The 71,511-nt window shown below is 36.1% G+C and overlaps 5 protein-coding genes across 20 annotated transcripts; 3 read left to right on the forward strand and 2 right to left on the reverse strand.

The window, feature by feature from the left end:
- The first annotated feature begins 23,336 nt into the window (after positions 1-23,336).
- LOC116168157 (ets DNA-binding protein pokkuri) lies at positions 23,337-33,304 on the forward strand. Its single transcript, XM_031483827.1, has 5 exons — positions 23,337-23,589; positions 30,827-31,124; positions 31,178-31,795; positions 31,850-32,099; positions 32,155-33,304. Exons 2-5 carry the CDS (start codon positions 30,833-30,835, stop codon positions 32,471-32,473), a joined length of 1,479 nt encoding a protein of 492 aa, XP_031339687.1. The 5' UTR covers positions 23,337-23,589; positions 30,827-30,832; the 3' UTR covers positions 32,474-33,304.
- Positions 33,305-34,857: 1,553 nt separating this feature from the next.
- Positions 34,858-35,601, reverse strand: LOC116169251 (single-stranded DNA-binding protein, mitochondrial-like). The gene is made up of 3 exons (XM_031485287.1): positions 35,461-35,601; positions 35,276-35,384; positions 34,858-35,227 (listed from the first exon to the last, which is right to left on the reverse strand). The coding sequence occupies exons 1-3, from the start codon at positions 35,473-35,475 to the stop codon at positions 34,905-34,907; spliced, it is 447 nt and encodes a 148-aa protein (XP_031341147.1). The 5' UTR covers positions 35,476-35,601; the 3' UTR covers positions 34,858-34,904.
- A 608-nt stretch (positions 35,602-36,209) lies between these two features.
- On the reverse strand, positions 36,210-40,897 carry LOC116169250 (regulator of telomere elongation helicase 1 homolog). Its single transcript, XM_031485286.1, has 11 exons — positions 40,350-40,897; positions 40,059-40,299; positions 39,682-40,007; positions 38,146-38,334; positions 37,974-38,095; positions 37,721-37,927; positions 37,510-37,672; positions 37,206-37,463; positions 36,913-37,152; positions 36,576-36,860; positions 36,210-36,514 (listed from the first exon to the last, which is right to left on the reverse strand). The coding sequence occupies exons 1-11, from the start codon at positions 40,824-40,826 to the stop codon at positions 36,302-36,304; spliced, it is 2,721 nt and encodes a 906-aa protein (XP_031341146.1). The 5' UTR covers positions 40,827-40,897; the 3' UTR covers positions 36,210-36,301.
- Positions 40,898-41,923: 1,026 nt separating this feature from the next.
- Positions 41,924-43,419, forward strand: LOC116168303 (dolichyl-phosphate beta-glucosyltransferase-like). 2 transcript variants are annotated; one of them, XM_031484044.1, is made up of 6 exons: positions 41,924-42,112; positions 42,197-42,371; positions 42,415-42,620; positions 42,670-42,778; positions 42,822-43,065; positions 43,116-43,419. In XM_031484044.1, the coding sequence occupies exons 1-6, from the start codon at positions 42,041-42,043 to the stop codon at positions 43,312-43,314; spliced, it is 1,005 nt and encodes a 334-aa protein (XP_031339904.1). In that variant the 5' UTR covers positions 41,924-42,040; the 3' UTR covers positions 43,315-43,419. The 2 variants fall into 2 exon arrangements, with proteins under 2 accessions (XP_031339904.1, XP_031339905.1); XM_031484045.1 differs by having other exon boundaries at positions 42,822-43,092; positions 43,150-43,290.
- A 4,306-nt stretch (positions 43,420-47,725) lies between these two features.
- On the forward strand, positions 47,726-59,812 carry LOC116168484 (MAP kinase-activating death domain protein). Of its 15 annotated transcripts, none has more exons than XM_031484353.1 (31): positions 47,726-47,868; positions 48,665-48,887; positions 49,109-49,428; positions 49,476-49,817; positions 49,868-50,002; positions 50,049-50,164; positions 50,215-50,396; positions 50,446-50,516; positions 50,567-50,693; positions 50,783-50,815; positions 51,029-51,123; positions 51,171-51,363; positions 51,411-51,882; positions 51,935-52,188; positions 52,234-52,407; positions 52,466-52,714; positions 52,789-52,857; positions 52,907-53,104; positions 53,153-53,575; positions 54,647-54,805; positions 54,852-55,152; positions 55,205-55,341; positions 55,479-55,625; positions 55,709-55,960; positions 56,007-56,246; positions 56,303-56,575; positions 56,627-56,794; positions 57,627-57,635; positions 58,092-58,164; positions 58,401-58,447; positions 58,532-58,716. In XM_031484353.1, the coding sequence occupies exons 2-31, from the start codon at positions 48,777-48,779 to the stop codon at positions 58,625-58,627; spliced, it is 5,466 nt and encodes a 1,821-aa protein (XP_031340213.1). In that variant the 5' UTR covers positions 47,726-47,868; positions 48,665-48,776; the 3' UTR covers positions 58,628-58,716. The 15 variants fall into 15 exon arrangements, with proteins under 15 accessions (XP_031340213.1, XP_031340214.1, XP_031340220.1 ...); XM_031484347.1 differs by lacking the exon at positions 58,532-58,716 and adding an exon at positions 58,736-59,812 and having other exon boundaries at positions 47,727-47,868; positions 51,935-52,185; XM_031484348.1 differs by lacking the exon at positions 58,532-58,716 and adding an exon at positions 58,736-59,812 and having other exon boundaries at positions 47,727-47,868; positions 49,485-49,817.
- The last annotated feature ends 11,699 nt before the right edge of the window (positions 59,813-71,511 follow it).

Raw genomic sequence — 71,511 nt, forward strand, 5'->3', positions numbered from 1 at the left:
TAGCTTACAAATTCAGTCTTCAGTATTTTAAGTGTTGCAAATATACCTTAAAGCTGAACTAATTTCTTATTTCTAACTTCGTTTGAAATTGCCTTTTATAATATTGTGCATCCTTCAACTTCCAACCTCTTTCTCACTTTCAAATTTCAGAAAAAAATCTTTTTTGAAACTTTTCACCCTCAAATATTGAATCTTTGGCTTGCTGGAAAGTACTCACATAGAAACTTTTAATAGTTATGAGTACAATCTAAAATATCACGTTTCTTGTGCACTTTAATTTAATTTAGTCCAAATTTTGGGCGGATTAAAAAATATATTATAAATAAAGAAATTAAAATTAAAATAACGTCAGGCAACTTCTGGTATAACCAGAATTCGTATAACATTGAAAATATTTTCGCTCAATAAATGTAAAAATTAAGTCGCATTTATTTCCCAATTGATTTAACATTTAACTCGTCGTCGGAGTTCGGACACCCTGAAGCTATTACGTTAAAATAGTTGAAAAGGGATCATAAAATCACAACCGACTATGGTTTCCATTAGATAATACACAAAAGTTGCAACCCAAAAATTGTATATGAACAGAGTACAAAAAAATGTTCCAAAACCCACTCGTGGGTATTGCCGCGTAACACAAAGTATTGAAACGACGCATCGTCAGTCGTCACCAAAAGCACACAAAATTTCGAATCTGCATATTGAAGCACATCCACGTCCAGAGAAAGAGAGGAGTTATAAGTTATAAAGTTTCAAAGAAATATTACCATACATAAGAAAGTTGGCTATGAGCAACCTGTGCAGTCACTGCGTATGCCCACATAATTTTTACTATGTGCGAAATGTTTGCCTTTACTAGAAGCGCCTGTGGCTAAAATTTCAAAGAAGTATCTCCATAAATAAGAAAGTTAGCATTGCGCAGTCACTGCGCATGCCCACATAATTTTTACTATGTGCGAAATGTTTACCTTTACTAGAAGCGCCTGTGGTTAAAATTTCAAAGAAATATCTCCATAAATAAGAAATTTGGCATTGCGCAGTATGCCCACACATCACTGCGCATGCCCACACATTATTTTTACTATGTGCGAAATGTTTGCCTTTACTAGAAGCGTCTGTGGTTAAAATTTCAAAGCAATATCTCCATAAATAAGAAAGTTGGCATTGCGCAGTCACTGCGCATGCCCACATAATTTTTACTATGCGCGAAATGTTTATCTTTACTAGAAGCGTCTGTGGTTAAAATTTCAAAGAAATATCCCCATAAATATGAAAGTTGGCATTGCGCAGTCTGCGCAAAATATGGAGTTAAATGAAACTGATCGAATTGGGCAAATATAGACCATAACAGCTATCAATTAGCGAAAACCCGAAGTCTCTAGGTGGCCTCAGGGTCCGAGATCTCGATGGAACGGACGGACGGACGGACGGACGGACGGAAACACGAGCACATAAGCTTTACCTCAACTTCGTTGTGTTACGCTAAAAATAGTAAGACTCCCACTACCCACGTGCCTGATAAAACATAAAGAGCAACATTAATGATACACGGAAGGCGTCCAAGGATTCTCTATTGAACCTTTTACTTTCAAACTGGTCCATCTCACTTCCTTTAATGCGAAAGTAAAGTTTGAAAGACTTTTTTTAAAACTTATCCTATCTAGGTACATAAGGTAATTTTGATCATTATTAAAGTACATTGCAAATTATTAACTATCCATCATCTACGAATAACCTGCACCTTACCTACTTCTCGTGTGTTTCCATTCTTAATGGTTTAAACGCAGATTTAATTTTCCATTACAATAATACTACACAATTACAATTATTTGCCATATTGCGTAAGCCTTATGAATGGCCTGTAATAAAAATGTAAATAGTTCCTTATGAAATTTATGAATAAGTCATTCGAGGGTGTGTTGACATCCCCACCCAACTAATAAATTCTACTTCTGCCAAGCACCAATAAAAATATTTTGATTAATTGTTAATTTGCGACAAAGACTAATTAAAAATGTATTGTTGGTTGACAAAAACCGTTAGATAATCTCTGCATATGGCTTTTTGTTTACAAATTAACTACATGCAAATATTTCCACGTAGCAATTACCTGTTGGCATAATAACGATGATAAATTTTTCAAAGAAAGCAACAATGAATGTGCAATGATCGTTAAAAATTAACGCAAAGGTACGTGATGTGACATACGCCGCTGAGCCTTTTGAGTTAATGTCTGTGCTACCAAAATAAACCTTACTTAAAGTAAAACATATGGTTTTCCTGGTCTTAATAAGTAAGCAATGGCATGATCACCAACATTTCCTGGTGCATGCTGTTTATGCAAATGCGTCTTGAGCATTTCTTACAAGAGCTTTATTGTATGAATTCGCAAAACTTAACAGGGTGTTTGTGCCACGAACTGATTTACTGACGTTTGTTTGTTGAACATACTTGCACTAATGACTTGATTTGTATCTTTAATTCCGTCCACATACTATAATTGCAATTTGCACTCATATTTATAACGTCATAACTGTACACTGCCAAAATTTCTGATTTATAGATGTCACACCTACCTATATTTGCAAAAGTTAACAATTATTCAAACCAAGGCAAAAAATAACAATTATGAAGTTTCCAAATGTTTATATCACAAATTATGGTTTTTTACACACAATTTAGTATTAAACATTAGTCATAAATCGTAAACATTAATGAACAAAAATTAATCAAAACAAATTCTTATGAGTAGAACCAGACTTTTCACCTTCTGTTAAATTTTACTGACAGAAGCTTCCATGAAGATGATTATGAATTGTTTCCATGAGAATTAGTTGTTTATTAGAAACTGTCATTAAATATTTTATTAATTAATAAATGCGCCACTATTATTACTGCTGGGCAGTTGATTGTGCAAATTGTCCCAAATGTCGATTCTATACGTAGATAATAATATATCGCGCGTTTTTGCTTTCTATTAAACGAGGAGAAATGTTATGTAATTGTCGCTTTAACGTCAAATCACGAAGTTCTTATTGTTTACTTGTTAGAATAGATGACCTTAGACGCTTGGTATTCATGATGCACCTTACTTAGGTGTTTTGTTTCTTTTCTAAGTTCAATGAATTATTTCATTCTACTCAGTCTGATCTTTCTTCTAAAAAGTTGATAATTTAGATTTTTTTCAAATGCTAGATGTAGGCATGTAGGTCATCATTCAGCATATTTGCATTGCAACTAATAAATTACAACGCGCTTTGCTGAAACGCCCGATTGATGAATCCGTATTTTCCAGTGATGTCTCTATTTCAAACCCTTCATACTGGGGACAATTGCGAAACAGTTTCTATGGTTGCTCGTATAGTCGTCGTGTTCCAAAAGGTTACGGAAATAGATGAATAGTTTTCAAATAACAGGAACTAGGAGATCAGGGACTCCACGTAGTCGAATTGTACGGAACGACAAGAAGTGGTAGCCAGTCGTGGCCGTTCGGCGGTTCATCACTCACGTGCTCTTCAAATGTGAATGTGAATGATTTTGCGAAGTTGATTATTCTTTAGAATATGAATTTGTGTTTTGTATCCAGTATCCAGATAAGTGTTTCCAAATTTCACATCAACCGCACTTTTGAGTAAAAAATAGTTTTGGGACGAATGAACGTAATAAAGAATCTACAATAGATACTTTATCCATTTTGCGAAGTCGTGGAATGTCGAGATGAAAACTTCCCGGGTAAATTTGCATCAGGGACCAATCAGGTTATTCAGGTTCATAAAGTTCTTCAAATGTTTAAGATTTCCTGGATTATAATGTCTCTCTAAATTCTTCCAATTTTTTAGATTCATCGGATCCTCCGGATTGTCAATTTTTTCCGATTTTCCGTTCCTGTTGCGATAAACATTTCTAATGGAGAAAAACCACACACCGTGTCGTACAAGGGCATTCCAATCTAGTGGCCGTATTGACAGGAATTTTCTTGATTTTCACAAATTATCTATCCGCAAAAATAAATTCTATTTGGTTGAAACGGCCCTGTAAGTGTTTAATAATTATATCCGTTAAATTGAATTTAATTATCCACTGGTTTATGTTTCTCTAGAATCGCCTGATTCGTAAATATATCCGACTCGTAATTTTTCATTTATCCGATTCTTCCCACGCTTTGAATTTTTTTAGATCCATCAAATTGTTAGGATTTTCTCTTTTCATCGAATCGAATGTTTAAATTCTTTATATCCATCAGATTCTTAACGTTTGTTATAGTTTCTTTAGATTTTTCAGACACTTCGTTGGATACTTATCTTACTGAAAGATTTGGTAAGTACTTACACCAAAGTTGAGCCTATAAAACCATATTTTTTCTATAACTACTTTGAAATTCTGATTTAGAGTATACTTGTAGATGCCAAATATTACTGCGAACTGGTACGAAACAAATGCTTCGAAATCTATAAATAATGGGGTTCCCGAAAAAAAGTGCTCTTCTTTCAGCACTTTAACAACAATTTCAGCTTTCATGTCTAACTAGTTTCAAATTAAAATAAAATCATCCCAACTATTCCAACAATGCCATTAATTCTCTTTTTACTGCATTCTCGCTACTCACGTGTCTACAAAGAAAAACAGTTGTAACAGATCAAGCTGGCTAGAAAATTATAAATAATAATAAATAGAATAGTTATTTGTAGTTACTGCCACACTTTACCGTTGAGAAATATGCTGTTATTTGTCAACGTCCTTAATGCGTAATAGAGATTTGCTTCCTAATTTTTTACGTGCCCGAATTCACTCGGAAAGTTAATTATATTCGTTACTCCTGGAATCTTAATCGCGCATTTTTAACGTTCCTACCAAAAATTTTAATTAAGAAACCACAATCATTTTTTCGTAACTTTAAACATTCCTAGTTAAAAAGTAGCATCCATCTCATACGAGTAGCTATTGCACCAACGAATTTAATTGAATAAGTTAATAAAACGTGAATTCTTAAAAGGTCACCGTACTCGCTTTATTTCTGGTACACTGCAATGAGTTTGTTAAAAGAATGCATACCTTACTTCCGAGTGCCTAAATTATTATTTCAAATGACCTGCATTTTATTACAAATTCTTGGCATTTTACGCGGCTATCATTTGAGGACAGCATTCTGACATTCTTCCATCTAAAATAGTTAACGGGCATAATAGTAATGATGATGAGAACTTTGATGTTTAGTTATATAAGACATTTTAGAATGGGACAACAGTGCCATTTTATTTAATTTATATACTAAAGTAATTACGATGTAATTCCAAAATTATCGTGCATCTTCACAATTAAATGTGTCGTTAAGGTAAATGCTACACGGTGTTGGCGCGGCGATCAAAGAGATAACGTTTTGTTACAACGGATTTTTTCCACACTTTGGTTGCGCGGTGATCCGTGCATAAATAACGCCTACACAAATGCAATATTAATATTCAATTGCTTACCATATTTTAACATGCAAAATCAGACATAAAGGGTCTTTGTAAGTCTAATGTCGTTTTTTAAAAGGATTTTGTTATGCAAATATTTTAAACCATGAAAGGTTTGTGTCTTACAATAATAGTTGTTAGCATTAGCAACAAACGATCCTCATTAATATCGTGGATAAAAATAGTCTGACCTCTGAACTACTCGCATTGCTCGACAACTTCCCGGTTGCCCACATCATTTGGACATCCGGCTGTGTAAACAGAATACGAGAATGTATGGCGCTCCAATTTTTCTTATTTTCGATCAATTAACCGAGAGTGGCGCATTAGTTATGCCCTGTTAAGAAGACGTGTGGCCGAAAGCGTTGCGAAAGGCAGACCAATTTGATTTAATAGTAAGGGCATTAAAACAGACGCAGTCCAAGATTTCCAACTTCAGTATCATTTCCGGCACCGGAGTCCAGTAAAGCCAGCCTCTATACTACATCTACGACGCAGCAACCCTTTCTTTTATCAGGGTGACGCATCTAAAACGATCCATCATTAAAAATTGTGAAACCAGGGGTGCATATTTGACGGTGATTTTCAATTTTTTCCCTCTGCGTACCTCATTCCCTCCACAACAAGCTTTAAACTCTTAAATAGCATCATACCTACCGTCAAATAACAGCTCTTTACGAACCCTATTGATTTGCGTAAATAAAGTAGCAGTCAGATTTGTGGTTTTAAAGATATGGAATTAATTATTCACTCTTAAATAGTATTACGGTTATCGTGATATTGAAAACTTAAACTTTCACAGAAAATGTCCAAAATGAACCATATTTTCACTCAAGCAGTGGTAATCCAAAACCGATTGACATTCCCTGGTTACTTTTCCTCTAACTCTTGTAAATCCCTTAAAGATATTTTGTAGATGACAGACTTCAAATGACCCAATACGTAGAAATGATATAGAAAAATTATATAGTCTAGCTAGGTTAAAAATTACCCAATTCTTCACATCAGAGACACTGTCCTATTCAAATGAACATGAGTGTCCAAACAACATGACAATTAACTACCAAGTAAGACTTAAAATTACTTACAGCTTTCTTTTTCGAGACAAAATATCCAAAAAAGGTTCGTACACCAACTCACTAATTAAACTAACTGAAACCACAGACATCTGATGAACCGTGACACACACAAACTTGGTCTTCCTGCTTCCTTTCTCCAATGAAAACGCGGTAAAATTTATCCTTATACCTCTCAAAACGTAGCCCTCATCAACTTGATATCGCCGTCCAACGCATCCAAGAAATTAACCCCAAATGTTTGCATAACCGCTTTTCTCGGACACAGCATAAATGGAAAACCAAAACAGCCTTCAAACTTGGGAACAGCTTTTGTTGATAACTTAAAACGTATTCGGCCTCGAACTGGGCAACCTGGCTCCTTCTGAATAACGCTTTTGAACTGGATGAGAAGCTTCTACAACCGAAGTGTAACATGGGCTCAAACTTAAACGAAAGAAAACTTCTCCAAACGGACCACAGCTTAGCTTTTTCAAAGCTTCTTATATTACTTTATAATTTCTAACTAACGAAATACGTAACGTTTATTTAGAGAGGGATAATTAACTTATTATTGTTCTAAATCCACGTGTTCCCCTTGAATTCCGTCATATTTCTCCAGACTCTTATTTCCTCAAAATTTCTGCTGGTGGCGTACTCTTCAATTTCCACGAATTTTTAACACTTTCTTAAAATTTGCCTTTTAAATTACAAAGGTTTCTTTCTGATTTTCTTATGCAAGCATTTCCCGATGAATGGACAAAATAGTCTCTACATTTGCCCAAAATTTTTTTTTTCACAAAATTTTCTGTACCAATTTCGTCAAAAGCTTCCTATATACCCTTAGAATTTCTTGTATCTTGCATTGACTTTTTATGCAAAGTGAATAGCATAACATTTTCATTCTCCAATTATTTAATGAGAAATTCCTGATCCTGTTTCCTTACAATTTCCATAATTCCTTGAATATTTTTTCGTCCTCCAAAATTGATTAAACTGCCCAAATTTTTTTCCCGTACATTAAATTTTCTCATTTTTATATGAAAGTACCGTCTCTATTAAAACGGCCTTTTATTTTTCTTTTAACATTTTCTTCCCATTTAGCAAGAATTTTTTCGACAGAAGTTCTTACACATTTTCTTATATTTTACAAGGATTCACCTTGTTTCCTACACAAATTAATCTGCCAAAGGTCCTTTTTGCTCCCCAAGATTTGTGGCAAAGCAAATTGCGCTTTATTAGGCAAAACAATTTGTTTGTTTACCATTACGAAAGGAATATTTAACGCAGTGAATAATATCGCTAACGCAGTAGTGTAAATTAACCAGACGTTTCGTGAGCTCGTTCAGATAAGATTATCATCAATATTCCGTAAAAAAGAACTCTTTCGGTAAGACCAGCGTATGGTGAATTTTGTTTCTAGAACGATCGAAAAATTATAAAGGTACGAGAGAACTTTTCCGGCAAATAAATCAGAAGTGTCATTTAAAAACGTCCACTTCCTTTAAGAATGCTCGATCAATTGCATAAAACGAGGTAATCGTACAAAAAGGCAAAATTGGATCGTCTGAAATAACCCTGTTTTGAAAATTGCCATATTTCTCATTGTTATTGAGGATTAAATAGAGGTAAGTTAGAAAGAAACGTGGCCACGTTATAGGGATTATACTTTCAGTACTCGTAATCGTAAAACTCGGTTGTACAACTTCACAATTTAACTATAAACTGAAGTTTAAACTGACATTGTACAACTGGGCCTAAGTAAGAAAAATGTAAAATGAAGTGGAATTTGGATCGATTCCTAATTGGTCAATATATTCAATCCTTTCATTTTCAATTTGTATTTATTGTCTGCAGTCAATCAGCTCAAACGAGAGTGCCAAGCTTTATTTTATTTTCAGGATTAATGAGAAGGAACAATTTTCCATAAGTATTAAAATTTGTTTTGTGATACGCTCGCTGTGGATACAGTTTCAGCAAAAAATCTAACATTACCGCAAAAAGTAAAAAAAAACTAAGTAAAATGATCAGGGATGACCATTGGCTCGACTGCTAGAGGTATGGTACCACAGTAAATTACATCTTACAGCGACGTAGGCCGCAGCGCATTTTTTTTACAAAAAAAATGTTTAATTCTGAAAAAAAAAGCGCTAAAAATATGAAAAGGCAAATGTTTGTTGTTTCCTTTTTGGCGATTTCACGCTACTATGTATAAATCGCGAGTATGCCGAGTGTATTTTTAAAGTATCAAAAATTTGCCAATTTGCAAAGGTAGAAAAAATTTCTTATGTCTGCCCTGACCCGTTGTAGATCTAGAAAAATAAACGTGTCTTAATTTAATATTCGTATTTTTACATCAGTCGGTAAACAGAAAGGACAAATATAAATGCTAAAAACACGAAATAGTCTAAAAATTTGTCCTTGTGAAGATGTCCCGCCAAACTCTGTTTCCTGTTTGTCTACAAAAAAATTTTTAAAAACTCGTCTACGATGACATGTTCACAATACAGGAAAGGCTTTCTAATTAATTGGTATTGTTGCACCTACTAGAAAATAAATAGGGTAACTAACGTAGGATGATCTAAAAAAGGTAAACTATCTCGAGGTCTGTTGACGTCAAAGCTTTGAAAAAGAATTGGTATGCAACAACATTATAATCACTACACAGCCGGACATGCCAAGAATAATTCGATCTCTCTTATATTTGGCACGGAAACCATTTTCCACCGTCAGTTCCAGCATCATATGTGTCAAGAAATACCAAATCTCTTGGCAACAATTTAGGTATGAGCGAACGACTTCCTTCCTCTTTTATTTCAGAATAGCCGGCGGTTTTGTGTTGCTATGATTCAGGCTTATTAATGTCCGTGATGTTTTAAAAGTGGAATTTACACAGAGTTTACCATTGTTTTGGTACACCTTACGAATGTTATCGAACAAGAATTTTATGTTATAATGACTGTCGGTTTTACCTGTGACGTTTACGGATAATGTTTAACGCAATGTCAAATCATATCAACGCAAGTATGAATCAATCTAAATTAATATGTTGTTGGACGACATGTGCTGAATAAATCAATATTAGAAACAATTGAATCTATTTATGAAATTAAAAACGCGGCTTGTGTTTGGTGAAGCGTAAATTGATCAAATCTAAACTAATAATTATATTTCCGGTTTATAACAGCACAAAATATGTTGAATATACTTATACAACACAATGCTATAATCGTTTTAAATAAGGGCAGCATCAAACATCAAGACAGGCGACTGACGTTAAGGTCTTAAGGATTTTTAAATGAAGGGGGAGAGCTAATTGGTTCATTTATTTGTTTGTAAATTTAAAAACAAGGAAGATGATGTAACATTCCAACCTATATAAAAAATACGTCGCTGAATTGAGCAGGACAAGTAAGAGCTCAAAAATTGTCGTCTTTTATTATATTGAGCTTTTTTGAGCTTTTCAACGGTACCGGATACAATTTTTGAGTTCCAATAGTTGGCTCACAAATCAATATTGAAAAAATACTCTGCTTCAACTGAATTTGACAAGTAAGAGCTCAAACATTATAATTCGATCATTATCTATAAGGTTTTCAACGGCACCATTTTCAATTTTTGAGCTCTCATGGTCATTTCACAAATATAATTTATAAATGACAGCCAACTTCACAGCAAAATTAACAAGTACGAGCTCAAAAATTATAATTCGGTGAATATTTATGAGTTTTGTTAGCTGTTCAACCACACCATTCTCACTTTTTGAGTTGTGGGCATTTCACAAATCCGATTTAAATGTCTCTTGCTGAATAACAAATACCACCTGCAAATTAACAAGGTGCCACCAACAAATCTGATCTGAATCTATTAACCGCCGTTTTAAGAAAAGAGCATTTTGTAAAAAAAATGCGTAATCGAACCATTTCGCAAGAATATCGACTTCCACTTTGAACACCTAACATAAATATTAAATAGGTATGTGGAATAGGACAATTGATCATCATTTATAGTTACTAAAAAATGTTCGGATCTTCAAATGGTAAATTCCACATAGGAAAACCTATTATGCGATCCTAAAAAGCCATGGAATAATGTGAGAAAACTGGGGGAGGGGGGCTTCCCAAAGAGACTTCTTGGAGACTGTGCTGTATGCTTTAGCAAAACTTAAAAAGTTCCGGAAAGAACCTAAAAGATCTAAACTCTTTTAATCAGGTCTCAGAGTGCGTATCAGACTATTCGAAGTTCCAGAACTTTCCATCATCCACACTTTGCATAACTCTGAAGTACTACTCTAGAGTCTAGCTCTAGAGCATAGGTATCTAGCGTTCGAGATTATTTACAGGTTTATTGTCGTTTTCTAGGAGCATTCTAAGGCCTTGCCAGACCATTATAGATTATTATACAGAGTGTTTTTTTAAAGATGGGCCATAGAAAGTACACACCTAGCATAACGCAATGTAAAGGCGTTGAGTTATTTAAAATGGGCCATAGGGAAATTTACATTGCGCAAATTGTTCTCAAAACTTGGCCTTGCGCTTAGTTATTTCACTGACAGTTCTCGATCTGAATCCTTCAAACAATCAAACTGCATCAACGAAGCAGCAACATGTATTCCGCCGCTCTTAAAGGTGTTCATGTAGTCCAAAAGTGGACACAGTAGCTGAGTGGTAATGTGAGCTATTCAATGCCGAGTATCGGGTATTGTTTAGATGCCGGTGGAAAACAATTCGAGCACCGTTTGTAATCTTATACGTTTATATCTGATTTCAGTAAATTTGTTGATTTAGAAACAATTTCTACAGTAGGTACTGTGGCAGATGATTCACGAGGAAGCTATGACTGAAACAATGAATGCAATGTAACTTTCCTTATGGCCCATTTTAAATAACTGAACGCCTTTACATTATTGTCGTATGGCCCATCTTAAAAAACACCCTATATTATAAATCATTCTCTACATCATTCTCAACAGCAATTTGAAATAGGAATAAAGTTATTTAACGTTTGATTGACACTTGTAATAAGACACGCACGGAATTCCAATATTTTATGGCGGTAATAAACGTTTTGAATTTGAACAGTCGTAAATGCTCGCATAATTAAACTGTTTTCGAATTGGCCGTAGTATTTTTGTAACATTTTGCTATTTCTGATTTTTTTATATGTTGGTGATCTCTATATTTAGTTATTTTAGAGATATTTATATTTTGCATATCGTGGAAGAATCGCCGAATGTTAAATATAGAAACACTTTCGGTTCGTCGACGAACTGGTGACATGACGATGGCCTTATGTTTGCTGTTTTGATTTTTGACACTCCCACTGAAATCCAGCCAAGGGAAACCACTTTTGATCAACAAATTAATAATACTTACCTAATTTTCATGCTTTACTTGAATGTCTGTATATGATCTTGTTATACTGTTATTTTTACGGCTGGAAACGTAATTGTTCTTCATGATCTATATGACTAGCCACTTAGGTACTTGCTACAAATGGCGTTTTGAGTATGTAACTTTTTGGTTAAATATGGAGCATTTTGGAATTTTTAGAGTAAACGGTAATTTACGAAAATATTTCACCCTAAAAACAACAAGAAATGAACGTAATTCTGTTTTATTAAATAAAATATTAAAAAAAATAGTTATGGAGGGATAAACAAATAAAAATTTAAAAACACTGGCCGATGATCAAACAATTGGGTAAGCTCCCGTAATTTTCCGTTCATAATATTGCCCCAAACAACGTTGTGTATGTGATAACCAAAAAGTATAAAAGGACTAGTATCTCGCATACTGATAATATAAGCTAAATAATTTCATAACACACTAATTGCAATGGTTTATTTTCAAATTAAGGAATACTACGTCAAATAATAATTAATGTTTTGAAATAGGAAACAGAAAACGGAACGACCTAATAATAATTTTACTGATAACCTATGCGATAAATGCCATAAATATATTAACCTAAATAACCTTAAACAGCACAACATAAACTTCAGTCTATGCATCTTTATTTTCCTTGCGATACCAATTTTTGAAAACTTGAGGTACGTACGTCAGTGGGTTCCGGATCCGGTTCCCCCTTCGCATGTTGTCAAGATTATACATCATTGCCATTATTATAATTGTTCAAACAAGATTTCTGCTCTAATTACTACAATTGTAGACGGTTTATCGTGTCCTCTACAATTAATACCATTCGACCTTCCAGTACCAGTGTTTGTATACCATGCATAATTATATTATATAACAAACTTTTCTGAAAAGGAAGTCGTGCCTGTAATAAAACTGTAGGTGCACAGAAAATAGTTATTTCCGTTTCCTTATTCCGAACACTGTACCCAATTCCTTTTCCACATTAAATTAGTACCGTGAATAGCAAAACGTAACGTATTTTATACAAAAACAGGAAATGTCGTTGTAATTGACGTTTAATATTATAATTGCCACTGCCTTTACTATTAAAACAAATATTTATGCTCTAGCAAAATGTAATGAATCTGAATTTTATTTTTAACTTTGAATTAATTATAAATTAATTAATTGACTATAATTCTCAAACTTCCTTTGAATATTTCCTCATGTCAATCTAGGTGATACCTATACGGATTGCTAACCGACGAATTCACTGCATGATTTTTTTTAATATTGCGCTTTGATAGCATCTCAAAACTGCATAATCGTCTGATGATGCACCGACACTCGAGACGAGAATGATTGAAGAAATCCGATACAGCTGAATGCCAAGCGATCGTCGAGATCTAAATTTAGGCCTATGCTGAAAACTTTCTTATATCTCTAAGAACATGTGTACCAATTTTCAAATCGGACGTTTCTAAACAAGGTTATCCCGCACACGACACACAGATAGAGATAGATGGACAGACCGACAGCAATAAAAATTATATCTCGAGGATAGTTAAATTGTAGCTTTGAATATGTACAGGGTTTCTCAGTATATTTTGGGCCCCAGTTAAGTTGATTAAATTTGGGAATACAACAAAAAGTTTCAAATAGAAGTTTTAGTATTTTATCTGTACCGAGAAAAACTGTTGTCACTGATTGAATGCAATACACAAGGAGTGACCAACAAAATACGTTTTCAATATCTTTAATGGGACACCCTATATATTTTTATAGTTTTGAGTTGCCCTGTTTTTCCACTTTTGCAGTAGAGTGTCTTTAAAGAAATCGTCTTCACTCGAGAAACTCCCCTCTAGTGACCAAATAGTTAGAGAAAGATGTAAGTCGGAAATTCTGAATTACCCTACAATAAATGACAAAGATCCACCTAAGAATTTTGCAGGAACCTGAAGGACTCTCAAATAATAATTATTTTAATTCTGAGAATTCTGTTTGCCCCAATGACATTCCCATAAATCTGTCATAACCGTGTACTTTTATTTCTATATTTTTAATTTCTTGTTCCTCTCTTGTTCTGGGCCCTCAACAGGTTCTCGCCCAATTACAGAGTGACCTACTCTGCAATACAAGTGTTTTTATTTATTTATAATTTTGGAATGTTAGAACTTTTCTACAAAACCAGAAAGGGCACAATAAACCGCAGATAAAGCCGTTAGATGCATCTTTCTGTCCGTTAACTTTGATGAAGTAAATTAGAAATACATAAACTTAAAATGTGAGACTTTTCGGACATAGTCCCCATGTGAAAAGCTTTGAGCCCTTATTTCTATCGATTCAAACATACTTGTTAGATGCTGTAATAGTAATTAAATTTTTGCAAAATAGGAATAGGTAATACAAATTCAAATCATAGGAAACATTTCGTTTTGTCTGGAGCCCTTGGCTTGGAAAGTCGGAAACCAAGAGCCATACTCCCAAGCCTCATAATCCTATGCCAAGTACAAGTGCACTTAATTACTCAATGCTTACAAGCTACGTATGTATGATCATTTCAGTTTTCCAAAAGAGAGACTAAAAATATACTGTTCGTTTCTCATTTTTAGCCTCCACAACCTTTGCTCTAGTTACAAGCGAAGCAGCGCCGATTGCCGATTGCTACGCGCCTAGCCGCCTACGCACTATGTTTGTAGATTTCTGCATGTACAACGTCAAGCAAAGCAAGTTCAAGAGTTACGATAAGTGAAGATATTAAAACCCTAGAAATTGGCTAACTTATAAACACGTCAATAATATCACAAAATAACTAAGTATTTTTCACAGGAGGACGCGATAATACAAACGGGACAGTTTGGTGAAAGAAAAAAGCGAAAGGTTTATTGAAGAACAAAATGCAGTTAACATTGAAACTTGAAACATAAAATGTGATAGCAAGCCTCTGAAAGTTGTTTTAGTTACGGACATAAAAAGGAACTAGACATCAGAGCTTAGTCCGGCAATTTCAATGCACAAAAAGTTGCTGCATAAATAAGCGAATGGTATTGAAGCGAGTAATATAAAAGCATGACTATAAGGCCCTTAGAATTTTCTGTTCCGTAGATCTCGCCCGTTTCATTTCCGTTCTCCCTTCCGGTCGGGCCGACTTCCGCCGTCATTAAATCACGTACTTGCGCTTCCCTTTCCGTTTTATATTCGATCTTGTTTACGATTCCTTACACTTTTTTCGGCGGCGTATTGTTGGCAGAAACGAAATTTAAATAGTGTCATAAATACACTTGACAACTTAACATTTGAGTATAACCGATAACCTTTTTGTAAGCATAGGATATCCGGAGCTTGATAACCTATTAAAATGTTGACAATCCTCGTCAATCGTTTTTTAACTTGATCCACTGCTATTAATAATTTTGAAATATCATCGTATTGCGACCGGAAGGAATTTTTAATGCCATTGTATACAAAACTTAAACTGTATTAATTATAACGCCTTTGATATTTTGACATTAAAGGTGCAACTGTGTCAAAATTTACACAAACTGATTGTATTAGAAAATCATGTCGTTAATTAAAAAGTCAAACGTAGATATTATTGTAATTGTGTGAAGGTTTAAATAATAACTAAATTCATTAACAACAATGTGAATTAGAGCGTCACATCAATTAGAGAAAGATACTTTTACAATGCATATCGCTTCCAGTATTGAAACCTTAATCTGTTGCCCTTGAAGATATAAACATTAAACAATGTAATAACTCGATCCTTATAATGTTACAGTCACTAATCGTGGCGTTGCAATAAAATATATGAGCGCCTATAATTTAAAGAGCCATACAAGGTACACAGGTATTTCGTTGGGGGATGATGGTGTACCTATTTCCAAAAATGTCCTTTAGTGATTCCATTGTGGGAACTTTCAATATTTTGTCAACTCCTGTGAAGTTGACCGCAAAATATAAGCGCCTTGAAACGGAACAAATAAGTTCAATGTTCACGAATCTATCAAAATTCTGTTCTGCAAATTAAACAAAAGTGGCTCTTTCACATGCAGTTTTTAAGAAAAAGAAACAAACAGTTTCTCACTTGTTCTCGACTTAATCCGCTTTAGATAACGAGCAAATCTACAAATAAGAGGTTGGTGCAAAGGTGAAAAATACCTCAGCAATCATCAGGGGAGGGGAAGTAAGGTCTAAATTAATGCTGTATATCTAAAGAAGAGGCGCTGAACTTTGACAGGTCTAGGCGAAATTCTCCAAATTATATACTGTGTTTTAGATCAAATGGTCAAATGAAATGGGATAAATGGGAAATGTGTGTTAAAAAATTAAATAATCAACAAACAACTTCCGTTTTTATCAATCATGCAATACCACTTACAATTGAAGAATATCAATAGGATGAATTATTTTTACACTTTCAAGTTGGTTAACCGACTTAATAATAAATATCGTATAAAAATTAATATTACCCCCATTTAATAAATAAACGAAAGTGATGATCCATATTTCAGTAACCACTACCTTGAATATTTGAAGCCGTTTTTGAGTGTTGACACAATCAACTTATATATCAACAATCTCACCACCTAATCACATATAAATTGTTTGTTGTCACTTTTTTTTAATGACTTGTGCTTAATAGCAATTTGAATCAGAACACAAAACTTAAAAGCATTGCCCATTTAACCTAAACATCTATATCTAGTAAAATTACTCACGTTGGCTGCCGTAAGATGCGAAAAATCGAAAAATTTGGAAAAACGGTTACACACGCTTTCTATACCTCATACAATACAACCCCTGACAAAGTATTTGTTTCGGTTCCTAAGGATTGTGGGAAGAAAATGGAATTTATTTCCTTTTCAAACCTATAAGAAGTTCAGTGCAAAATGGGTTCGGTAAAGCAGTGAAAAACGATCCCGGAAGAGGAAAATTTCAAAATTTGTATGGCATGCAGAGACGTCTGTACTCTGTACCTTCACAAAATGGGAGGGAAGATAAGCTAATGGGAATAATTGCGTCAACATTTCCATGTGTGGTAAACAGGGATGCAGCGTGTCAGACAAAGATATTTCACATTGGATTTGGAAGTAAGGGAACCGAGGTTGTCAACAAAAAGAAGAATGACCTCCCTATTGCTCTCAGAATATTTACCCCTGTCGGGTTACTCAATCAGTACCAAGAAACATTAATGTTCTAATAAAATTGACCACAAAACAATCGGCATTAACAGTGGATTACGTCCCACTCTATTTCAATGATAAACTCCCCTTCAAAAATTTGCCCCAATCAGGACATTCATCCGCGAGATCATCGAAAATCCGCCAAAAATTAAGACTAAAAAAAAACTTTTCCTTGAATAAGGGCCATGTTCTCACGTTTTTCTCTATTGTTTGTCACAAAATTAAAACTCGTCACGCTGAACTCTCTTTCGAAAATTCTCCCCTAAATAAAACCCACGAAATGGCCACTGGAATATTTGCCCATGGAAAATTGCCTCCGAAAATGTAGCCCCTAGAATTTTTACGCCCCATGGAAATCCCATCACGCAATTACTAAAAACAAGTTTAGCAAGCCATTGAAAAGATTATCATAGATAAAAAAAATATAAAATTTACTTTTCGTTCATCAGAATTTAATCTACCGAAATAGTAAACAAATATCGCTTTTAAATAAATTTGGATCCATAGTTATAAAAAATATACAGTGTGAAAACCAAATGAGACAGAATTGGTGGTATTATGTATATAACATTTTGGTGGAGGACATGAGTAAGCATAGTGAGGCATAATGGAGTTTTTGTTAATACAGAGTCAAGTGAAGGGAAATGTTGGTCTATTCATACTCAGATAGATTAAAACATCAAATTTAATTATTTTTTCAACCAATATTTGCTAATGTTGATTTATTTCAAAAAGTTGACGCCAGAATTCCAAAAGGCATCACCATGAATGTGCAAGAAAATGATCAAGCAAATACTTAAAAAATTTTTTCTATACCTAATGGGTGGCTAAACTTGAAGACCAATTGTTCGATATCTTTGGTGCACTCTCGTAGTAGATTAAGCTATAAATAAATACAATAAATTGCTCACGAAAACCTAAAGAAATTGATTGTAGATACCTTGTGAAATTGTGACAATTTGTCCCATTTGGTCAAAAATTAATTTCGGACTCACTATTAGCGCATTTTTCAAAAGGAAAATGAACGCTATTGTCCGTCTGTACCACTACCAGTCCTCCAATTTAAGCTTTTTCGTTGTGGTTTCTTTCTTAGGCGGTGTAGTGTAGTACAGCCCATAGACCAGAACGGTAAAAGTTTATTTGGATTGCCGAGTTATTACTGATTCTGTGCGGGGAAAAATTCGTCGGTCGCGAGCAACCACGTTTTTAACTTGATTTTGTTCTTGTACGACTTATCATTGTAAAAGGACTAGGAAGAACGAAGATTTTGGGACAATTTTAGAATTTTATTATCTGTCGCTACGTTTTTAACGTGGAAATAGCTTCCCTTTGTTTATCAAAAGGATTTCTTTTGTTTTTTACTATAAATGTAATAAAAGTGATTTATGTTTTAATGTTTAATGTATTTCGAAAATTCGAAGTATCCTTTTGACAGCATTCACACTAATAACAGTACGTAACTCTCACAGTCCCACTAAAAATGCATTGGTAAGTGTTGCTCCACGACCTATTTGTTTAAAGAGTGGATGGAAATTACAATTACTTATAAAGTAAATGCTCTTAATTTCCTCGTAATTCGTGCACAATATTTAATATGAATAAGATAATCCAATAGGGGTTTACAGTATAGTATAGATTTTTTGGACAGTAAAACTTTATTTAAAAATAGTAACTGATTAGAAAGAAAATAATGAAAATGTACTGTATCGGTGGTGTATTAAAAACGTAACGAAGCTCTGGATAGGACACATAGGAAATTATTTTGTAAAGTACAGTTGTAACTGGGAATTATACTAATTTACAGTTGTAACTGGGAATTAGTTTATAATTTACAGTTGTAATTGGGAATTACACTAATTTACAGTTGTAACTGGGAATTATGCTAATTTACAGTTGTAACTGGGAATTATACTAAACTAATTTACAGTTGTAACTGGGAATTAGTTTATAATTTACAGTTGTAATTGTCAATTACACTAATTTACAGTTGTAACTGGGAATTATACTAATTTACAGTTGTAACTGGGAATTATCCTTGACAGTAAGTTACAACGGCAAATTAGTTTAATTCCCAGTTACAACTGTAAATTATAAACCAATTCCTAGTTACAACTGTAAATTAGTATAATTCCCAGTTACAACTGTAAATTAGCATAATTCCCAGTTACAACTGTAAATTAGTGTAATTCCCAGTTACAACTGTAATTTACAAAATAATTTCCTATGTGTCCTATCCAGAGCTTCGTAAAAACGAGATGATTGTGACGGACTCTATGACGAAATAAGCCCGACCAATCAGCTCTAGAACCATTCAGATAACATCACTACTTGGCAATATTGCAGGAGAATTAACAATTAATTACTGCCCTTTTAGACGTATTTTTTTCAAACATCTAATTTCAAAAAATGTGCAAATTCTCTATTGAATCATGTTAATCTGGATTTTTGCAGGCTCTAAAATTTAGGATTGTGATATCAAAAACTCCTGAATATTAAATGTCAATCTGCTAATGAATGTGCTAACTTCTGGGTTGCAAATTGCAATAGTAAAATAGAAACCTAGCTTTCGTTTCATCATACCAAATTCTGCAACCAATCGTTTATGTTGGCAATTGTGAGCACTCGTACAAAAAAACATTAAAATTTGAATCGTTAGCACTTGTTAACGCAACTTGAAACCTAGACCAGTCTTCTTTGCCATATTTTACAACAAAAAAATGAAAAATTCAATGCGTAAGCTGTCTGTAGTTTATTTTAATGTTAGTTTACGGTAGCGTAATTAATACAGTTATCAATAAGCATTTGCGTCAGCAATACGACACTGTACAAGTTGATAAAGGTTATGTCCACAAATGATGATCTGGAAATTGTCCCTGCTGTTTCATTATTACCATTGAATAATAAATACGCAAAAGGCAACCTTTAGATAAGTCAAAATGCTACGGTCTGAATGTAAACTTGAAAAACTTTACCGGACGTACTATCACAGATTTAAATATACTTTAACTCTGTGGTACTATATACTTACAATGTAAATTGCATTCTACACACTAGACCCGATTACTGATACCAAAAGCACAATTAATCACTATAGTCACTTTGATAACAAATCATCGGTATTTACCTTACCTTGTTTATGTTGTTAAGTGTATGAAATATGTGATTATTATTAATCTTTGTTTTTGTGGGAGCTAATCTTCTTAACGATGGGCAACCCAAATCCATTAAAGCAAAAATCTATTACAAAAACCGATAATTTCATTGCAAAGGTGAATATACCTAATTAGCGCAGATTAGAAACACCGTCATTAACAATATTATTATTGTTATTCAAACTATGATCCTTACAATTCATTTTGACTAATGGGTTTGTCATACTTAGTCCTTTTGTGTACGTTAGATTATATGCAAATTAGTTTTGGGAATACTTCAATAATTATCTAATTTTGTTCTTTGTAACTTAATTGACCTAAATTATCCCAAATCGTTCCTTGACGGTTTAATGTAGGAATGTACCCAATGGAAATCGAAAAAATATAACGTTTGATGAAAATTATCACTGAAAAATTCCCACATTTTCTCCCAAATTCCATGACAAACAAAATTAACAACGATGTTGAACTTTCGTATGCATATAAGTATACAGGATGCGTTTTTTCGAAATTTATAGATGGAGAACTCGAAAATTAGCGGAGATAGAGAGACAATTAAATAGAGAAGTTTACGAGCATAATTTAAGGCACTCTTTACTTTTTGTAAAAAAAAAGGCCCGGTTAATAACGAAAACAATTTCTATTCCTTGATATTTCTATACTCACATGTAGCTGTATGTTATGGACTTTAGCAAAAAAAATTTAAAAAATTATTATATTACCATCAGTAAGATCATGTCGGGGGCTACCACATTCCCTTTGACGGTACCCACTTCCGACGTCCCGTTCACCCGCAATTCGCGTTTGAAGATTTTTCTCCACCATCAGTTAGATCTTGTCGGAGGCTACCACATTTCCTTTTTCAATGCATACTTATACCACATTTTGGTGGATCTCGCTAAAAACCTTCCACAAGATAGTACCTAATTTTTGGGGGGCACTTCTCATTGCTCGAGCTTCTGTTGACGACACGAGAAAGAGAGACAGCCATTCGAGATTTACGAAACGTTAAAACGCGTGACAGAATTCGCAACGGAAGGTAAAAGGTGCCCGAAGTTGACTACCTCTCGAAGACGCGCGCGCGCGCCTTGCAAAAGGTCGTTAATTTCGCCCCTAGGCCAAAAAACAAAATTCCGCCACGCAGGAGTTGTGCGCGTTTACAACATCTTTCCGACAACACCAATTTGAAAAGAATCGGACCAAAACTGTAGTAGAAGATAGGAAAAAACTGAAAAACCTTCACGTTAGTATACTACGCTCGAGGACGACGCCCAGATGTCGCCAACCCCACATCATGTAGCCCTGTCCCCAAGGTTTACAAATTACACGGCCTTGTAGATACACGTAAACCCGTTGCCTTTCTACAAGAGTTCTTCTACGCGCCCACATTTGCTGCCAGCCAGCCGACCAGCCAGCCAAAGTGAGATTAAAAGCTACCTTTTACAAATAAATTTGCAAAAATGCGCTAAAAAGTAAGGGAAGAAGTTCTAGGGAAATGCAGTGTACCAGAATTTTTCACGTCAATCACGTGATCTTTGAGTTACATAACAAACTTAGGTCTATTCTAACGATATTCCATATCTAATTAATGATTAAGTTTTTTTTATTTTCCTTCTATAAAGCAGGTTATGGAAATATTGATTTATAAATCTTTTCCGTTGCTAATACTTGAAAGGTGCGGAAATGGATGTTTATATAAATGACTTACATTGCGACCTATTCAAGTGATTTTTTAAAAATAATTCTATTTAAATCAAGGATATTACCGCTGATGGAAAAATTAAAAATTCTTAACAGTAACATAATCATACACAATATAAGATACTTATTATCCATAGCGCTCAACTAAAATTCGCAGGCACCCTCGCTAATAAATCATTTTCTCTAAAATCTACAAAAATTCCAAAATTACATTTAAATTGGAAAAAATTTAAGTTCATTTTCACGCCTTATGTTCCATACACTTCCTTACAAACTTTTAATGGCACATGGGTATGCGTCTTTCCTGGAGAAAGCTAACCCTAATATACCTTGATTTATGATATCATATAGGCTGGTCCGACAATTTGAGACCCTATCTATAACATACCAACATACCAAAGTTGAGCTAAAAAATTGAGAACGTGAAAAATGGATTTAAATGATGCGAACACTAAAAAGGCTTCAAATGCATTGTAAATGTTCCTTTAACTAATTGCATACAGGGCATTCCAGTTAAAATGAGTCGCCCTGAGTAAGTCAGCTGATTTTGACACTGCAAAAAAATAGTTTCCTTCAGGGGGAGGACTTGACAGTTAGTAAAAAGTTGACGTGTTTCACGTGTTTTTTACAGTCTCACTATCAAACGTTTTAACTGGATCGCACTCTAGGTATACAGTGGTACATAATTTATTGGATTTAACTTATGTAATCGCACATGATAAAATAGATTCAGATATATTTTAATTGCGAATTTGATTCACCAATAGAGTGATGAATTGGCAATTGGGACATTTTCAAAACAAATATTTTTCAATTATGAATGGTGAATTAAATTCTTTGTCCATTCTCCAATAGCCTCTAACTAATTTCGTATATTAACAATCATTATTATTTATCCTTAGGATAATTTCTATTTTCATGAAATATAATATAATTATGATATACGTGGAGCACACAGACTTCCATGCCATCGAAGTAATTAGATCACCATATAACTTTTTGGAATTCGGTCATATTTTTTTGAAACGTTTCGCAATTATGTGCCTATAAAAAGTAAAATTACGACGAAATTTAAAGAGTCGACCTATTACGTTAACTGCAAGCTTCCTACCATCCCATTTAAATAAACGAGGCGAACCTTGTTTGTCCCTAATATACCACCTGCCAAGTTCGTCCTGCACCCTGAAGCGCACTTGCTATCAAAAGAGCGTGGCTGGCTGTTATTTATTTTCGAGCGCGATGATCCTCTGATACAGATTTAGTTGAGGAAGTCTGGGGGGTTTTTGAATGCGTGCAGTCCGCGCTGTCCCCCCACTCCCTTATTGCCAATCCACAAGTGTAGATCCGGTAGAAATGTGGCAACGTCGATAGATTCGAAAACTAGTGGTTACCACCACCACTTTTTGTTGCGTACAACACCCGCACAATTTGAGGTTTCTCTCTGTTAAACAAACGCACGCTAGCTGCTGTAGTGGTAAGGTGACAGTCAATTAGACAAGTCGCAGTTACTGCTAACGTTTTACGCTAACGCCAAACTTTTTACGTTGCGGCATGCTTAATTTTGTATATTTCACATTGAAAGGATATAAAATTATTGTGCTGTTGTGTTTAAGTGCAAATTAATTTGGATTATCTAACTCTTTGGATTTATTCACATTACATCATCGAGAGACCATAAGGTGATTATTTACTCTTGTTTAGTGTATTTGTCTGATATTTATTGTAATCTATCTGCACACGTTGGAATGGATTTTGAGAAATGTGTGGAACTGCTGAGAATAGATTTTATTGTAGGTCATAGGCGCGAAAAACTGCTTCAATTGCTAACAATAGTTTTCAATTAAGCACGGCGACAACGCTTTTAATGTCTTTTTTAAAAACATATGTTCTTAAGTACATTTAATACATTACGTAAGTGTTCTTTGAAATTGTTGCGTTCTAAATTGGTACGGAGCGCGTTTTAACAAAAGATTTGAAAAAAGGAAATGGAACAAAGTTCAGGCGGAAACGCTTAATAAGTTCTAGGGATTTTCTCAGAGAGAGACCATTGTCAGTGTTGTTATTAACAATTTTCCATTGCCAAATGGTTTTATACAATTGTAGGTCAAGTAAACTTACGTATGCGGAATTCTCAGTCCAAAACTTCCTCATTTAAGTCAACAAGGCAATTTTGGAGCTCCTTGAATTCGTTTATCGCCATGATTTACAAAATAGATAAGATTCGCCTAAAACCGTTTTAGCAACCCATCCACGTGACGTGGTACTGTAGACTTTAAACTCCATAAATTTCCAAGCGATTTAAAATCACTTACTTAGTGATAGGAAGCTATTAAGAATTTCCGGAATTAAGTAAGTTGAAGGAAATTCTTTGCACTGTTCGAGTGGAAAAGTTACTTTTCAAGGATGTTGTTAATTACGCTTTTATTAGAGCGGAAATGTGAACTTCGGTCTACAGGTTTTCATCGCCTCTTCTCCCTTTAACTTCCAAACTTGGCGGCTGTTCCCCTATTTCAAAGATCCTTACCGTACCTGTTGCAACGGCAGGTAAATGGGTTCATCGTTGTCGGTGGTTAGTTTTTGACCCTAGTCATCCCTTAGTTGGCGCTTTTGAAATGTACGGAATCTCGTGGGCGCTCCCATAACGAAGAGGATCAATAATTTAAAATGTAACGTTATTTTGCATCTTGCCAAAATGGTGTATCAGCATTATACACACCATGGCCTGCAGTCTTTGCAATATCGCAGTATGGGCGATTTTAAAATGTCTCGCATGAATACGCAATTTTTTTATGCGGTTAGTAATAAACGTCGAGCTCACTTGAAAAAAATGCGAATTTGTACGGTTTGGAGCTAAATGAAAGCTTATAATTAAATTTAAGAGGTGAACCTGCTCCTTTCCATTTGAGTGAAGGCGCGCGTAGAAAAAAAGGGAGGAAAATTCTAAAACCAGATTCACACAGCCCTTTCATTTCGATTTCAATGAAAGGCGACAACGAAAGGATTTTCAAAAATGTAGGTTTACTTACGTAAACAATCGGGTGGTGGAGAATACCAAAGTAAACACAATGGGCAATGGGCGGCTAAAATATGGAACAAATTCGTTTAAAAATCAGATGTTGTGTTTCAAAGAAATGCTCACACACGTCCATCATACTTTTTTCTTGTGCATTTTTTGCACTAAAGAGAAAATATACAGGGTGCGTGATAACGTAGGTTTTGATATCAGACGATTCTTTTAAATGGAACAGAATTTTTAAAAACCAAATTTAGAATTCTGCGTCAAATTCTACGCATAATAAAAATAATTCGAAAATGGTTCCATTTAATAAATTAAATTTGGTATCAAAATCTACTTTTTGACACAACCTGTATATTTTCACATCAGTGCAAAAAATGCGCAAAAGAAAATGTGCGAGCATTTTTTTAAAATTCAACATCTAATTTTTAAATGAATTTGTTTAATATTGTGGCCGCTCACTGTATATTTTTTGGTAAGGCCTTTTCCGATTGCCTAAATTTTTGTTGTATAATTCAGCTCACCGTGAAATTCTGTGTTGGGGGAATTTTTCAACATGAAAATAACGAATCCAAAATATTTTTACTAAATCGGAAAGAGCACGTCCAAAAACCTAGGTAGAATGATAGAGTATAATTTCGGAAATATTCGGGAATATGGCTAAGAACGAATATCTTGAGAAACTTGACGAGAACATTGTTCCGAAATTTTCAGTTTATATATACTAGTACGTTATCAAGTATGTATACGTGCATTAGTTCTTATCGGGAAAGTTCTTGACTACTCAGGTATCAAATTTTAAGATTCGAGATTTAGAGTAAGTTTTCTTTAATTTGCTGAATTTTTAGTTTTGTTTTAAAGGCGCAGTATTTGATATGGCATGTGAACTGAGACCAAGTAGTATTTTTAGATGCATAAAATAAACAATCTAAAATGCGTTTTATTGTTTTTAAAAAACATAATTTTATTAAAAGATTGATTCTGTTTGGTGTATTGTAATTATGTAGTATAGAATAGTATATTTTATAAAAGGTAAATATTACTGATAATTATCGAAAATTTCCGAGTATTCTCGAGAGTTGCCGAATGTTCGTTCGATACGTCCTCGGATATGTTAAATAAATTATGGGAATTTTACACTATTACCAAGCCAAGCATTCTGTGTAGTGAGAGAATTTTTATTGTGCAGTTTGTTCGAGAAAATTTCGGAAATTGTTTGTCTAGGTGTATTGTTGATAGGAGTTGCTTTGATAGTATTTGTTTTTCGCTATACATGTTGTTATAGGTACGTACAAAACTGGACCAAAACAAACATGTATTCTAACAAAATAATGGTCCAAAGTGTCCGGTTTGGCGTCTTCAAATGATTCAAAGCTCGCATTTCTTCTTTAATTTTTTCTGGGCAACCACAACACATATAGGTACAGCTATTAGGTATTTGGAAAACTCGCCCAGGTTTGGTACACGATCGTCTAAATAGGTCCTTCCGTACAACACACTGTGTATGTGTGACGCATTTTTGTATCTTAAACCCTCGCTTAAATCCAACCAAGTACAAATAATTTCAAACTCCGCTGAATTAGGTACGCATTTTTGTGAAAAAAACGTTCGTACTTACCAAAGAATCGAACTGAACCACCTAATAGCCTTGTCACTAGGACTAGGCCATTGTGGCACACATTATGCAGTGGTGTTACTTTTTATTGGTATAGTCGAGAGCGAGGTCGAGAGCTATAGCTGCTCTGTGAGTGATAAATGTTCGGAAAAAAGAGTAGTTTCTAAGCAAAGTAACACTTTGATCTTTGGAAAACATTATTTTGGGCCCTTCTACCACTCATTTACTTATATACATACCTGTTTAACTGTACAAGAACGAGCTAAAACAGGTAAATAACAACCCACTTTTTATGAAGGTCTAGGAGAGCAAGGTATATGGGAACGTATGCACTTCTAGTTTCACTTGCTTTTTTTTCATATTTTGGTTAATAACAAATTTAGCACAAAACAGGCATATGAATCATATCTTGGGTGGCATCAAGAATAACGAAAGAAAAATGAGAAAATCGCGTGGGATTTGCAAAAGTACGAGCAAAAGTAAGAACAATCTACCATTATCAAAATTGTATCTATTTCTGTAGTGTGAGAAAGTAAGCGCACTTGGACAAACATTAAAACAAGTTGTAAATCAGCATGATTAAAGGGCATTTTGCATTTTTGGGAATACAGCAGGAAAGTTTAGAATTAATCGATCTCACAACAAATCTAACTCAAAATAGAGAGCAGCTTTTCTCAATCCTTTTTGAACACAGAGCCTTTATAAAGTGGAATAATTGATTATATTGTTAGTGTGTGTAATAAATGGTAGAATCTTATTGACGGATCCCCCAGGCCCCAGGGCCCTCGCAAGGGTGATTTGCGCCCGCGAGGTTATGGTTGAGTGAGGCGTATTCGACCGGGGGGTACTTCAGTACTTCAGCCCCACAAGTGCGGCCCTTTTTTAAGGAAATACCCGCATTGGATCCGTTCGAGGATCTGTTGGTACCTCGGAAATACGCTGTTTTTTTACATACAATAGCGTATTTTTTTCCACTACTTTTTTCCGATATTTGGTTCGTTATGGTGTCGAGATTTGCGGGAATTTTTTCTCTGCCGCTTACGAAACAAGCTGCAGCAACATAATCTTTTTTTCACCCACAAATTTTATTTTAATCTTTTGTGATTTATTGTGCGTCCCAGACTCCACACACTTGTTGCATTTTAATCCTTGACTAGCCAAAACCCAAACATGGTGCTTGCTGAATTTTCGAGCTGTAATTTAATTGAATCGATTATTTCATAAAAACCATTTCTTTTAAATTTATAGACGGATTTTTTGAAATTCCGTATGCGCAGGGCCAATTTTTTTTGTTGCAGGCAGATTTTTCCTAAATTTTAACCGTTTATGTCCATTTTCGTTAAATGGTTGAAGACGAATTTGTCAGGAGTAAGTACCTAATTAATTTTTTCGAAAAAAATACTATTAATGTGGAAATGCGCTTTTGGTAAATACAAGATATCGTTACGTCAATAACATACAATAAAAATTCCCTGTCAAGTAAGCGATTTCCTTTAGGCACTCTGTGCATTTTAAATTTCTCCAAATAAACTGCCCTTAATTCAGGGTGCGGAATTTTAAAGTTTGTATTTCTGCTGTAAGTATAAAACGTACCTTACGATGCTTGTTATTTTAGCCAGATATATTAGCGTTGACAAGAGATGTCAGGAATTCTTGACAAAATTTGTAAAGCTTTTTTGAGTCTAAGAAAATTTTGCAATGCAGATAATTTTGGAAATGTGTAGGAAATTCGAGAGGAAATTCAATATCACCTGGAAGGGAGAAAAGGAACCGTTTTAACACTGCCAGTAATATGATTTGGTTCAGTACTGCAATCGGGTATACTGGACGCCCTTTTTACGTACACTCGTATTTCAGTTCTAGTTCACGGGCAGGGATACCGTGTAATAGCTGTAGATGTCATGCATATTTTTTTTGCAATATCATTTTGATGTGAGCGCAAAAAGGGTTCATTTTTTACAATGGCACTTCGTGGCCATCTCAAATTAGTCATATCTAGTATTTATTGTTGATGTTTTCGGAATTGTTTGAATTCGGAATTATCTCTGACGGAAGTTGTAATTTGCACTTGCGTGGTAGGAGGCAATGGGTTCACGTGCTTTTATAAGAAATAACATTCTTCCTGTTGTGTCGAGCGAATGTTTCGCCACTTGATAAACGTATATTTAGCTTCCTTATCATGTTGTGCCATTTTTCTGTAAGTCTCGTGTTATCGCATTAATCATATGATATTTTGCTTAAAGTCTGCAGGAGACAATAAGTGAACTGCGGCAAATCTTCGTTTTCGCTCAAATTGTTGAGTTTGTAAGGTTGTGACATCCTTTTAACAATACAATAACCTATGAAAACGGTAAAGCATATTATAATCTTATCAACAACAATTTAGATTGTTTCCAGGAATTTATGCGCAATTAGAACTTTTGTCAAATAAATCTCGAGTGGAACGGCAATTCGATTACCTAAGGTAGCAACTAGATTTTTTAAACCCAACAATGTTCGATTTATTGACATGCTTCAAAGGATTACCGATAACTCACCTCACCTGTACACCTGAATTTACTTACACGTGCATCGCACTTGACCTAAATTGTGCCCAAAAAAGGCTCGTGGCGAATATTGCATATTTATCTTTCGCCATGCATAATTCAACCTTTACATCCTTCAGTGTTTTACACGTGGCTTCGATAACACGGAATCCATGCAAGGAACTTCCTATAATGGAAAGTTTTGCAATTACTGCTTCACGTACGTATAGATAAAACTTATCGCCGGTTTATGTGGAAATCGATTTTTGTTTATTCATTTAGTCACATGCGGCCACTTATAATTATTTGTTACGCAGAAACGCCGGCGCTATTTACAACAAGGCTCTCCGGAAATTGAGTCGGCACAATCTTTGAAATGGAAATAAATAATTTAAAGGAAGACCTTTAAACTGTGCGCAGTGCGATAACTTTTATTGTAAAATTTGCATTGATAATGAAGGTTATTATCCTATTGTAGTCGTAAGGGTTTCCTTCCTTTTTAATCATTCATGTGATACTATTGTAAGTAAATCTAATTTGGTGGTCCTTCCTCCATAGGTCCATAGAAACTCAAAATCAAAGTCATTGCAGTAAAAAAAATGATCTGTGTACCTTTTCTGACGTCAACGTCGTCAGTGACTGTTACGAGGTGGAATTTTAAAAGTCTTGTTTTAGATTGTTTTCAGAAATTATGTAAAGCAACGTGAAATTGGTGCAGTCTAAACTTCCGGAGAATTGGGAAATTTAATTTTTGATTAAGTAATTGCGTCCAATTTATTCGGTAGCCATCAAAATTAATAATTTATTGGATAACGAGCGGTAATTGTTTGTCGCAAATAATTACGGAATACATACATATAGATATCGTGCTGTGGATTCTTTAAATTTTCGTCAACACGCCTGGGAACTTTTTCGTTCCAAAGACTTGTTTTTGGGTAATTAATTTATAAGCGTTTTGATGCGACTGACCTTATGACGTCAGAAATTTCCCATTATTTATCGAATTGTTTGCTTTGGTCACATCTTCAATAAAAATGTAAATTTCTTGCTCGTCAGCGTCACTCGAAACTACTTGCGTTCGGAGGGGTCAATAAATTCGCCTATAGACTGACTGCAGCAAGCTCATGTTTAGTCTGCAAGATAAATTTAAACATCATCATTTTGAAGCAGTATCCGATTTGTTTCTTTTTAACTAAGTAATTTTGTACAATTTCCCTTGCAATTACGATGACGCTAAATCGTATGACTCAGTTTCTTGCTGACGATCACTTATCATTTTGCGGTTATCTAATTGTGGTTTGCGCCTTTCCGAAAAATGGACATTTCTACTGGCGTCAGTAAACAATAATGGTTCAGAATTCGATCGATAATCTTTTATCAGAAATTATCTGTTTGCCTAAACTAGAAAGGAAAACATCAATTGCGGAAGCATTTATTTTCAAACTTTGACATTGAATCTGCTTCCTGGTTTGATTCATTTCACTACCGTCTTGTTTAAACCAGGAAGTTACACAAAACGTCGATTAAACTCGCGTTAGTGGCAATTGCAAAAAAAAACGAGTGGTACAAGCGCGCGCCCGTGTGTAAGGAAGTCAGTTGGTTATGTGAAACTCTTCAAATATGAGGAAATATGTAAAAATTGAAGGTTAACCGGACAGCGCGCCTCTTGTAAGAAATGTAATGAAAATTAATTTCCGCGATAAATCTTCCATTTGGAAAGTGTCCTTGGCAATCCTCTAATTTGTAACTCTTTGTTTCAGTTCATTATGAAGCTAGCTCCAGGCCCGTTACCCCCAATCCCTACCGCTGCAACAATGGACCGTCTACCACTCCCTCTCCCTTTCAGTCCAGATCTACTGTGGCGATACCCCTTGGGATTTTCCAACGTCACGCAACAACCTCCGTCATCCCCTTTAATGGATTACAAAAGCCAACTGCCGACAAGCCTCGCAACCGATCCTCGCGTGTGGTCCAGAGAAGATGTCATCTCCTTCTTGCGTTGGGCAGAAAGGGAGTACGATCTCCAACCAATCGACATGGATATGTTCCAAATGAACGGTAAGCACTTAATTAATCCCCTCATTCAGCTGTGCTAAGCGTTTCGTTTACAGGAAAAGCAATGTGCCTTTTGACGAGAACTGACCTGTCGGAAAGAGCGCCAGGTTCAGGTGACGTTTTACACAACGTCCTTCAACTGCTAGTGCGAGAAGCGAACATAGTGCAACGTTGCCTCCCATCAAGTCCCGTAACGCCCACATCACGTCACGCGTATCCTCTATCGCCACATTCCCATCCACCAACCCCTAACTGGAATATGTTGACTCAAAACGGTTGTGATTTCCACTCGACGCACGCGGCCACATTAGCGGCACACTTAATGGCACAAAGCAATTCCGTCACACTAAGCCCCGCGCCATCAGTTGATAGTCAAGCGGGAAGCCCTCAACATGCGGAAGCCTGTCAGCAACCTGCATACGGACACTTCAGTAGCGGTAGTAATGGCAGTGCTAGTGGGAGTAACCAGTCCGATTCAGACGAAGACAGTTTCCCAGATAGTGGGAAAAGTGCTCAAAACAATACTAGTCCACCAAATACACCAAGTGCTTTCACATTAGTCCCTCCCGCCCATTACATGCCCCCCAAAAGTCCAAAAGAAGCTGTCTCTAGTCCAATATTCAAAACGATGGCAAGAGAATTCTTCCCAAGCGAATCACCGGAACCAAACACAAGTACGTCTACCTAAATCCCTCTCGGTAACATTCCGCTAACAAAATTAATTACAGACGGCCGATTACTGTGGGACTTCCTGCAGCAGCTCCTCAACGACCCCAGTCAGCGATACACCAGCTACATCGCGTGGAAAAACCGCGACACCGGCGTTTTCAAAATCGTCGACCCGGCCGGTCTCGCCAAACTTTGGGGAATACAAAAAAATCACCTTTCCATGAACTACGACAAAATGTCACGCGCCTTGCGGTATTATTACAGAGTAAACATACTGCGAAAAGTCCAGGGCGAGCGCCATTGTTATCAGTAAGTAGAGATTAATTTTCAATTTATCTTCGGTATTATCACAGCATTGTTACAGATTTCTGAGAAATCCTACGGAATTGAAGAATATCAAGAATATCTCTCTCCTCCGTCAGCAGATGTCCCCAAACCGCCCCGCGCCCCAACCGCAACCACAAGTAGTCCATATGACAATTAAACCAGAACCCGCCGAAGTCGACCAAGACACTAGCAGACTGCAAGAGTTTGACGAAAAACCTACAGATTTAAGCATGGATGGCCCCACGGACCTCAGCAGTAATAGTAGTAGGCACATTAGCATTGTATGTTCCCCCGATACTCCCAGTCTCAGAGACCCTCCACAAAAAAACTTCTATATAAAAGAAGAAATAAAGTGATAGTGTAGATTTAATTTATAAACCTCGTAACTTAACGTGCCAATTAATAACGATATCAAAATGTGCAAGAATTAGTGATAACAAGAAGTGACTATTTTTAACGGTTTTAAAGTGTAAATAATTTATGTAAAGTAGATATGTGCCAAAACCTCTATTGTAGATAAATTCAAGCTGAAACATGATAACAATTACAATATTCCTCGGAAATATTGTATTGAACAAAATTTTCGTGTTGCGCACAAAATTTTAGGCAGCTAATTTTTTATGATCACCTTGTGATACTATTGACAATAATTTAATACAAAAAAAAGTGATGTACAAAAAGAGATGGACTGGAACGCTACAAATTGTCAATCATCTTTGGGGGCCACTAGCTGCATATTTTTTGAAAATGAAATTTGCAACATTCCATTGATAGTTGCACCCAGTATGCCTTATCTATTGAAAAATGTTAATATTAAGAAAATTTACAAAAAGCGGGACATTCATTTCCAGCTCTGTTTCTGTGATCTCTTATTATATAAATTAAACTCAAAATGTGTGATTTAATATAATATTTAATCAACCACATATATATTGATAGAATGTAGATTGTATTAATTTCATATAAAAAAGAGACAATGTTTAGGATAGTGTGGGTAGACTGCCCAAGAGCTTTACTTAGAATGAACGAATTTTTGTGTCAAATTGGTATATTTTGTTCCAAGATTTTAATGTTAATTTAGTGTAATATACTGGACAAGACGGTTTTTTTAAGCCGCGCGTACCTTTTGTATGAAGTTTATTTTATTGTTAATGTAACAAATGTTTGAAATATACAATATAATTCGATCGAATTCTTGTCTTTTTTTTGTTCCCAAAATATGATTTTAAAAAATAGAAAAATTGCCGCACTTGCATTGAATACCACCCGCAGAACTCGACAATTATAACTTTGTTTAAGAATAATTATCCATCTGTTTATTTTACAGTCTCATTGCAATTTGTATGTAATGTGTTAGCCTTAGGTAGAGGTTGCCATCTCAAAACTCTACCAACTAGGACACGAAGCATGAAAACCCCGGATTTAGGGATTATAAACCCGGACATATCAACTGAATTTGATAAAAAATATTTTCTAAAGAAATAAAACAACCAATTAATTTTTTTAAATAAAACAAGGCGTACTCTATCGGGAAACAAAATCTTCTTTAACTGTTAGGAATCAACAACGGCTTATCTACATTTTTAAATTCTTTAAATGAAGCAATAATATACTTTTTTAACAAAATAAAATACAAGTTGTAAGAGCTATTAATAATTTTTAAATGAAACAAAAATTTGGTCTTTTAGTAAAATAAAATGTTTAGGGAACTACTTTTCAGATCTTCGGTATTTATCTGTCTTTCCAATAGCCTTTAGAATAGCTTTCTTCACTTAAAAGAAATTTATAAAAATCTACACAATTATAATCTTTAAAATTGTACTTTATTTTTATCACTGACGAGACTGTTTCAATATTCAATAAATTCCTTTATTTTGTCCACTGTTGTGCCACTAGTGAAAATACTGTTTCAGCGTTGTCATTATGAGCAGGAATGCAAAACTAGTAGCGTCCCAACGAACGAGCGGACGGACGGCCAAGTGGCCACAATAGCGCATTTTTTTGGTGGAAATGCGTTCAAAAGTAGTGCGCAATTTTCAATAACTCCGAGTACCTATAAATGAGCATTCGGTGTTTTAATAGTATATTAAGATACAAGTGTATAATCAAGTCTTTAAAGCACTCGCAATGAGTTTAAGGGCACGACACAAAGCGGAGTGCCTTTAACGTTGCAAGTGCTTTAAAGACCAATTATACACGTGTATCTTATAGTATTTTTTATTATAGGTACCTGCATTTAAGAATAGGAAATACAACGAAATCATATTGACGTTATACTCCAATACATTGTCTAATTAAGTGGGATGGGTTTTCGTAATTTCACGATTGCCATGGAAATGTTACTTGACGTTTGCTTATAAAAATCATCGTCTTTGTGAATAAAACATTTCCGTTGAAATACAGAATACACCGTCCATTAAATCGCTTGTTCGTTGAAAAACAGAATACACCGTCCATTAAATCGCTTGTTGTACAATCTAAACAAACGTTGGTAGGTGTAAAATCCAAATCCAGTAAAGCCTATTATCAAGCATATGAAAAGTTGTTTCCATGGATGAATAGGAAGTTACTTACGAATAAAGTCTGAAATGCATCGATAATCCATATTATTATTATCCATAATTTCCAGTGAGAGCAAGAACACGTTATAAGTGAGGCTCAGCCCCACTTGGCTACGAGCACAGATATATTTACATATAACTGTGGATATACTTAAGCGTGTTTAATTAAAATATACATATTTAATTTGTAAAACTTTACTTATTAAATGTACATTGAAAACACATTTTATGAATGAAAGAATATAACATCTTCTGCCTGTATCGATGTGGTTGTCCTAGTTTGTCCTTCGTCCCCTTTCACTTCGCCGTAAGTTATCTTGCCACTAACGTGTACTCGTTGGCCTTTTTTCATAAAATTCATTATCGTCTCACGTAGACCGGGTTTAAAACAAATAACTCGATGCCACTCGGTACGCTGTAAAAACTCGCCAGTTTCGTACCTATAATTTGAATGGGTTGCTAATGAGAACACTACAACTGGATGATCATCACTTCCTTTTCTCTGGGGATCTGCACCTACTCGTCCGAGCAATTGGACGTTATTAATCGCTGAAAATAGTTTGTAAGTAACTTATACTGGTAAAAACTTTTTTTTACTTTTCTCTACTCTTGCTGGTTCTTGTTGTTGCGATGTGCTACTCGAATTCCGCAAGATATTGAAGAAATTTGTTTGTAATGAGGGTTTTTTGCAAACGCAACTTATAACCTACGAAAATTAAAATTATAACTCATGGTGTAGTATTGTGGGATCTACTAATTAAAACATGATAAAGAATACTTACATGTTTAGCTAACATTTCTGAAATCTATAAAATTAAATATTAAAACCAATGAATAGGTATTAAAACAAATAAAATTGAGGTTAGGAGTTCGTAAGTTTTCTGATTGGCGCATTTGAATTAAAGCGGTCTGCTATACCGACTTAAAAAACTGTCAGTGGCGTAACCACGTAAGAATCTGAGGACTATTATTATACACCAAAGGCGGAGACATGTGAATTGTAGTGTGGGGCCATATGCTATATGTTTGTCCAACTGTCATTGAGCTGATTGGTTACACAGATCTTAGTTTAAAAAATAGTTATATGTAATTGTAATTAGTAATTTCAATGACAGCTGGTATTTTTGATCTTAGATGCAATGGTAAATAAAATTTTATAGCACACGCCATCAAGTTTGATTTCCTTCCAAGTGCAAACAAAGCTCAGTGAAATTTACTTGAAACTTACCACTACTAAAGTACAACATTTGAATGTCTGAAGTTGTAGTGGTCATGATAGTGGTAGGGTACCTATACCATTGTGTTGAGAGAGAACAGGCTCTTTGGGATCTACTCGCACAGGATACAGTTGCGAGTACCTACGCGATAAGAGCACGGAAGGAAATAACCCAATCATTAGGCACATTCTCAATTGCGTTTCAAACCACATTGGTAGGAACAAAGCTTGGAGACACAAACATCGAGAACACAAAATTCAGTGAGGAAAGGACTCCCTTGAGCTGGAACGCATGGTAATTCAAACTTCAGCACGGACATAAAGGATCATTTTATATTGAACAAAAGTAGTGTAAAAATCACAAAATATGTAAAATTGTAATAGCATTCTTAACCTAAAACATCAAGTTATCTCATCTTCTCCCAGTATTTCTCAAACTGCTCTTTGTGTTTGTCTCTAATATACGGTTGTAATCCTTGAATTATATACCTTATATTGTACTGAGCGAGAAAAATATCATTTAACTTATTGGTAAAACCGTCAAAATCATCTTGTTCTTTATAAAAAGTTAATGCACGAATGAACATATCACACTGAGTAGGGTTCAAATTTCTCCTCACCTGAAATTGCCATTCACCACAAGTAACAGTAAATGCAGAATATTATTAACGTAAGGCATACCATGGTCATATATTCTTTGTTGTCTGTCATTCCCTGATCCGAATTAGTGGACGTTGGATTATTAGAAATTGCTATGCGTCTTCTTTTTGTGTTGCTATTTGTTGTGGTGCTTCGACTATGAATGGTGACCAGACCATTAGCATTATTGGCAGAATGAGAGGATTGGGGCACATTCATCGAGTTAAAGTTAAAATAGCCACGTGGTTTAGTGGTAATGCTTTCGAGATCGCTGAATGATTTGGAGGGCTCCAACTGAGAAGAGGGGGCAGGTTTTTCTGAAGGTAACTAAAATGTTTGATTATAAACTAGAGTCTAGACAATGCACTTGCAGACATACATTCTTCTCAGCATTACGGTAAAACTCCCGCAAACATCTAATAACCTCTCCAAAATGCTTAGCCACTTTAATGTGATCCCTCAACCACTGGGACATTTGGTTTTTCATTTTAAAGCCGGCAAATCGAGAATCCAGTAAAATGATTGCTCCGTAATCATGACGATGTCTGATGACACGCCCAATAGCTTGGTTAACAGCACGAGAGGCTTCCAAGCTGTACCACTCGTCACCACTGATCATCTACATAAAACCAAGAAAGTATACCTAATTGGTTGATTAACTGCCAAACTTACCTCTTTATTTAGTACCCTACAGTCATTTAAATATTTTCTCTTCAGAATGACTTTGGGGTCCTTTAATGGAGAGAAAGGCAACCCGATTATTAGAACAGCACGTCCATTTTTATCAGCAAAATCGAGACCTTCCGAAATTTTTCCTCTACAGACACCCAAGAAAATCGCACCCTTGTGATTAGGATCTGCTACACGAGCATAATACTCTGTCATAGCAGTCGTAAATGCTTCTTTCCTTCGGGGCTCAACATATATTGCCTAGAAAAAAATTTTGGGGACTCTACTGTAAACCAAAACTGTTTACCTTTACGGCATAGATGCTGCTCCATATTCCATTTTCTTGCCAATGCTCTGTACATTTTTGCATAATCGGATACGAAGGGAAAAAAATTAGCATTCCATTGGGAATCATTCTGGTTAAATTGAGGATGGTACGGCCAAGTGATGATATATAATCTGGGTTGTCACTAAAACAGAGCATATATGATATAAACCAAGAATCTCTTGTTACGTACCGATTTCTAAAACTGCTATTTAATTCAATCCCATCAGGTCCTTTTTCCAAAACTGTTACGACAACCTGGTCATGTTTGATGATATGAGGATTCTCCAAGGTAACTGCGACCGGCATTTCCAATTCAGAAATAAAAGGCTTTAACGGAGCAAGGGTGCCACTGGTCAATATAACATTTCTCACTCCTCTTCCTAAAAGCATTCCCATTCTAAAAGAACTTTACTTCGCATAACTGTTACAATGGGAAGCCGTACCCAAAACCTGGACTGAAACACCAGAAATTCAAGCTTCTGCCGCCATTTTTATAACTTGAAGTTGCCTTTGATAGCCAATTGTTTCCAACGTTTTTCTGAGGCTGCTCTTCTTCAATATACACCTGAAATGATTGCGATCGAAAAGTTTTACAAGTTGGATGATCGTGATTACCGTGTAACACTTTTTAATTTTTTCTTTAATGTCGGGCAAATTATGCGCGTATACTAAAGTCAATAGAAAATTAAATGCTTCCAGACCGTTTCCTTTCCTTTGAAAGGGGCCGTCATTTGGAGTTACAGACAGAAATTGTATAATCTTGTCTATTAAGCTCGATAAAAGCATACAGTTTTCATAGTCAATCTGAAAAGACAATGTTTAATGCATTAGTACAGCAGTCAGTAAAATGAGTAAGTTCGCATATCGCTTATATTAATACTGCGTATGAAGGTATACAGTACCTCATATAGAATGATTTCTGGGAACGATGGTTTTCATGCAATCCTTTGAAATTAATTAACGGATAACGGAAAATCGGGTCTAAAAGAATGGCTTCCATTGACGTTTTCAAGACTTTTTGAGATTGGTGTACTCGAGGTAATTCCGGGGGCATTGAACGGCCTGCGATTATTGTCTGGTGTCAAATAACTCGACTGCACAATACCATTGTTTAAATACTTTTAAACAATGACAATACTATCTATTACCATTGTTTAAGTAGTATTTAAACAATGCTATTACGCATTTATTCAAAAAAACAATTTAAAATGTTGCCGACACTTTTAACTTTTGAAAGGGAAAAATTTAACTATTCAAATCGGCCACTCTGACTTTTAATTGGTCGATCCAAAAAACGTTCGCTTGCAATTAAAGTTGATTTTCTCCTAATTCTTTCTGTATAGGTGTTTTATTTCTTCTTTGACCGATAATGAATTAGCTTTTTAATTACTCGCCATAACGCATACGAAAACCAATGACACAGAAAATTACAGATGTCCAATTTTTATTTATAAACAAAGGACTGTTAAAAATATGCAATTATGAATTAATATAATTTTTTGTAGAAACCAATCTCCAGTCCTAAAATTCATAATAAAAGCTGACATTTATTTGATAACTTGGAATTATGGAGATATTTAAATATATATGTGTAAATTGGCGCCTTTGTGGCGTATGTTGGGGCCGATACTATAATCTTTTTTTATTGTCGAACGCTTTTTATACGATTGATGAGTTTGTGAATAACTGTAAATGTCTTTAGTTTCTTTTTATTCTATGAATGTAAACCCAAATGTTTTTGTGTTAGTTTAGAATTATGTACGACAAGTGTAAGTGTAAACACACAGTAGCACAATATATCATATTATTATTATTATTATTAAGAAGAGAGCGTTTCGAGAGCGAAGGTGGCCTGTTAAAATAGGGCGCAACATTTTTTTGCCCTCAAAAAAAAGGTCGTTTTTCGTTAACAAACTTTTTGGTGTTTAAAGGTTTCCCATTCCAACGCAATTAATTAAGTGTAATCCTCGAGGTAATCCTGGACCATTGGTGCTATTCCGGGAAGGTCTGATTTTGTGACCAACATGGTCTGCACATAAGTTAATCTTAAATTTCATCAACCAAACTTCACAAATTACAAAGTAGTCACAGAGTGATATGTAACTATAGTTGAGTGAGTTACATTAATGATTAACCTCGTGATTAACTTACCCCTCCTTTTTTTAGAATCTCAAAAATATAGTCGCCATCAAAAGTAGAGCTCGAAGAGTCACTCCCATGAACAATTTTCACGCTGTCGATTGCCTTCTCAAAATCAAGCAGAGCTTGTTTAAGAGTACACAACTCATCGGGCGTGAAATCAGCAGGATTGTCTCCAAAGTCCAAATTACTCGCCATTGCAGTCATGACATCCGTCACTTCCGCAATGCACAGAGTAATATCTGCGGAGCTAAGCACTAATGATGCGGAGTCTTCGCAGATTTTATTGATGTTGTGTGCTTCATCGAGGATAATTATATTATTTGATAGCTCAACGCCTAAACAAAGTTTGTTAAGAAAATGTCTTGAACCAGAGAGTGAGTACTAACCGACAGTCTTCCTAGTACGGCTATCCAATAAATAATTATAAGGCATAAAAATGATATCCGCCTGTTTCGTCATTTCCTTAACCATATAATAGGGACAGAATCGTTGCGCTTTACCATGAGTGATGATATCCTCAATATCAACAACGTTCAGTTCAGAAATAAATGGACTGTTTGCGACCCTGTCAACATTGTTATAGAAGTGACAGCATTTTCCATGTATCTTCGACCTACAGAGGTGCCTCTAAAAGTGTAGTTAAGTAGCCCCAGAGTGTGTAAATATTAGAAAATTACCTTAGCAATAAAGTCTTCTTCACGAACCACATCTGGGTTAATACACAACTGCTCGCGTGAGGCCACAACTGTCGCTTTCATATGAGAATACGCAGTCCGTTTCATTTCGTTCATTGCTTGGGACAATTGAGAATGCGTACGTGAGGCGTATATTATCGTGGGTACTCTTAAAAACTGTCTACCACTGGAGCCAAGTTTACTGTCTATTGATTCTTTTAAAGCGCGCACGAATTCTGTGCCAGCATCATTATTAAATGTGCCAAATCGTTCAGCTTGAAACTGTGCCTTCCTAATGCTGAGCCAAGCCAGAGATGCACAGAGTAATGACAGCGTTTTACCGGTTCCCGTAGGAGATTCCAGAACTGCATTGGTTTCATTTTGAAGACATTCAATTACTTTTTCCATGTAGTGTTTTTGCAGTTCATACGGCTCAAATGGGAATGTAACGGGTATACCTCTTATATTAATGGTATTCATTGCATTCGCTTAATTGTAGTGTATCAAAACAAGCACATAAACACACACACAAAAAGAGGGAAACAGCTAAAAGTAGGGTTATCAATTTCTCCAAAGTAAAAATGCAACGTTGCCGGAATGCTTTCATCAACATCTACTGTTGAAGTATGTACAGAGAGGACAAAACTTGTAGACTTTCCTTCTGATATTTTCCTTTGGGAATCGGATCTGACCTACGCACGCTATACAATATTGTTTTTAGCTATTTTTGTCAATTTATTTGGAGGGAAGAATGAAATCGGTAACCTTATTGGTTACAGTTATGTCAGTGGCGTAAGCTAAGGCTTTCATGTGACAGTAACCAAGGCGTAGGTTAGAATGTTATTCTTATTTATTTTTATTTTATTTTATTTTGCCTTTATTTTTGAGTAGGCGGGGTTTCAGACAAGGCTGCTCTACCAACTCAACCCACTATACATTTACAAATATCCATGCTCGAACCCGGATTCGAACCAGGGACCCTTAGCAACACAGTTCAGCTTTAATTGAACTGCGCCACACGGGCCGGCTTCTTCCCGCTGATGCACCAAAGGTTAGAGTTAGAGTAGCAATTTAAGAATATCAAGCAAAAGATAGAGCTTAAATGTAGGGAGCCTTTGCATTGTGCGTTACGCCAGCCAGTATCCTCGGGAGTTAAAAAGTACCGCTTTAAATCCCAAATGAAATTATGGTTTTTAAATTAATTTTGTGATATTTGTATTACGACAAGCACAAAAATACAAACAGGCTAGCTTGTTATAGCTCAGTAGGTACTTGACTATGAGCAAGAAGAATCATGGTTCGAATGAGAGCTGTGGTATGCAACTTTTGTGAATCTTTTTTGGTGTCACTGATTTTCTTAGTAGTTTCCTTGTATTGCATTTCTGGTTTTTAAGAGATCATTATTATCGATACTGCAAACCCAATGCTTAAAGTTTGCTCTCTATGATGGGTCAGCTTTTTGAACTAGAAATTCGGATTACCCTGTATAAATCAGAAATTTTGATAACTGAAGAGTTCAGTACAGTCATCTATTCTATGGTTTACTGTCAACGTCGTGAAGTTCTTTGATTGGTTGTTGTTGAAGTGTTGATATTTTAGGTTATGTAGGTTAATAAATTTGCGACACGAATTGCCTCTTTCTTCCATTTATCCTATTAATTTATTAATTGGAAGGTTAATTGAAATATTCCATTATGGAATTAGATATACAATTTAGTAGTGTATTGTTTTATGGCTCCGCAGCTCTAGTTTCTGTTTTTTTGGCGGTGAGTGGTTGTTATTGTGACACGTTGCTGTTAGGGGCGCATTTAGGAACTCCCTTATTTATAAAATAATAATCAAATTTTTAGGTCTGTGCAATACTAATTGCAATATCTAGCCGCTACCCCATTATAATGCGAAGTAGAAAAGAAAAATACTTTATGGATCCTAATAGCGGAAAATTCGTCGAATTCCCATCTATTTACGATAATTCTAGTATACATTTAAGCGTAATTATTCCAGCGTATAATGAAGAAGTTCGATGTAAGGTCCTTCGCAATCGACTTCTCTTGAAAACTGTTTTTAGTGTCGCCAATGTTGGATGAGTGTGTAGCGTTTTTGGAAGACCGGGCGAAAGACGGTCGTTTTAAGTATGAGATAATTGTTGTTAGTGATGGTAGCGTAGATAATACAGTATTAGTTGCAAAAAAATATTGCAAACAGTTAGGGGTAGAGAAATTCAGAATACTCGAACTGGAGACAAATCGAGGTAAAGGAGGGGCTGTTAGACTGGTAATTGGTCGGTGTTTCATTCAAACATAAGACATTTGGTCATTTGTAGGGAATGTTAAGTGCAAGAGGAGCTCTGCTCTTATTTGCAGATGCAGATGGGGCTACTAAATTTATGGATTTGTCGAAGTTGGAGCTAAGCTTAAAGAATGAACTTACAGGTGGGTCTTAAAATATGGATGCAAGAGTTACATTTTTCTCTAGGAGATTACTTGGAACAACCTGAAGTATTAGCTAGCAAAACCTGTATAGTCGTGGGGTCCAGGGCGCATTTACAAAGTGACGCTGTAGCTCAAAGAAGTCTCTTCCGTACAATATTAATGCATGGTTTTCATACATTTGTGTGGATGTTTACTGTACGTGATATTAAAGACACTCAGTGTGGTTTCAAGCTGTTCACAAGAAAAGCTGCCGTGATGTGTTTTGATAGCCTACACGTCGAAAGATGGTATTGATTTAAGATCTGTTTGCCATCGTGAGTAATACCTTATTCGTTAGGGCATTTGATGCTGAATTATTGTTTATTGCTAAGAAATTACACATTCCAGTGACCGAAGTGGCTGTTAATTGGACCGAAATCGAGGGCTCTAAGCTAGTTCCCATTTGGAGCTGGCTTCAAATGGGAAAGGATTTATTTGTGATTTGGTTGCGATATCAAATTGGAGCATGGGACATCGCTGCACAGAAAAAAGAATAAATGATTATATTTTAAATTTGAATAAATGTCTTTTAAGTGAAATTATATTTACCTACAATAAACTTGACTGAGATTCCACCAGAAAATATATAATTCCAAAATGTTCTTTTAATTTTAGTATATACCTACTTCAAGCTTTAAATGTGGGCAATGTGGATATTATTAGACCTTCCCCACTATGAGAGTTGAAGGGCATTTTGTAAGTGGTCCGTGGTCCACACCAATACCCCTAAATTATGTTGAAATTTATCAGAATATGTATGAAATATTTACTACATTCTACATGAAACCTGAAATTTTTAATCTCGCCAACTCTACAAAATTTCTTTGTCCAATCATTCTACTACAGGAGAAATGTGGTCAAAAGATTGTGGCACTAGTGACTTGTAATTATATTGGACATGTAATTTGGGAGCTCAACGTTTTTAAAGGTCTTATGTGGGCGTTTGTTTTTAATTTTGTTTACGTCGCGTGTTTAAATTTACCACCTACACAAGTCGCTTATTGTCTAGTTTTCACGATTTACATTCGTGTATAGGAACTTCTCAAAAGATAATTCGCAAAAAATCCTAAATCGGCCACTTTTATTGACAAATCAATATCCCAAATCTATTATTTTTATACATATGTACCTTACTTGATTGCGTTATTTAATCGATACAATCTATATAAGAGATGTATCTTTCTTCAAATATACTCATTGTTGGGAATTGGTAAAAGGTTCTTCATTAGTTCTGCTTCTGATTGCACCGCTAAGTATACAAGGATTCTACAATTAAAATCCAGACACTTACGCAATTTTATCCAATTCCTTACTTTATATGATTTTACTACATTAGGGAATTGAATATCAGGGTTTTTCGGTCGCATATGGAAAGACCTGTGGTAAATGTATAACAAAAAAATCACTTTATTGCACAGTCTAAGAAATCCGAGGAGGAAAAGAAACAAATTCATGATGTTAAAGACGAAGAAGAAGAAGAGACACTAAATGAATTTTATGTAAGCTCTGTTACTAAATGTATTGGCACAATCGATCTAAAGGATGAAACAGTACTATGGATGCAGAGTGTACTAATTGAAGGTAATTCTATTGTACTTAAGTTATAACACAGGCGCCGAGGTCAATGTTTTAGCCTCTAGAATTATTTATTAGTTAAATACCAGCAAGGTAATAAAGCAACCTAACATAGCTTTATTTGTCGTGAAAATGTACGACAGATCATCGCAAGAAAAAGACGTCAGTGAATGCAGAAAACGCCTTTTCATCAAGAAAAACGAAGATATTTGCAAGATCCATCCAACAAGTCACGTCTTGTTTTTAAAGCTATGCAAAACCTTCTTTTTGTTTCCCCAAACCCTTTTGACCTGCTTAGTTCGAATCGCTTTGCAGTTTCAGCAGTCATTGCCAGACCCGTCCGACTGCGGTTGGACTCTTTAATTCATAAAGTGCGGCTGGAAAAAGGGCTGGACTAGGGGTTCCAAGATTGGGCTACTAGTTAAAAAGTTACAGCCCTTTGAATTTTCTTTCGAAATTGGTTTAGAGTATAACTTTTGATTGAGAAGTCTGATCGAAAAAGTACGAATTGTTTTGGATTCTACGCACCAAACTTAATAAGAAAAAGTGTTTTCCCGAGAAATTTGGGTACAGTCGATTTTTGGTAAAAAAGGAAGGTAATACCCTGGGTTGGACCGAAGCAAGATCTAGATGCACCAAACAAAACATGCCTTGCTCTCCCCTGTACGCTTGCGACGGCCCCTGCCATGAACAAAAGGTTTTTTTTCTGTTTACAAAGCTTAAACCCTGGTTTAGTTTTAATGATTTTCTATGTGAATAAACCACTAACCATTATGGCAACCTGGTTATATACATGATATCTACTAACTTTGAATCAGCACCTGTTAGGGTAGACAAGCAGCCGTAACTATTTAGGCCCCTTACAACCTTCAAATGCATTGAAGCATGTATAGGTAGCCTAAGAGTGCATTCTGTCAGAGAATGTTCGTCAAATCGCTACGTGTATAGACAAATGATATATTGTGTGGTCTAAATAACTGGGTGCGCACGTCTACTATGTTGTAGAACATACCTAGTTTAATAAGCAAAAAGCCTAATCTGGCTATAAAATATGGAAAATAAGGAGAAAACACGAAATCTGAAGAAAATTTAAGTAAATTGTCATTTTACACCCTGACGGCAACCAGCCCTAATTGGGTCCCCCATTACTCCTTTAATGCTTTGAAGTATATGTAGTTATCCTACGAGTACCTACATTTTGTCAGAGAAAGTTTGTCAAATCATAACTTTGTCCTTTTCGTTATACATCTCCTTACAGGGTACTGGGTAGGCAACCTCTCATAACTCTGGTTCCGAGCGGAATGGAGCGTGGCGCCATATCTGATCTTGAAGAGGAAGGGCCAAAGACCATCTATACTAATTTTCAAAACTTTACCTCAACGTGTGAACTCGTTTGGTTTATACGCCAGACTATAATATAGCTCAGAAGAAAATTAAGTGTCGTAGTCATAAACGGTAAGTGGAACGTCAGGACGAGACATACCTATTGGGGATGTCAAAACTTTCAGTGCAAATACTTGTAGAACGGCGTGTCGGAGGAGGTACTCTCAAAGGGCGGAAAGATCTTCTAGTATGTAGTAATTTAGCACAGTTTCACTGTTTCAATTGTAGTGGTGTTTCCGAGGATGTTTCATTAGAATCAATGGAATGGCTATGCGATTATTTATGATTTTAGTACAATGCAATCTTGATATTTCTGCTGTTCCTTAATCCGACCCGTTCGGTAATCCGGCGTCTCTGGGACTACTACAAGATGTCATTTTTGATAAAATGCACCTAGCCAAGAAAAAAATTAATATTTATTTTTCCGAGTGTGTAAAATTACGTATTTGTGTACATTTTGTTGTTCGTTGTCTAATTTGTAAACATTTTCATTGTATATGCATATATATTCATAGTAAAATTGGCGTTTTTTCTCCATTACTCTGGATAATCTGGATTCTTTGATAATCCGGCGGTTCGGTGGTCCCATATGTGTGGGATTATCAAGATTCTACTGTATATTTCGATGACCAACATATTGTTAATATTACCGCGAAGAGGCCGTGTAAAACAAAGACCATGAGCGTATCCCATGGTAACGTGTGTAACAAAAACCGCCCTAATTCGTCATTCTCAAACTATATTTGGTTGGTGGGCGCTGTTAAACTGAACCTTAATTGGTATTGTACGATATGTTAAAAACCGACTAATTTCACAAGCCGCATTTTCCTTTCATTGGAATGGAGATTCAAAACATATTTATTTATTCGACTATTTACACGACAAGAGAAGAAAAACTGCTGCGGCAAATACGCAGAAAAGGAAAATATGTGATAATTATAGGATGTCTTGGAAAAACCCATCAGACCTCTAAATTTGTCAACTTGCTCTATGCACCTACACAGAATTTAAAAAAAAAACCACAATGAAACCGTGGTTAAAACCGTACCTAACTTTAGAAAAGATAAAATTCTTCTGCGGTTCGGATGAGTGTTTCATAGCCTTCAAAAGGCTATTTGAAAATCTTCCACAGGAAATGGCATTGAATCGCAATCAAAAATCCGTTCATTCATTCAGAAAAGTAATAAATAACAAATGAAAAACGAGATCCTACGCTTGCAAGGTTTGTAGTTTATCAGCGATTTTTGTGAAAAGGTGGCGAATTGAACTTGTGGAACAATGAGCTGGTCCGATACTTTGCCCTTTTGCTACAATATTCTCGAAGATTAGTAAATTGCCATTTAACTATACGCACTCAAAGATTTCAATTAAAAATAAACTCCCACTTGAAGCAGTTATGATAATAAAATATTGAAAATGAAGCTGCCAAAAGGTGAATTGCGGGCTAAGTATGTGATGACTGGAAATATGGAAATTAGATAGTTCCTATGAATAGGGTCAAATGACAGCGTTTGAGCCTCAACAGGCTTTAGTTAAGGAAAAGAATGCACATTTTTATTAAAATGAAATATAGGAAATCTGGGGCAGCGACGACATCAAAGATGGATTAAAACGAGCTAAACTAATTACACTCAACTCGCGTCACACTAGAAATTAAGCATTGAGGAAAGCAAAATTACTCCAGAGCTTGAAAGGGTTTTTCTCGCGTTGAGTCTGCCGATATATGGACTTGCCCTATTTACATTGTGTGATAAAGGGGTCACAACCTATATTTAGTTCTTGGAATATTATCTCCTTTATGCCTTTCAGGTATGGATTTCTCCGAGATTGGACGTGAGTAGGTGTGCAAAATTCATTACGTAAGGGGTTGGCGACATTATGTAATTAAATTTAATTGCTGATAGGCGTTCAGATAATTAAAAATCTTTCCAAAGTAGCCGTTTTGAAGTTTACGTCAATGTTTTCATGGAAAGGGTTGCGTAGTATTAATTTGGGGTATGCGCATGTTCCGGAGCTGGAGTTCCCTTCAGCCAGTGAAAAAAGGACGACGGGCGTATCTGATACAACATTTTTGTGTCCCTGTGAATGGAAGGGTGAGTACAATTGTCTGATTATTGCATGGTGTGCATATTACTGTTTTTAAATTAGTTGATAAATGAAAAGATCTGGTGGGTTATGGAAAGCCCACTTGTACAAAGTGTTAGGTGCATTATTAGCTCAAAATCATTTGATTAACTTTTTGGTTCCATTGCCTCTATTACTTTGTAATAGTGTTTGTGTGTAAATTGACTGTGCTGATCGAAGTGTGACTGCGACATTGAAATTTAATAGCGCGTCCTCTTTAAGGCGGCGGTATTGATCCATTCAATAAATACGTTCTAGAAATACATTCTGTTCGCATACACCAATTGTGAGTTTCACCTTTGGTTTCACATAGCAAGCGACATAGTTTGGTAACGTTTCCATTTTTTTTTGCAAGTTTTGATACAATATTACAGCTGGCACATTTGAAAATTAAATGTAGCCGCACTTTTCATTTTCCAAAAAAACGAAATAAAACTCCGTTTCATCGTGTCCACCGAAAAATTGCGGTTTTTTCAGGACTTACACGTACCTACTGCACAAGATATTAAGAGTCAATAACTTTGAGGTCAAATGAAACGCGATGCCCAGAGGACATACCTTGGAGCAAATATTTCGCTCTATAATTTCCCTGAATGGACTTTATAATTTACGAACCTTAAAGGGGTTTAACAGATGTTTGTATAATACAAAAAATGGGGGGGTTTCCGCAAACGTCGACGGTATGATAATAACCCACATTATGATAACATATTATGATAAGCGGCAAGTTAATGAGTTAATAGGCACAGTACTTTTTATTTCCAGGTTGCACACACGTCAAAAATGAGCGCGCACATAACAAATAGAAGATTGCTACACAGTGGGGCATTTCATAAAATATACGTGATAAAGAGGTGACCCATTTAAATTTTGGAAAATGTCTTTACAAACCGAATGCCAATACCTTTGCCCTAGACTCATAGACTATTTGGCTATAGTTGGGGCAAGGCCTTATAATGCACGATCAAGCTCAAATCCTCCGATTCAGGTAAGAACTTTCTCTCGCTTTCTCAAACCGCCTCGCCTTTTGTAATTACCGGATTCAAAAACTCCCCGGAGGTTTTATGAGTCGGTTTGCCTTACGGTTCGCTTTAATAAAGGGATTTAATCTGAAATTTACTTTCAAGATTGCTTTGCTTATTTCAAAATAGCCGTGGGCAATTTAATTAGGTTAACATTGGAAACTTATAATCCAATTTTATTCGATAGGTTCCTGAGCTTCTTCGTCGCTATCCCACTCAAGATCACAAAGATTTTCCAATGCCATTGGATATGGTATACTTTTGTCAACCGGAAGGTTGCTCGTCGGTTGGTCCACGACGAACAGCTCTCAGGGAAGCATCTTCGTTTGTTTTTACTTTAACCGACAAAGATTCGGGAAAAACGCGCTATGGGATTTGCGTTAACTTTTATCGGCCGATTGAAAAATATCAAAGCGGTATTGGCACGGGAGGTAGAAGTAGCTCAACATTTAGACGTGACTCGTGGAGGAAGAGCATGGAGAAAAGTTCAGATTCCGCATTTTCAAGGTGATATTGCTATTATCTTACATTGTTTTACTAATACCTATATGCAGTGATTATAGGAGTAGCAATGTAGGACCAAGTGACTCTGAAAAAGACTGTCCAAGCCGAAGAGATTCTGATGCTGTTGGTCAAAGTACAACACAACCACCTAGATTAGGAGTTATAGCACCGAGTAATGACTCCGAGAGTGGTGGTAGTCATACACCGTCACCGAGAGCAAGTAGAAAACGGCAAAGAATTAGAAATCATTCACTCACATCACTGTGTCTACTTTCACATCATCCCTTTTTTACGACTTTTCGCGAATGCCTATTTATTTTAAAGAAATTAATAGACGCTTGCAACGAATCATCCAGTTCGAAACGAGTTGGCGCTTCTCGACAAGTGGGACGGTATCACCGTTACACTAACATATGCTTGGAATACTATTTTTATTTTACAGGGATACGGTGTGGAGTGTTATCACTAGTCAAGCGAGTGAAGCAACACCTTCAATTGTACTGTATGATGTTAGAGAAATTGAAACGTGGATACTAAGGCTACTTTCAGCTCCAGTTCCAGTACCAGGGAAAACAAAGTATGGCCAACGCCATTTAACTAGCCCCTAACCCTCCTATTTTCAGAGTTGAAGTAGAAGTCTTGTCGCCAACTGTACATGATGCATTAACTTTTGCGTTGCCAGATCATACAAGATTTAGTTTGGTGGATTTTCCTTTACATTTACCGCTAGAGTTGTTAGGTAATTCTAATGGACCTAGATACACTTGTTTGAAATAAAATGTTTCTTAGGGGTAGACACTTGTTTGAAAGTATTAACACTGATCCTTTTGGAGCACAAGGTCGTGCTTCAATCAAGAGATTACAATGCTCTTTCAATGTCTGTGATGGCTTTTGTTACTATGATATATCCGTTAGAATATATGTTTCCCGTTATCCCACTTCTGCCGACGTGTATGAGTTGTGCAGAACAGGTAAATACCTTTCATTTACCCTGCGTATGCACTAACAACGTAATTTCAGCTACTCCTAGCGCCAACGCCTTTTGTCATTGGTCTTCCAGCTAGTTTCTTGATGTATAAAAAAAATTTTAGGTAGCTCAAATAAGTGTGTTGCCGGCGAAGGTATTAATTCTCGCTTTTAGACTTCCAGATGATATTTGGCTAGTCGATTTAGATTCTAATAAATTGTTCTCGAGCAATGGAGGGTCGGAAGGCATTCCACCGTTGCCAGAACCCGAAGCAACCATTCTGAAAAACTACTTAAAGCAGGTAAATTTAATCGTGTTTATTTTTCTAAATCGAAAATCGCCCTTCTTGTACTCTTCCCTCTTTTTTTCTCACTTTTTATTCGCCCTCAGGCTATGCAATTAATGGACCAAGTGGGGACGGGAGTAAATATCTTATGTAGTAGTTTGTACTTGCATGCCAAGCATGAATAGAACTAGAATTCGTGCCTAATACAAAATTTACTTTCTAGAGAACAAATTAGGTGCTTTAGATATTAATTGTGGCCACGAACACGCAGGTTCACAAAAAGAAGTTGCGATAGATCTTAGAGCTTACACGAAAATTTGTTTGAATTTACTAATAATTTTGTGTCTTAGGCGCTAGGGAGTTTATCAACGCCGACGACAGCGGGGACAAATTCGCAGCTTATGCCATCGAGAAGGGACAGCATTCAAACCCCAAATACTCTAAGGTAACAATTGTGATGGGAACGCGGTTTTTTTATTCGCAAAATTTCAGTGTTAAACATAAATCGCCCGATCCCTCACCACCACCACAGTCATTTGGGATGGCAAATGTTGGTCAACGAGGGATTACTCCCACGTCAGCACAGCCTATTCCCCATCGACCGTCTTCGTCTCCTACGCCGTTTAATCCCATTATCTACGGAAATGACGTCGATTCTGTTGACGTAGCGACTAGAGTTGCAATGGCAAGTTATTGGCACGTACTTTTACGGTGCGAATATTAATTTTGTAGGTTCGATTTTTCAACTCGCAAAATCTGCTTGCCAATTTTACGGAGCATACAAGGACTTTAAGACTATATCCTCGACCGGTTGTCGCTTTTCAAATTAACAGTTTTTTAAGATCCCGCCCTCGAACTTCACAATTTTTAAACCGATTTGCCAGAACGCAAGCAGTCGAGTTTTTAGCAGAGTGGTCCTTGACACCTACTAATGTGGCGTTCCAAAGGGTTCACACTGGAGTGTTGGATCCGTCGCAAGTAGGCGACAAGCCCAAATGGTATCTCCACACATTAGAGCCAATTAAGTTCGTCGTCTGGGACGATGGAAGCTCCTTAAATGGGGCGTTGAGAAGTCTGCAAAATCCAGAAAATCAGCCAACTGATGAAAGCGGATCGGATTCTGAAGGTGCTGATAGTACGAGTTCAAGTTACTCTTCACTAAGCGATTTTGTCTCTGAAATGGTTTCGTCTGATCTATCACCAGGTACGTACATAATGACGAGAGAATTCGTTGCTAATTTCAGGGACACTTTTAGGAGCATCCTACCAAGAGGCGCGGAATTCTGCCCAAAATATGTCGTTGTCTTCTAATCTAGACCCACAATCCGTCTACCATCCTCCCTCAACTCTACAGTTCCCTGATGGGGAATGTCCAAAAAGTGATCGTGCCGAGTCTCCTCAATCCTCATCCAGTAGCCAGTCTGATCTTAGCTCTCCATCATTTAACAGAGATTCGGAGTTAGAATTTGGTACACGACAGAAAAGCGAAACTTGTATCCCTGCAAAAGTGGTACGTGAATTCATGTGAAACTAAACTTAATTCTAACATATTTAGGATAAAGAGGAAGGAGGAAGTTTTGAAAACGAATCCGATTCAAACTCCACTACCACTCCCAAAACAGTCGTCAGCGGTTCAGCGAAACCTGGTTCACCGACGAGTACAGCGAGTGATCCTACCGAACGAATTTCCTCCTCACGAAAGACCAGATTTGGCCGCTCGATTACACCCGTAAGCTTACACAAAGTAGTGATTAGAAGTAGGTGCGCTTACACTACATATTACATAGGTACCACCAATCACACCTTGCTTGCAAAAACAGCCAAGCGTAGGGAATGTATTAGCTAGAACCTCTAGTTTTGGGTCCTCCGGTACCGCGAGTCCCGCCCCGTCACTCGGAGCAAGTGGTGACGAGAGAGTTCAAAGACAAGGATCGCAAGGTTCTATCTTTGAACAGTTCGCTAGCCAGGCCAAGGAATTGGTACGGGAAACTACTAGACAAAGTAGTCAAGATGGTTTACTGGCTCAAATGGATAAGGTGCTTTTTGCTTTACTTGCCTTTAACGCTTCGTAAATACAAAGACCGGCCACTAACTTCGTTTTCTTTTGCAGCTGAAGTTGCAGGCCAAAGGAAAATTGTCAGATTCCGAAGAGGGAAATATTTTCGCACCATTTGACAAGGTAACCTATGCCTAATTGGTTTTTATGCGATATATAACTGTGCTTACAGCTTGCGAGTCACGCAAAAAAAGCAGCGGAGGAAGCGACGAAAAGTGTCCAGGAAGTGAGCAAGACTGCGATTGAGGCTAGTAAAAGTGCAGCTGGCGTAAGCAAGAATACACTCGAGGATTTGACTTACGTTGGTAAATCCACTTTGGGGGATTTGACGAAAGGTGCCAAGGAGGTAGCGAAGAAGGGTCTTCTACGGGTGCGTATTTTTATGATCACCACAATATATTGTGGCGCTATTTATTAGAGCGACTCTGTGAGTCAAAGCGGAGGAGAATCGAGACGTGGCTCATCGAACACATCTCTGGTGCAGGCAGCAAGTTCCAGTTTAATAGCGGGGACAAGCAGAGATTTCTTCTCTAATATTAGCTCGGATTTGAATGGCATCGCTGCCACAACGTCAAGCATGTTTTCTGATCTATTTGGTGTTGGTAGTAAGGGTACTCAGAAGACTAGCCCCCAAGTTGCGACACAACAGCAGCCGCAACAACAACAGGCTAAGCAAAAAGAGACCAAGGGAGTATTTGGACCTTTCCCTAGAGGCCCAAGAGGATTAGTTGAAAAGAGCCCACTAATTAAACACACCCCCAGACGTCAAGATGAATTGCAGCGGTTGCAGTCCGTTGAACGATCCGCGAATAATGCAGAAAACCAAGCGTTCCTTAAAGACGTAAGTCTCATTTTGTGTGCATCTTGCCCAGTGGCGCAATTAGTTAAACTGTTGGCGCCCGTAGGATAATATTTTGCCCTGATTTTAAGAAAAATGTAATCGCGCCTTGCAGGTACCCAGAAAAACTCACACCCAATTCGTTCTGGGACATTATAATTATTTATGAAATTAAAACGTAATGCCTTTACTAGCGTCATTGCAACCGGTTTGCAAAAGTTCAACTTCTGGTCTTGATATCGAAGCTAATAACCAATAATGACACAGTTTATCTAAAATATCATTGTAACGGACTCACTAAATCGGAAATGTTCTTCGATTAATTCCGAACGGAATAACTTTCTAGACCAAACACAATTCCGTTTAAAAAAATTCAATTTTTCGTCGGTTTCTAAACGGTAAAAAATACACGCAAGACAACATTGCTTTAACTGCCTTTAGGAGGAGCTCTTTAAGAATGTTCAAATCATAAAATTTCGTAATTAACTTTTAAGCATTAAGTTCAAAATTACGAAGATCTTTTTCAAACCTTTAATTTTACATAAATGAAAAATTGGCACCTCAAACACGTTCTATAATAATTAAACGACGCAACAAAAACGCACGACATTTGCATCGCGGTTAACAAATTTATTCTTTGAATTTCCACCAAGAATATCATTTGTTTGGAAAACCAATTAAACCCGCTAAAGTTTGATACTGTGAATTTGTATGATTTGTAATGCCCAAATTGCTCTACTCTATTAGCACCCCCAAAATTTCGAACTTCAGTCCGAAAATTGTAAATGCAATTTAAGTACATACAAAATTTTACGCACGTATGAAGGGTTTTTATTCAAAAATTACAAAAAAAGAACACATCGTGCCAATCGTCGACATTTGCAATAAAATTGTAGATGTCATAAGGATAAATTGTAGCTATTTTATTCCTTTAGGACCGGTTTTTCTTGTCTGAGTTAAATATATCTGATACATAAACTTCCTTGTGAATACATTTATTTCCATGAAAGTTAAGACCGTACTAGGCTGATGTAAATTCACCCCTGATCTTACCGGTCTCGTTTAAACCTTCAGGTTGTCAACCAAGTGTTAGAAGGAGAAGGTGTCGGGTGGTTAAAATTAAATAGACTGAAAAAGTTGATGGAAGACGAGTCGTACCGCAACTTTGTCTTGAGCAAATTGAATAAGACATTGGACAAGAAAATTGCCCCAGATGATCACATTGATGACGTGGTATGTATCAAAACGTATAGCAACTGGAAGTGATCAAAGGTTTTAGTGTCTACCGAAACCTATATGGAAGGGAGTTTTAAAGGTTTTACTAGCAGTCGTTCACGGATTGGAGCACACGTACAGTAATTACGGTTTGGGTGGTATGGCTTCAGCCTTTCAGCTGCAAGAAATCGCCCATACCCACTACTGGAGCAAGGAATTGGCAGATGTTGTGTCTACAGACAACCACTTACTGTCCTCTCAAGGTTCAAGCCCTGTAGGTAGCAGGGAAAATTTAACTTCGCCCCAGAGCCCACGCGTGAGCGCGTCGCCCGATTGGGATAGTTCACGAAAATCTTCCCACGCCGGTGGGTTAACGACACAAAACGAGGTTTAGTAACAATGATTCATACATTTCAGATCCTCCCCAAGTACGATTGGTGCAAGGTGAGGAATCGGAATCGGAGGGACCCCAATCAACATCTGATATGTTTAAAGACATGCTTAACCAAAAGAAAAATATGCTACTAAGCAAGCTAACGTCTTTTGATTCTGATGTAAGTAGCAGCAAAGCCGTTAGCATGCTGTTTGTGTAGCTATCTATCACCCTCGTTCAAGTCGTACAGTCAGGCATATTCATTAATATCATTACAATAGTATTAGTATGAGTATGCCTGATTCTTGTCTTGTCTAGCAGGCCGAAGGTACTTTGCATGGTTCCGGTGGCACTCTATCTCCCGGTGGTTCAATTACGACAGGACCCGCTTGTAACCTAAATCGTGGGGGTCTGCAATCTTCCTTCCGCTCAACCGTTTCTGACACTGAAGTAGAGACTCTTCAGGTAAATGTGTAATAATAGGAGCTTATGCACGTCCCGTATCTCCTCCAGATCTTTCTCTAAGTTGACGCCAATATTTGTTATAGTTTCCCAAACCATCAAAACAGAGGACGTCCAGCGTGTGGTCGAGTAAGTCCTCTTTAAGCACCGGGTTTAGATACCACGGAGGCCATATGGTCAATACAACAACTTCTCCTTCACCGGAAGCGGCGCGAACGTATTTATTTGAAGGGCTATTGGGAAAAGATAGGTCAACCCTCTGGGACCAAATGCAGTTTTGGGAGGACGCGTTCTTAGATGCGGTCTCGCAAGAACGCGATATGGTTGGAATGGACCAAGTAAGCGAATCTCGTTGTAAACCACGCACCTCAACTACGCTTTTAGGGTCCTCGTGAAATGATGGAGCGATATAAGAGCTTGAGCGAAACTGAGCGCAAAAGGCTGGAGCACGATGAAGACCGATTACTGTCAACTATGCTGTATAATTTAACTGCGATACTCGTAATGCTAAATGTTAATAAAGCGGAAATTAAACGTAAAATTAGGAGACTGTTGGGAAAATGCCATATTGGCCTTGTATACAGCCAGGAAGTGAATACATTATTGGATCAAATAAACAATTTGGTAAGACATCCCACGGTGGCACCTGATCAGGTATTATAAAATGTTGTTGAATGTAGCATGGGAACGATATTGACCTGAAGCCCTTGGGTTCAAGACTTTTGCATCGGCAAAGCTTTACCGTTCACCAAGGGGTTGACGGTGGTGGGGAGTTGAGGTTTTTAGAAGTACGCGACGATGGATTAGTTCTACGGTCGGTGTCTGGTGTTATAGTAGAACGGTGGTGGTTTGAAAGACTGGTGAATATGACTTATAGCCCTAAAAACAAAGTGTTGTGTCTATGGCGACGTAGTGGGCAACAGACGCAGTTGCATAAGTACTACACTAAAAAGGTACAAGTGTTTGTTGGATGGGAGAAGAGATCTGCACCTTTTTGTTTCTAGTGCAAGGAGCTGTATTATTGTATCAAAGAGGCTATGGAAAGAGGAGGGGTTGCAGGTACTGCTCCCGAACTTGGTGGAGAATTTCCAGTACAAGACATGAACTCAGGTGAGGGTGGTCTGCTGCAAGTCTGTATGGAGGGTGTAGGGCTACTCTTCGCCAATAGTAAGGTAACAATTCTGCTTTTTTCACTTTATTACGAGATATGTTATGTTTACAGATTAACTTAATTAGAATGTAGATTGTAAGATGCATTGGATTACAAATAAGTAAAGCCTATTAAACGATGCGATTATTTTGTATGTTATTAACGTAGTATTTTAGCTGCACAGAACCAAATGGGTGACTGCTGGCTGCATTTGGTTCTGGGCATGATACATTCTTTCTTATATATGTTTCGTGTTGTGGGGTACGCTATGACATGTGCATATGTTCTGCAAGGACCACTCAAACTTTCTACTGCTCTGCCACTCGATCGATTGAAAAATTCTCATCATTTTGGTTTTTAAAGTACTTCTTCTTAAGATGTGTAGGTTTTGGTTAAATTATGTTTAGCAAAAGCAGTGTCACCGATTATCACAGCATTTATTGGATGTTCATATCGTCAGGTAGTAGTTTTTTACTTTTATTTATATTGTATATTCATTTAGTTTGTTTCAATTTTTCATTATCAGTGTATTTCTATAATCTGCATGCAGCTCAGTGTGCAAAATATTAAGTGCTAATTGTTCGAATTTTTTTGTAACTTCTTCATTTGAATGCTGAATGCTCTTTTTCTTCTCTTTTATATCGATGTCGATGAGTGGTCATGTCTGGCATTTGCGGTGCTTTTTCGAGCAACCTTGCTTTGAACATTTTTCGCAAGAGTTGTATTCGAAAGTGTTCTGCAATGAAGCTTAGGAACTTTTGAGATGGTCCTTGTCGGGCACATATAACGTCACTAATGTTGTGTTTTTTGTTGTTTTCTATTTCCGTCCACGTCGATTGCCGGATGCTTGACAGGACTTTGAGGTATATAAAAGATCCATCTAATCTGGTCGTTAGTTTAGCATAGTCACTGTTTAGTTTAGCGCTTTTTCCTGTAGTTTGTTTTGTTCTTGCTGCATCCTCTACCAGGTCCTACTTTCACTTCAAGTAGAATTTTTCTAAATATCGATGCATTCAGGAGGAAAAAATTCGATCAAATGATTAATATAATCGTTAGTATGCTGCTGCCAGGTGTTCGCATAGTCGTAGTGTAGACTGCTGCTTCTAGCAGAACACCGCATGGCAAGATCAATCGCAAAATGCACTGTTTAACACACATAACATACACATAGAATAGGCCCATCTACATTAATCAAACCATCTCTAAAGTTGCCTAGTGCTTTACTAATGACATGCGCCGCATGATCTCTTTGTGCTCGCAATGCTTTGAATTAAACTTTTGTAAGTGAACAACATTTAAATTACATGTCTGTGTTTCAGTTTTTCGTTAGAATCGATCACATTAGGAAGTGCTTTACCCAAAAAGGAGGAATTTTCGTGTTGGAAGAATTCAGTAAGTGCTAGTCTACAAGGAAACCCGGAACCTTTAATTAATTTTTTATTAAAAATTAATTCAATTAAAAACAAAATGAGATTACGACTGAAACCTTTATCGGTATTCGGCAACTAATGAGTTTTTTAGCAATGTAAATGACAATTCGTCAAAAAAACAAATCAGCAGAATATTTTTCGAAAACAAAAAATAAGTAGTTGAATCACACCTTAATAGACTTTCTTTTTACATTTTAGATCCAAAAACGCGCCAAGTAATCCAGAGAAAGTACAAGTCGTCCATGGTAAGTTTTTTTTTTACTGAAGCACAATTTGTGTTTTTTTTTTGGTGTTGCACAGTTGTTTTTTTTCCAATTCAATGTTTGTAGGCCAACCAAATGATCTTCTCACTTCATCGAATTTTGTCAATATGTTTCGCTAAGAGAATGGCAGAATTTAATGAAAGCGCCCCTCCTTCTGCATGACTCCTTTACGTATTGACTGTGAGGTGTAATTTTTGTTTAGTTTTGTTCTGTATGTATATATAGAGTATGCAATAAATATTTTTATACATGATGATGTTTCACATATAGGCCGACCAAATTTGCTACGCTGTGCTTTGCGTATTTTCGTACGTTGCTGCTGGTTCAGAACGTCGAAATCAACAGCCAAGATCTTCTTTAGCGTCGACCCCAGCATCGGGGATCTCACAACCCATAGTCACTCAAAGCCAGCCCTCTAACGAGCCATCTGTGCAAAAATCGCCCATAAAGCAGCAACCAATTGAAAGTGCGCCTAAACGACAACTCTCTCTCACACAGACAAGCACTCTAATCTCCCAAACTCTAACTACTGCAACATCGGAGATGCAAATGGAAGCGGGATCCGTAACTCCTACAGCCGGTCCTCCGTCATATCCTCCCCCAGAATTACCACCGGGCGTTCAACCCCCAGCTCTGCCACCCAGTATTCTACGACTTGCGAAACCTCCTCCTGTCCCAAGCCGAAACATACGCCAGAAGTCTCCACCTGTCCCACAACCACCTCCACGACAGTGACGACGGAACGGTAGGTATTCTCTACCCTTTATCTACGGAGATGAAGCGTGTCTATTGAACTCGTGTCTTCCTTGGGGTAGAGATGCCGGTAGAAAAGACGATTTTGTCTAAATAATACATTTGTACCATAAAAGATATCAGTCAGTATTTATTGTATATAAAATATTTTTAGGTAATTGGGCTTAACTAAAATTGCTTACACGCTGTGTTTAGTTTGTAAATGTTTTGTAATTTATCTATGTTGTAATTAAGGTATATTTGTAATTTAATATTGTAATAAATCACACCAAAGTTTCCTAATTTGTAATATCGACGTTTTATTATATCTTTGTATAGCGTACATATGATTGACGACATGGCAATAAACTTATTTAATTGTGTCTGTGGTAAATGTAATATTTTAGAACATTGGGAGCATATTTTTCTGTAAAAAATGAAAATTAGCTTCGTATTAGACTTGTTAGCTGTTTATTATTGTACATCTTGATTAATGTTTGTACGATATCCATTTTAAGGTGCCTCAGTATAAAAGATCCTATTACTCGTAAGTTTATTTAACTACATAATTCGAAATTATTATAGATTATTTACAATTATTATTCTTAGTAAAGCAATATTGGTGGATTGTTAGTTTATACTAAAAAGATGTTTATGTATTATTTTCCTGTTGAAATAAATAATAAACAAAAGTGTTTTTTTTAAGAGTTGGAATTGCATATTTTCCGTAGAGTTTACAACCGCTAATGTAAAATTTTCCACGTAAGGATTTGTATAGGAGTAGTTATCCGTAAGATTGTCCTCCCTCGGAGAAGTTTGTACGAAATTAAGGAAGATGGGGTAAATCATTAGTTCAAAATTCATTGGCTTCGCAACTTCAATTTTTGGTAAAATGACTCTATTTAAATAAATGTATATTAGTAATTTTTGAAAGTTTTAAGATTTTTGAGAAGTTATTAAAGTAGCACCCATTAAAATAAATGCAAAAGATCTCGCCAAATGATCTGAAACTTCAAAACTCTTGAGGGATAATCAGGAACTCTATAATTATATCACAAATTTAAAAACAAATTTTAATGAAAAGACCTCTAAATATTTTACTTGGCATCTCGAGTATGGTACAGATGATGTACGGACAATTCGCGCCCGGATCATTCGCTTCTGGACAATTCCGCTGGTACTTCCAGCTCCCTTAACGCATTGGTTATCGCCTGTCGCGTTGAAGGAATTCTTCACGTCCAGTGACGCCACCAGACAGACCGCAAGTGTCCTCCACGTCCTTTCGTTTGTCTGCTTCACAGCTTGGACATTGCGTTAAGCGCATGGGTCGTTGATCGCCCCTTCACAAATCCATACCGTTTTGGGGGCAATCTCCCTGCTGTTGTCCCTTCCAGTCTCGATTGAATTATCTTTTCCAAAATCTTTCCGGGGAAGTCCAACAAATAGATGGGCTTTTTGGGCTCGACCATTTTTGTGGATATGCCCCTGTATCTACAAATCCTAGGTTGGGTCTAAGACCTAGCTCCTCGGTTCCTACCCTTGGTTGCTGATCAACAAGCAGCCTCAAACGGTCGTGGGTACGGAAAAGTTCTATTGTCGTCGCGTCAAGTTGCGCTATTGCACCCCACCACCGCCGTTCTTGCCCTAATCTTACACACCACAAATATAGACCTGGCTGTCATATTAATTAATTTGAATGTTGTTTCTCTTTGGCTTTCGTATTTTTATTTTTGTTCATGTGGGATGAATTCAACTGAAGAAAAAGTTGATATTTTGGATTCATAAAATTAGGCACCCATCAGAAGAGAGTTTGTCATTTGAAAGTAGACATAGAGAAAAATAATAGGTACACATAAATCCCTATGTCTACTTCCTAATAAATAGCACTGTATGTAGACATTATGCATTTAAAAATCAATTTTTATTAAAAAAAAATCGGAGGCGGAACTTTTATGTTCAGTACAATTAAAAGAGTGGAGTCCTGTAAACAAACTCAAACAAGGAAATAAAAATATTCAATGCAGTACAAAAATTACAGCATTCGCAAAAGGAAAAGGACTATACTTTTATGTTCAAAGGGTGACGTATGGGACCTTTAAATAAAATCAAACAAGTAAACGAATAAATTTGAAGTACACAACAATTACATCACTAACAGTGAATGAATCATCATGTAAAGGTTAGTTTTCTAAAAAAATTGTAACTATTGAAACAGAAGAGGACTATACTTTTATGCACATTTAAAGAGTAGCTTGTGGACCCTGTAAATAAAACGAATCAAGGAAACAACAAAATTTGCAGTGAGTGAAAGGGCTATACATTTAAAGGGTAGCTTGTAGACGCTGTAAACAAAATCCAACAAGGAATCACAAACAAAGTATCACAGAAATTAAAATTACAGGTCTCACAATAGACGGCTCGTAAAAGTGTAGATCATTTATTGATGTTATTAAACAATAACTAAACATTTTCGAATTTAGGTACAAAAATAAAATAGAAAAGTTTTTTGTAGGTTAATAATTTTAAAGAGAAAAATTGATAGTATTTTGGATAATAATCTGGTGGTCTTTCTCTAGAAAAATGACTCCCTTGCCACCTATGCTACTCCATCCTGGATATGCACCTGTTTCTACAGTATACGGTTAAACAAAATAGTTTGACCAGGAAATCAAAATCCGATTACGCCTACCGACACACCTGACGTACAAAAATTAATTTATGTACCGAATGGATCTGGTAACCCGCGGAATGGTGCCAATTTGTACTGCTATTTTACAAAGGATTGGAGATTTTCTCAGGTTCGTGGTATAAATTCTTCTTGTATTTTATTTTTTTGGATTTTATTACCTTTATTTTATAGTGGGCGGAGTGTTAGCTAATTAGCTACTCTTCCCACTCAACCCACTATACAATCCCATACAGCCATGCCTTACCTGGGATTCGAAACCAGAACCCTTGTATTACAAGTTAGAGCTACTAACGTAAATTCATCTGCGCAGGTCGGCGATAATTTCTTCGTCTTTTTAGGTTGAGGTACTTTTGGAACTTACCTTTTTGTACTTTTACTTCCAGCTAGCTAAGATAAAAATAGTTTAAAAGAAGAAATAACTTAGTTCATTTTTATTTCAGTGATATCTCATTAATTGTTAATAAGTTATAATCAAAATTTGGAAAAATACTGATTTAGAAACCCAAGCAAGTCGCAGATCTCAGGCACATGAAGACTGCACCACAGAATACGGCCTTCTTTTTCTTATTATGTGGACTTCACGTAGTGGTTTTGGACCCTGGGATCATAGTACTGCTTTCCCTCGATCCGTCTTGGTAGACATTTTTGAAAAAGAACAATTTAAAGCTGTCCCATAAAAACAAGATGCTGGATCACTAAAATGTTCATTTCCCAATGCTCATATGACCAATGAATTATTTGCTTTTTAGGGGAAGTTTTCGAAAGAAAAAAAATCCCCTTATGTTATGGTTTTGTCCGTCTGTCGGCCCGTCTGTTCCTCGCCTAACTCGAGAACGAAAAAAGATAATGATGTCAAACTTTCGCCAATCGATTTCTAAGAGTTCAAGGATCAGTGCTATTGAATATGAGCCGCATTAAAAGTCTGGTTTCAGAATGCGAAATGCGAACTGAGTGGCCCTATTCCCCTATTGAAAATCGTATGCGATTCTTCGTATCTTGTTTACTCTAGTTCTATCCTTATTTAAAAAGACTCAGTTCATAGGTAACTGAGGAATTCGACCATGCAGGTACTTATGAGGCACTATTGTTATAGATTGCCTACTTAAAAATTCACTACTATACTTTGCTTGAAAGTTTATTCATTTCCAGGTATAAGGCAGTATGCAGGATCTTTTTGAAAAAGAAAACAATAAAAGTTAATTACTACACTCATCGTGAACCTAATTCCGCATGAACAAAAAGTAACTGCACTTTTGTGGACAATTGTGTTCATACGAGGATTTTCGGAAGCATGCATTACATTAAGCTTCGTGTAATCCGCACAATTAAACTTTACGTCTTTTCTAAAGCTAGATACGTAGGGGTATATTTCTAGAGCATCACATCAAACGTAGATCTAAGGGTGTAATAAAAATATGCAAATTTTAATGAACGTTAGACGTGAGTTTAATAATTAGTATGCAAAACTTTGCTCGCTCTTAAAACCTAGTTTTTAGAAGCGGCGATAACTGTACTCCTTCTTTTCTTTAAGATACCAAAAATTAAACATTTACGTACAAATTACCACACATTACTATTCTATACGAAACTCCGTGGTTCTATCTCACATACTGACGACGTGTTCAGTTTCGTTATTGAGATATTTATATTTTAGTGTAAGACTTCACGAAATTTTAACAAGTTCAACATTTTCTGAAATTACACGGTTAGATAAGATAATTAAATCTATTTAAAATACCACTTTAGATGGTATCCGCGAAAGTACTATATTCAAAGTGGCGTAAAAAGACAATAGGTAGTCTAATTTTAAAATGTAAGGCATGTAATGCGGAGTAAATCCCTGAAACCTTAATTAATCCCTTTAGTTGTAGACTCGGCGAGTTCTGCTACAAAAATAATGACAATTTCCGTTTATAAATGGACCAAAAGTTTAGTTATCTAAATATTGTGGGCAAGATGGCGAAATTATCACGTTATTTGTTAAAAGGACTGGTCGGGATAATAACGGGGAGAACACGCGCGTGATCGTGTCTACCATTTTAAGCTGATATGGAAGAAGGGATTTGTGGTAATGACATTTTAAGTTTAGACAGGTTCTGTTTGAGCAGGGCGAAAGGACATTAGTGTTACAATTTTGAAAGATTTCGTATTTTATAAATCAGGGTTCTTTAAGTTTCTGAGGTTTAATAATTGACAGGTAAAATGGATATACGAATGGACTGGTTCAATTTTCCGTAAGACATCGAGGCAGTAATTTAGGTATATAGCAGGGTTCATAATTTATGTTTTTTCACGATCCCTAAATCTGTGCATTCTTGACGAGATTCTTGAGCACTCCTGTTGTCATTACTGCTTCCTCATTTATTATACCTACAACGTCTCCAAAGTCGAAAAAGTAAAGATATTGTGCACTATTAATTATTCACGTAGGTTGTGGATAGGATGATCTGTAAAATTGCAATATTCCGAATTAACGACATTTTATTATGTAATTTATTAATATCTTCACAACATATGTATCAAACTTTTGCGATTACTCCGTATTGAGGTTCGAGATGAACTGTTCTTTAATAATCACCTTTGCTGTTTTGGAACCAGCATAAGTAGTAATTAAATAGAAGTTATTTCTGACAAGTTGTAGCCCACGACTCCTTTTATATCTATACAAATGCCTTCACACTGTAATAGCCTAATAAGTAATAACCTTTCCCAAAATCAATTATTTTTACTTTCTACAGTAGTTAAAAACTTGGATTTTACAGTGTAACTTAGATAGTAGATTTAGTTGACAGTGTATGTACATAAGATAACTAGTAAATTTACTAATTATTCTTTTTCTTTTGTCTTTTTCGTGGCCCAGCACTGGGTAATTGTTCTAAATTGTTTTTATCCATTTTAATTTTGTTTAGCCATTCTTGAGAAGCTCTTAAAAAATAGTCGCAAACTTTTAAATTATTAACACTTTTTAAATTTCTTTACCATCTGAAATCTTGACTTTCGCAAGGGTGACTGTCTTTTGTGAATGAAATACAAGCTGTGCAACTTTTTTTTAATGATTACTCATGTCTAAGTAAGTTCCTACAGGAATTAGGCCAGTAACGCAACAGGCAGCCAAGTTGCGGCAGCCGAAATATTGAGCAGCCAGTTTTAAAGCAGCTAGCCGATGCGCGACGGTTGTCGAATCATTATAGTCTCATTGGACGCGCATAATCGATTAAAATGTACGTGGGAGAAGTATGTAACGTAAGCCGTACCTGGCAGCTTGAAGTATAATAATAATAATATAATAATAATAAACGTATATAAATCACGTGGGTTGTTACCATAGCAACGACCTCAATTATGCGTTGGTTCCCTTTTTTCGAAGCCGAAATTGCCGGTTTTCTATTGATTTAAAAGGCACGCCAGACTCAGTAGTTTCGCTGGTTTCCCTTTGAATTTCATATAACTAGCTGAACACACGATAGCCAGTGGAGGTGAAGGTGTAAGGATAATGCACCTCGTACGCGAATTAAATAGCTAAGGAGATATGAGTAGAGCCTTTGAAATTGTATAGTTCCTCGTAAAGTGTACAAGTGCATCGGTAAGCATCTTAATCGTATAATGTGTAAATTATTTATTTATTTATTGAATTAGGAAAACTGCAGGAAAACCTAATTCGGAGTAGCCGGCAGAACGGATCTAAAGAAATTCCTATCTATGCCAGAGATGAAAAATTCTTACCTCAGCCTAGGTTTGAACATCCGACCTCCCGTCTATGTAGCCCAACGCTCTACCACTGAGACACTTAGTCGGATTCCTTTCCATATCTACATTCTAAACGATACGCGAAGTGGGATTTAGAGCATTAATAGATGGCGTGTTAATATAATCGAGTGAAACATTTTAGTTACATGTGATAGTGATACGCGTCGCGGTTCTATAGCAAGCCAATACTTTGTCGATTATATAAAAGGAACAATCGCCGAATCACGACGTTAGGGTGAATGCGATTTTGATCGCGAAATACCTATGGGAGAAATTAGTGCCCGTAAAGGTAAAAAACAATTCGTCAAGGGAAAAACCCAGGTTACAATGTTTCGCGATTACTCCGTTTTGAGGGTCAGTTCTCCCGTAATAACATTAGTTTTAGTTTGGTGAAATGGAAATTAGTTTAAATAGGTAATATTTTATAGCAATTGGCAAAGAGCCTCAAATTTATAAAGTCAGTAGCTGTAACAATTATGTCAGTTTTTGTTGATAAACTAAAAACATTTTCTAGAGCTAAATTAGCAAATCCATTGTGGTATACTACAATACGAGTACCTAATTCCATTTGAAGACCTAATATGAACGATTATTAAAAGAGATAGTCAGTCACTAGAATCAATTTCGTTGTACGCTGCTAACAAATTGTAGAAACCCAACTTGTAAGATCACGTTTCCATAATCTCAGAAGAAATGAAATGTTCACAATGCAAGTATTGTAATGCAAATGTTGATTAAGATTCTATAAGGAAAGCAAATTTCATTGCAGACGAAAAGCAATATATTTTAGCGGAAATTTTAATTTATCACCAAGGCTGCTCTAGTGCTGCAACTCGGCACCTGATTAAATTTACTTAGAAAAATGCTGTATATTTTTTGTTCTGTTTGCCTATTAATCAAGCAGATACCGTTGGAATTCTGTTCGTAATATTAAATTCTTGAAAATTACAATTATTGCAGTGAAATTTCACTTGAAATTGACGCTCTGTTACACTGAGATGAATTGGGCACGGAATTTCGTATTATTAGTTTAGCGTTCTTTATCACAACTTTATTACTTTTGCACACCAGTAAATTTTACAGAAAAACTGAAAGTGGACAGTGGCAGAACAAGTATAAGCTTAAACGTTGGTCCGTATTTTGAGCTCGTTCAACGATATAATACTCAAATTAGGAAAAAATGAATTGTTATGCACAAGAGTGATTAGCGATCACCATCGATGCATTCACTTTGGAGCTTTTCAATACTCTCAATTTTTTGAACCACTGTTCACAAAGTAGATGGATTTTTAAATATGGCGGTAGTATAAGTCGCGTAATATCGTAGTTTTTGTGTCATCAACCGCATCAACGACAAAATCTTGCAAATAAACCACCCTTATTTCTCTAATCTCTAATGGATTCATAATTCATCCAAATTAAGCGATTCTCAAAAACAACTTTTAATGGAAAGTAATGAAGAAAACAACCTTTAAGTTTAACATAAATTTTAGTTTCAGGGGGTATACATAATTGCGATTAAAAGAATCTTTTCAATTACCTCTTGTGTCGAAATATTTAAAATTAGTTCCTTAATGTGATTTATATCGAAAACTAATCCGAGTGACAGTTTGATAATTCAAGAAGATAAAACTTTTACTAACTGTCGAACTTTTCCAGCTGATTATATTGGATCCGTTCACAAAAATGTTTTCGCTGTACTAGCGCGAGATAGTTAACACCTTTTGCCACGAACGTTCCCCACGGTTTCATCTATTGCGGTAATTTCGAGCCATAACTCGACTAACCGACTTTTTACGCCCCAATAACTGGTAGATTCCCTCAGAAAATGAACTCCCTTTAAATATTCATTCCCCATTAGCGTAGCGTGGCTTTGTCTCGTTGTTTCTCTGATCACTTTTCAATTGTACGATACAAATTCAATGTAGTTTTTAATATTCAAATGCCTAGCACATAATTGGATTTTATTTACATTTTAATATTCAATTTGCTACGCAGAGAACTGTTGCATATTTTTGATTATTCGATAGAAATTGAAAATGGTTTGATCTACGATTGTGCATACTTTGTTTAGAGTGCATAGTTGCATTTCACTGAAACATTATTTCAAATTTTAGTATGATTTCAAAACGAACCGCCACAGAAAATTTGTAATTTTGAGAACAAACATTGTAAAACACGCGGATTTAAACAGCAAAACGTTTAATGTCTGGTTGGCTTTAAAATTTATCTTTGTATAAGTATCCCCCTTATTTTATTTTTTGTAACGGGCGTTCAATAATTGTTTTAGCCAAATCACCTGTGTTTACGAGTGTGTTTGCAAACATTATTATATGAGCGCTGTTAATCTTGATGGACATTTTATCACTGCATACTTTTCGAATATCTACTTGTTCTTAGAAATTAAAATCAGTTTTTTTTGCAAAACGTACGAGCGCTTCCGATGTGTGTTTGTTAATTGTTCGTGTATGTCGTTTTTGGTTAGTTGGACAGGTGACGTTAAACCCTGGAGACACCTTTTTTGCTTGCCTGTATACATACCTGTATGTATTTTGTAGTAAAGAAATAATGCGTTATTGGATTTGTGGTCAGATAAAGCGCCAATTTTAAATATCTCATCAAAATTATGAATTATACCTTTAAATCAATAAATGCTGTCAAATGCAGGAAACACAATAGTCTGCTTTATTATTGATGCAAACCTTATAAGTTATACAATTCAAATAATAAAAACGATTCCATGTAAGATTTGAATCCTCACAGAAAACTTTTCGACGATATTCTACAGATTTTTTAATAAACGTTAAAAATATGTGTGTGTAATTATATAACAATGTGTATAGTTATCTACATGTTTTATATAATTCATGTGTAAATTCTTATATATGAGTAGCATTTTAACTATGCTTCATAATTAAAATATTTACCGATTTAAAACATGACATAACTACGTTTTATCTCGTTTTATTAACTCCAACTTTGGAAGGAGAGCTTGGTGTGAAAAAGACATTCCATGGATTATGTGAAAGTCCCCGGATGTGCAAAACGGTCCAGGCTAATCGGCGGTTCATACGAATTAGGCGTTCGATACCTAAAAGACGGTCGATACAGGAATGGTGGCCCATGGAAGATGCGAGAGGTGCTCCTTCCCGCAAAATTGACGGAGCTACTCTACAGCTTTCAAGTAGGTAGGTACATAACGAAAAATTTGAATGGAGTGGACTAGGCATAGGGAAGGGAACTACTGTGAAGGGGACAACTTTCATGCTATATATAATTATTACAATAAAACTGTTTTACAGCGTCTAAAACCTCGTCGACACCATAAGTCAAGGGATTTATTATAAAACCTAAAGCAGCCCTTCTTTCATCGGTAACCTTAACAAATACATCAACAATGTACTTTGAACAAAACACCCTTTCCTTTTTCTCGAGTAAAAAGTGTAGAAGGTGAGTAAATGTATCTAAAAATGGAATCTTAAGCAGTTACCGCGAAATGTGGAAAGCATATAAACAACATCGCACTGCTTGCAACATAAACGTATAAATGTATAATGAAGTTCCGTAGAATCGTAACCTAAAATTTCAATATGACCAACCAACGCATCGCCACAAAATTAAGGTTATCAATTAATAACAATACATTACCGGTCTGTTCCCAGTGGGTAAGCTGCATCCGAAAGATGCGAGCGGTTAACAAACTCAAAGCAAAATCCTTAATTAAAGCTAATTATCCGCTACGAACTTGTTTTTCAAATCATTACTGAAAAACATTATTTTTAGGAGAAATGCAGTTTTAATTACATTTCACTGCTATAACTTTGAAGCCACCTTGATTGATTACTCGCAGTTCCATGCTAAATATTACCCAAGGAAGATGTTCATTCACACGCAAATTAACCATCAATACTTGTAACCATTCTAAATTACAATTAATTTCCTTAATGTGTTTCAGACCCAGATACGTATAACTTAAAATACGATAAAGAGTTCGGAGTCGGCATATTGAAAACAAATTCTCTGTGCCTGGTCTTAATTGAGATTTATGTCACAGTTTTAGGATTAGTTTCTGTGAACCCTAGAAATGTTTTTGGAAGTTTTTTGTCTAGAGAAAATGACTTTACTTTACTGTCCTTTTCTTCCTCAATAAAATGTGAGAACGCTTCCTGTTTTTACGGAGTAACTTTTATTTAATGACTAGTTCGATATGTCTAAAAAGGGGCTCAAGAATCCTGTTAAACTTAAAATACACCGAGTTTTAGAAGTCTGCAGTTATATTAATGTCTTCTGTATGGTAGAGCTTTCGGGGCAGGGAAACAACAGATAAACTAACTATCGATGATTTTTCTACGAGGCTTAATGTCTTTTGACGCCCCTAATACCCTTCGACAATGTAAATCACAAACGATTAAGCGAAACAATGTTCCTTTTTTGTTATACCACAAATTATTTCATAAGCTGCACCTTATCTTGCGAAGTTTTCATTATTTGTGCTTAATTTTGCTCATAATAATTTTTATAACCAGCTGGAAAATAAAACAAAGCTTTCAGAATTTAATATAAAATTTAATATAGGTACGTTAAGCATGCAGTGTTATCTATATCGCACAGAAAATGCATTAAGGTGACATAACTGTGAAAAGCTCCGGGACGGCCCATTTATTCATCGCAAGTGCATTGAAGGATGGAAAATTTAATTACACTCTTAACGGTTTGGATCCTGATTTGCTTATGGCGATAAAAAATTAGAAAGCTAACACTGCAGCGTATATTCAATTTTGTAAGTGAAATTCGCGAAGCTTAATCGGTTCATACAGGGTGACCACTGAAGAGCTGAGTCAATTAATAATTGCGTGTCTAATGCACATGGGCGTTTTAAAGTTTCTACATATAGCCCTTACAACGGTATGCTCTTGCGCATCTAGCGTGACGTCACGTGCGAACAAAACCACAGAATATAGAGCAAAATTACGCTTCTTAGATAGACAAATCACACTGATTTGTGTAGAGATCGTCGCGTCGGGTATTTCTGGGATTTAGCGATCGTATGAAATAAACTCTAACCAAAAATATAGGCTCTAAACATGAAGTGCGTCTTTTTAAGTAAATATTATGTAATTAATGCGTTATCAAAAGATCTAATCTCTCCTCCGTTTTCCTGTTATTTTGATTTTCATTATTACGTGGTGGTTTTAAAGTAGGTACAGGATCAGGTTTCAAATGTCCGCTATTTTTAAAAGTGTAATTAAGAAGTCGTTCCCATAGCGGTGCTTCAAAACAGCTGGCTTCAAAATGGTCAGAACAAATACAGACTATAAAATTAAACAGCAATGTAAATACTAAAATACACCATTTTTCAAGTTAATTTTATCATTACAACGACATGCAACAATCCATTTTAGAGAAAAGTCTTCAATTTTCGGAAATCGAAAGTATTTTATTTTCGTTCCTTTTGTTTTTCTATTAGAATTGAGCCACTACTTATAAGTTCGTGGCCACTACACAACCTGGCATTTTGGAATTTTCACCATGATTAATTAGCTATTAACAAATTAACGCTAAAGCTCGTACATACACCTGATCAGTTGCAAACTGTCACGCGTGACATGTCTACTGGGTCGGGCCTTGCGTAAACATTTGAATTTTGGCGCCACACGTTCGCAGGTGACGTAATGCGCAGTAGAAAACGCGTTTGAGAAAAATAATGAGCATACCGTGCGTAAGTGTATCGTGTATATAGCCTATTTTATGAGCCGTTTCAGCTAAAATTTTTGGGTTTTAGTCGTGCAAAGTGGAATGAAGGGAACATTTGTACACCTATTTTATAAGATGCTGCACGAATTTCCGTTTATACAAAAAAAAAATATTTTAGATGCAG

Source organism: Photinus pyralis, unplaced genomic scaffold (genome assembly GCF_008802855.1).
Source record: "Photinus pyralis isolate 1611_PpyrPB1 unplaced genomic scaffold, Ppyr1.3 Ppyr1.4_LG4, whole genome shotgun sequence".
In the NCBI taxonomy this organism is placed as follows: domain Eukaryota; kingdom Metazoa; phylum Arthropoda; class Insecta; order Coleoptera; family Lampyridae; genus Photinus; species Photinus pyralis.

Coding starts and splice junctions, on each gene's coding strand:
- LOC116168303 (XM_031484044.1), top strand. CDS start 42,041: ATGGAATTAGATATACAATTTAGTAGTGTATTGTTTTATGGCTCCGCA. Junction 42,372..42,414: donor GTATAATGAAGAAGTTCGAT/GTAAGGTCCTTC, acceptor AACTGTTTTTAG/TGTCGCCAATGTTGGATGAG. Junction 43,066..43,115: donor AGCCTACACGTCGAAAGATG/GTATTGATTTAA, acceptor CTTATTCGTTAG/GGCATTTGATGCTGAATTAT.
- LOC116169250 (XM_031485286.1), bottom strand. CDS start 40,826: ATGAATACCATTAATATAAGAGGTATACCCGTTACATTCCCATTTGAG. Junction 40,008..40,058: donor CCGTACTAGGAAGACTGTCG/GTTAGTACTCAC, acceptor AACTTTGTTTAG/GCGTTGAGCTATCAAATAAT. Junction 37,673..37,720: donor AATAGCAGTTTTAGAAATCG/GTACGTAACAAG, acceptor GCTCTGTTTTAG/TGACAACCCAGATTATATAT.
- LOC116168484 (XM_031484345.1), top strand. CDS start 48,777: ATGTCTTTACAAACCGAATGCCAATACCTTTGCCCTAGACTCATAGAC. Junction 49,818..49,867: donor GCTTCTCGACAAGTGGGACG/GTATCACCGTTA, acceptor TTTATTTTACAG/GGATACGGTGTGGAGTGTTA. Junction 50,165..50,214: donor TTTACCGCTAGAGTTGTTAG/GTAATTCTAATG, acceptor AATGTTTCTTAG/GGGTAGACACTTGTTTGAAA.
- LOC116169251 (XM_031485287.1), bottom strand. Junction 35,228..35,275: donor ACCAGCAAGAGTAGAGAAAA/GTAAAAAAAAGT, acceptor AACTATTTTCAG/CGATTAATAACGTCCAATTG.
- LOC116168157 (XM_031483827.1), top strand. CDS start 30,833: ATGAAGCTAGCTCCAGGCCCGTTACCCCCAATCCCTACCGCTGCAACA. Junction 31,796..31,849: donor ATCACCGGAACCAAACACAA/GTACGTCTACCT, acceptor AATTAATTACAG/ACGGCCGATTACTGTGGGAC. Junction 32,100..32,154: donor GGCGAGCGCCATTGTTATCA/GTAAGTAGAGAT, acceptor GCATTGTTACAG/ATTTCTGAGAAATCCTACGG.